This window comes from Poromitra crassiceps (assembly GCF_964638095.1).
Source record: "Poromitra crassiceps genome assembly, chromosome: 9".
Taxonomy (NCBI): domain Eukaryota; kingdom Metazoa; phylum Chordata; class Actinopteri; order Beryciformes; family Melamphaidae; genus Poromitra; species Poromitra crassiceps.
In genome coordinates this window covers 30,783,772-30,855,860 of record NC_139630.1, presented here as the reverse complement: position 1 = coordinate 30,855,860, position 72,089 = coordinate 30,783,772, and the positions used below count along the sequence as shown (strand labels likewise).

General features: G+C 45.4%; 1 protein-coding gene and 1 long non-coding RNA gene across 2 annotated transcripts; both read right to left on the bottom strand.

The window, feature by feature from the left end:
• Nucleotides 1–28,571: 28,571 nt before the first annotated feature.
• On the bottom strand, nucleotides 28,572–48,398 carry LOC310782610 (uncharacterized protein). The gene is made up of 5 exons (XM_083643292.1): nucleotides 48,315–48,398; nucleotides 46,581–46,850; nucleotides 34,501–34,770; nucleotides 32,210–32,282; nucleotides 28,572–32,032 (listed from the first exon to the last, which is right to left on the bottom strand). The coding sequence occupies exons 1-5, from the start codon at nucleotides 48,362–48,364 to the stop codon at nucleotides 30,626–30,628; spliced, it is 2,070 nt and encodes a 689-aa protein (XP_083499418.1). The 5' UTR covers nucleotides 48,365–48,398; the 3' UTR covers nucleotides 28,572–30,625.
• A 15,462-nt stretch (nucleotides 48,399–63,860) lies between these two features.
• Nucleotides 63,861–65,960, bottom strand: LOC310782923. The gene is made up of 3 exons (XR_014553057.1): nucleotides 65,821–65,960; nucleotides 64,879–64,951; nucleotides 63,861–64,766 (listed from the first exon to the last, which is right to left on the bottom strand). It is a non-coding gene; the product is annotated as an uncharacterized lncRNA (long non-coding RNA).
• Nucleotides 65,961–72,089: the final 6,129 nt, after the last annotated feature.

Sequence of the window (72,089 nt, the reverse complement as noted above, 5' to 3'; positions counted from 1 at the left end):
AACGATCTGACAGAGTGGACCAACACCCAGGGGATTTCTCACCCTTCTGTTTTGTCTCGGGTCCTTTTCATAGACAGACGGTCCGGACGCTCTGCGTTTGGCGTGGATGGGCGGGCGGGGGTGTGGTTGCTGGTTACGCACCATGGAGCCCGATGACACGTTGTGTAATGGAGATCAAAGATGGCCAAACGCTGTGGGACGCTGCCCTATACGCAACAGACAGAAGTAATCAAACACCGGCTGGGACGCTGCCCTACGCAACAGACAGAAGTAATAACACACATGGCTGGAACTGACTTCATGACTTCATGGTGGAATAATGGTGAATCAGTCTCCTTTTCCTTTTCACTGTCTGCAGACAAAACTACAGAGGGAGGAGGGCAGACTGCAGGTTTGTTTCGACAAACATTTCTCAAAGGAATTTCTGGAGGTAGAAAAAAGTCTGATTGGTTGAGTTGAACCTAAATGGGTGGAGCCTAAGAACCAGTTCTTCACGTTACTGACTTAGCAGTCAATGAGGCTGTATTATTGGACTAGATATAATCAGCCTGAACGTCACGTTACTGTAGCGAGAAATCCGCGCTGGGTGGAGGAGACTCTGGAGAGGTTGTGCCATGGGTGCACTTCTTTGGGTGTGACCAAACTCCTGCCAACTCATGTGTTTTGCTTCAAAGCTTTAGCTTTCTTGTCATCAGTGATGTCACTCTTTCTATGGAGCAATTGTGATGTCACCAGTGATGTCACTCGAGCAATTGTGCGGAGCAGAACCGGACCACCTTATTATATTAGTAGTATGTAATATGGTGACATTGCAGTGCTATAAATAAATCATAATAAGTAATAACTTATCTCTTTATTAGCTGCAGCCAGCAGCTCTATAAGTCACTCTGTTGGTTGGTTGGTTGGTTGGTCAGTCTGTCGGTCCACAAAAAGTTCACCACGATTTAGCAGGCGAGGTTTTCGCGCTATAGCAGGCTGAAATTTGGTATGGAGGTCAAGTGTGTGTGTGTGTGTGTGTGTGTGTGTGTGTGTGTGTGCGTGCGCGGGCGTGTGCACACGCGTGTGTGTGTGTTCATGTCAATTGGCTAAGGACAGGATGAGTCCAGTCCACTCTTAAAGAGAAAGTTAATGGGCATTTCACACTGCATGCTCTTAGCCCAGGGCTATCTTGGCTAACGGCTCACTAGAAATCTCTTAGCCCCAGGCTAACAGAATCCCTTAGCCTGGGGTTAAGTGCAATCTGAAAACCAATTATTTTTACTCCCCAAGAAACTCCGGTTGCTTTACTACCTGAAGGTGCTGTTTCCTCTGTCTGATATTCACATGTGTCATAGTTTGGAGGAGACACACTTCCTGCATGTCTCTTTTCTTGTTTGTGGTTTGGTTTATGCTAAAGATTAATGTTTGAATGTGACCACAACCTAATAGCTCGTATCGTATTCCAAAGACGACGGGATATATCAAAGCAAGACGCCCCAACTTCAAATCACTTCCTGTATTTGTGTCACGTGGGTTCATCATCATTTAAATGAGAACTGGGTCTCAATTGATTTGACCTGGTTAAATAAAGGTCAAATAATAAATAAATAGAAAATCATGTGACTGAGGTGGCTGATATCTGATAGGAGGAACAGAAAGTGTAGGTTTTTACAGTACGGAGCCTTGTGACATCACAGAGACGTTAGTGATATCCAGGACTCTTGAGGTCTCCTTTCCACATGTTGGATAATTCAACACAACATCCTGACAGCAAAGCCAGCTCTGCTTCACCCGCAAAAAGACAATACTGAACAGTCGATATTTCTCATGCCACAAGACAACGATGACATTTGGAAATATTTCTTGGAGTGAAACCGCCTATAGACACATCTGATGCTCCTCCAGCAGAAACAGCAAAGTGTGTGTGGGTATGATAGCATCCGACCCGCATGGCAGGCTGAACCGCGGACGTACATGGGCCCTTTCCCTGCCCTGGAGGGGAGAGAACATGCTACCAGCATCCCTCTCCTGTTGGTAAGCAGTGTGGGCAGACAGATGCCAGGAGAGCTGCGGGCTGTTATAAATTGCCTGCTGATGGGACAGATAAAGCTTGTCAAAACCACCGGTCCTGCTGCGGTCGGAGAAGTCCCGTCACACCCAGAGGTCGCTGGGTTCAAACTCAGCAACAGACTGAAGCACCTTTCATATGGGTGTGTAGGATGTATAAACAGAGGCACCCCTATATATTTAATTTAGAAAGGATATTCATTCCTGGAATAATTTTTCATTTTAAGTTTCATTCTGTTCAGTTGTTTATTGTTCAGTAGCTCTGTTTATCTAGAAATGTGGTATAGAACAGTTGTGTGTGTAGACCAGCAGGTGGCAGTATAATCACCGTTTCTGGCCTTCGTTTGGTCATGTGACGCAGTGGGGACGTCCGCTTCCTGTTTTATCCTGAATCACCGTGACAGACACACAGCTCGTTGAAAGCACACAGTAAAAGTGTTTAGAACACGGCTCTCTCGAATACTCGATTCTGATTGGTCAATCAACAGTTCTAAATACACAGGATGTGATGTTAAGATCCAGAGTGCTGGGGACTCTGCATGGCAGGGGCGTCGTCCTCCCTGAGCCGAGCTTGCGCCTGACCGCATACCAAGTTCAGGACTAGGTGGTACAATCCTTGGGTATACCTCGAGAAACTGTGAGACAGATGATGACAATTGGGGGGTTGGGTGGTTGAAGGAGCCAAGGATTTCATCGGGGTCATCAGGTGGGCACCCTCCTTCGTCAGTGTTTCATTGATGGAGCCCACGACACCTCCAGAGGGCTCAACAGCATCACCTAGCGTCCCAGGTGTGCTCCCCTCCACTTTAGCCCCTTCCGCCTCTCACTCCCCCAATGACAGCATGCTGCTATTTTGGAGCCCAGGTGTTATCTCTCCTCTTGATCCAGAGCCACTGACTGGCCCTTTCAGCTGCTCCGGACAGGGCTTTGATAGCTTGGCGTTGGGCCTGGCCTCGGATCCCCATGTCCTTGAGGAGCCTTGTTGTTGACTGGCCGACGAAGCCTCTGCAGCCAACTTCAACTGGGAGAACTTTGGTTTTCCAGCCCCGCTGTTCTGCGTCGGCTGCCAGCTCAGCATACCTAAGCCTCTTGCGCTCGTAGGCCTGGGCCACAGCATCCTCCCAAGGCACTGTGAGCTCAATGATGTAGACTCTTCGTATTGAAGGGGACCAGAGCACAAGATCAGGTCTGAGGTTGGTCATGGCAATTTCCGCTGGGAAGCAGAGTCTTTGCTCAAGGTCCACGAGGAGCCTCCAGCTGCCCAGGCTCTGATGTTGGTGTGCGGGTCCTGGGTAGCTTCTCGCCTTCACGGACGAACTGTCTTAAGGAAGTAGGGTGGGAGGACTGCGGAGGAAGGGTATTGACGACCCTCCGTCTGTTCTCCAGCGTAGCTGCTAGACACTTAAGCACCTGATTATGCCGCCAGGTGTATCGGCCTTGTGTCAGGCTTGTCTTGCAGCCAACCAAGATGTGCTTCAGGTTAGCTGGAGATGGACAGAGGGGGCATGCCGGATCTTCTCCATACCACTGGCTAAGATTCTGGGGAGTTGGTAGGACATCATATGTGGCACGTATGATGAAGCTGGATCGAAATGCTTCCATGTCCCACATCTCCTTCCAAGAGATCTTTCGCTTCTCAACGTCTTCCCAACGCATCCACTGACCCTGCTTTCCTTGCGAGACAGCCATTGCGCATCTTGCAGCCTGCTCTTGCTGGCGCACCTCCTCCACCACGAGACCTCGCCGCTGAACAGGAGTTGCCTTGTACCAGGACAGTTGGGTCTCCCCGAGACCAAGGCCTCCTCTCCCTTTGTTCACGTGGCCCACAATGTCCCGGTGCTTGAGGGCTGATTTGGCCTTATGTGCAGCTGCAGCTGGAGTCCACTTCCTCCCAGTTGCCAGAGTGGGAGCAGTTTTAGCAACATAAGGATCGCGGGAATCCGTCAGCATCATCTCCAGTCGTACTTTGGTGGTCTTGTACTGTTCTGTGAGACTGGACAGGGGAAGCTCCAGGATCCCTTTCCCGTAAAGCCCGATGTTGCTGAGGCACCTGGGAACGCCAAGCCATTTCCTGGCGAAAGAGCTGACCAATCTCTCGAGCTTGTCAACCTTGGAGATCGGCACCTCGTAGATGGACAGAGGCCACATCAGTCGAGGTAGGAGACCAAACTGAAGGCACCATAGCTTCAGCCTGCCAGGGAGCATGGTCTTATCAATACTCGCGAGGCCGCTGATGGTGTCCTGCCTGAGCTGCTCCACTTGGTCTTTATCCCTCAGGGTCGCATTGTACCAACGTCCAAGGCTCTTGATTGGTTTCTCTGCCACAGTTGGAATGGGCTCGTCGCCGATGTAGAAGCGTTGGTCTGACAGCTTCCCTCTCACCACTGACAAGCTCCTGGACTTGCTCGGCTTCAGCTTCATCCGGGCCCACTCGATGTTCTCCTGTAACTTCCTCAGCAGCCGCCTTGTGGAAGGGTTGGGGTGAGGATGGTCAAATCATCCATGTATGCCCTGATGGGAGGGAGCCGCAGGCCTGGTTTTAGTTGTACTCCTCCAACCACCCACCGAGATGCACGGATGATGACTTCCATGGCCATGGTGAAGGCTATGGGGGAGATGGTGCATCCTGCCATGATGCCCACTTCCAGGTGTTGCCAAGCTGTGGTGTAATCAGCTGTTGTTAAGCATAGCTGCACGTCCTGGAAGTAGGCCTTGACGAGGGCGGTGATGGAATCTGGGACTCTGAAGTAGCTGAACGAAGTCCAAAGGAGGTTATGTGGAACAGAGCCAAAGGCGTTGGCAAGATCGAGGAAAACGACATGGAGGTCCTTTCTGTCCCTTTTTGCCGCCTGGATTTGATGCCATATCATGCTCGTGTGCTCGACGCACCCGGGAAAGCCTGGAATCCCTGCATTCTGCACCGATGTGTCGATGAATTGGTTCCTTTGCAGGTAGGTGGTCAGCCTGCAGGCCACAACGCTGAAAAAGATTTTACCCTCAACGTTCAGGAGACTGATTTGGCGAAACTGGCTGATGTCACTAGAGTCCTTTTCCTTTGGAATCAGGATACCGCCTGCCCTCCGCCAGGCTGTTGGTATTGCCTGTCTCTGCCATATCACCTTCATCAGCCTCCACAGGAAACGCAAAACATCTGGTGCATTCTTATAAAGCCGGTAGGGCACCCCATTGGGCCCAGGGGAGGATGCTGCTCTTGCCCGACGTACTGTTCTTTCAACTTCGCTCCACTTGGGAGGGCTGACGTCTGCCTGATGTTCTGGAGGATTTAATGGTGGCATATCAGGTGGAAGGGTGAACTGTTCGTGTCGACGGCTGTCAGAGTGTGTTGCTTTCAGATGGGCTTCAAGGTCTTTTTTTGATGTCAAGAGTACACCACTTTTCTCCTTCGTGAACTGGGCCTTCACAAACTTGAAAGGGTCTTTGAAGAAGCTAGATCTTGCTTGTTCCTTCTTTCTGCGCCTCTTTCTCAGGTTCTCGGCTCTCCTTAATGCTGATAACCTGATCTGAATTTCTGCCTGCAGCACATCTATGCCGTCTTTCTCCTCCTCTGGGGCTTTCCTCCACTGTTTCTTCAGCAGCCTTCTCTCCTTGACCAGTTGCTCTATTTCCAGCTGTCTCCTGGACTTAGTTGGAATGGATGGTGTTATTCTCCTCTTCTCAGCAACTCCGAAGCGTTCAGATCCGTAGCTGTAGATGAGCTCTCCAAGTGTCTCCAGTTTCCTCGTTGCCGTTCCACGTAGTTGTTCTAGCTGCAGGCTGAGGTCTGTGTTGACTGATTCCCACAGTTTCTTCTCACAGGATTTTGGCCAGTTGATGGGTGGCTTCCGCCCCTGGATCTTGGTCTCTGTTGCGTGATGTTGGCTAGGCTCGTGGTGGTCTGCTCTGCTTGACTCCTCCTCTTCCTCTGCTGGGACGGGGGGATTGATGTTCTGCGGGCTGTGGTTTCCTTCCTGCCGCTGAACTTCACTCGCCTGACTCGACGTGCTTCTTAGGAAGTAGCGGTCGATGCGAGGTCCCTGTTCCACTTTCTTCAAGCACCTTTTCCTGCCTTGATGTACTTTCAGGCCTGCAGTGGATGTAACCTTCGCCCAGCCACATGGGCAACTCTGGAGCGTTTTTCCTGGAGTAGGTGTCGAATTCTCTGGTATAGTTCTGATCATCGTACTCGTTGTCTGATTCGTTCCTGGGTCGATTGCCGTGTTGTCTACCGATGAGTCATCTTCCGCCCCCGCTCTCGCTGACTCTAGGGGTGTTCTCTTCTTTAAACTTTTCGTAGCCGATAGCGGGTGGGACCCGTGCATTGCAATGCCGCATCCCTCCTACCACAGGGAGCTAGCCTGTGGCAGGCCCAGTGGGGTCTTTCCCTCCTGTCAGCTGTCTTTCCAAGCCATCACAAGGTCTTTCCCTAGTTGCCAGCTGATCTTTCTCAGCAGTCACTGGTTGAACCAGATGATCAGTTCTAAATACACAGGATGTGATGTTAAGATCCAGAGTGCTGGGGACTCTGCATGGCAGGGGCGTCGTCCTCCCTGAGCCGAGCTTGCGCCTGACCGCATACCAAGTTCAGGACTAGGTGGTACAATCCTTGGGTATACCTCGAGAAACTGTGAGACAGATGATGACAATTGGGGGGTTGGGTGGTTGAAGGAGCCAAGGATTTCATCGGGGTCATCAGGTGGGCACCCTCCTTCGTCAGTGTTTCATTGATGGAGCCCACGACACCTCCAGAGGGCTCAACAGCATCACCTAGCGTCCCAGGTGTGCTCCCCTCCACTTTAGCCCCTTCCGCCTCTCACTCCCCCAATGACAGCATGCTGCTATTTTGGAGCCCAGGTGTTATCTCTCCTCTTGATCCAGAGCCACTGACTGGCCCTTTCAGCTGCTCCGGACAGGGCTTTGATAGCTTGGCGTTGGGCCTGGCCTCGGATCCCCATGTCCTTGAGGAGCCTTGTTGTTGACTGGCCGACGAAGCCTCTGCAGCCAACTTCAACTGGGAGAACTTTGGTTTTCCAGCCCCGCTGTTCTGCGTCGGCTGCCAGCTCAGCATACCTAAGCCTCTTGCGCTCGTAGGCCTGGGCCACAGCATCCTCCCAAGGCACTGTGAGCTCAATGATGTAGACTCTTCGTATTGAAGGGGACCAGAGCACAAGATCAGGTCTGAGGTTGGTCATGGCAATTTCCGCTGGGAAGCAGAGTCTTTGCTCAAGGTCCACGAGGAGCCTCCAGTCTCGTGCCGCACCCAGCTGCCCAGGCTCTGATGTTGGTGTGCGGGTCCTGGGTAGCTTCTCGCCTTCACGGACGAACTGTCTTAAGGATGTAGGGTGGGAGGACTGCGGAGGAAGGGTATTGACGACCCTCCGTCTGTTCTCCAGCGTAGCTGCTAGACACTTAAGCACCTGATTATGCCGCCAGGTGTATCGGCCTTGTGTCAGGCTTGTCTTGCAGCCAACCAAGATGTGCTTCAGGTTAGCTGGAGATGGACAGAGGGGGCATGCCGGATCTTCTCCATACCACTGGCTAAGATTCTGGGGAGTTGGTAGGACATCATATGTGGCACGTATGATGAAGCTGGATCGAAATGCTTCCATGTCCCACATCTCCTTCCAAGAGATCTTTCGCTTCTCAACGTCTTCCCAACGCATCCACTGACCCTGCTTTCCTTGCGAGACAGCCATTGCGCTATGCACAATATTCACCGGTCATTATTTCTCGACAACCGACCGCTGCTCTGCCACACCTGGATTAATCAGTTGGTAAGAGCATTTTGTCCGCAGACGCTACTAATTAGGCCAACCAGTTGCAGCTGTGGTGTCTTGTGTGCCAATTACGAATGAAACCGATTTGTGTTGAAAACGCTATTAAAAAATCTATTTGAATAATTATTTTTGTCAGATTATTGAATGATTTAGTTGTAGGCTGTGTTCTAAGCGGGATAATGTATACTGAGCCGGTGATTACTGGAAATAATGACCTTCAGGTGAATATTAAGCCCTCCGCTGCGCGTCGGGCTAAATCATTCACCTGTCGGTCATTATTTCCACAGTAATCACCGGCTCAGTATACATTATCCCTTACATAAACCATATTTTCCAGGTGAGCTACTTCGGGAAACAGGGTAAAACTGGGTACATAACTAAGTTAGGAGTGTGCACGGACTATTTGGTGCAAGTAGTGAGTAGTTTCCAACTGTTTATTGAGGATCAGAAAAACGTTAGCATACGAGCTAATTAACGTTAGCATACGGGCTAATTAGCATTTCAGTACTCTGAGAGAGAAGCCATGTTGTGTTGTTAGCTATGCTAATTAGCATCATGAGTACTAACCAGTGGGTGAATGTTCTAGCTAACATAGTAAGCTGGTTGGGAATGGTACAGAGGTACAGTGAAAACGACATACCTTGTGTGTTAAATGCTATAAAAGGTTAATGTAACTAAATGCTTTGTGTTGAATGCTATTGACGCTATACTGTATTGATCTATAAGACTGATATTTGGTGACTATTTTATTTGGTTGGTTATTATTTAATTGACATGTTTATGTTGTGAATTCCTGTTTTATACTGACTCACCGTGACAAGACACAGTTGGAAGCACACAGTAAAAGTGTATAAACCATATTTTCCAGATGTTGTGTCTTCATTGACCTTCGAACGGGCAACAGGTGCATGATCTTTGGTAGTAAGTAGCTTGGGTTATCTTCCTCTCATAGGCTAGTTATGGAGCCTATAATCTAAATTATAGACTAAAATTTGTGATTTGATTTCTATAGGATAATAGACTACATTAAAAATATTAATTAAATATATTTTTTAGTGATAATATCAAGATCATTTTGGTCAAGATAATTGTACTATTTCAGGTTAAATGTGATTTGACTAAACAGCTTTTACTGTTGACAGTATATATGGTGCTGTTTTGGCATTTACTGAAGTGCGATCCAGCGTTTAGGAGTTAACAAGCATTTACTTACAGGAATTCAAGGAATCAAATCAAATGTTGTTTATAGCACATTTCATATGCTTTACAGTCATGGTTAAAATCAGTAAATGAAAAGACACAACCAATAAGATCAAGAGCTGGAGATGTGCCACTGAAACATTTTAACATGTACAAATATATTATGTAAATGTTTGGTTACGTCACACACGCACGCACGCACGCACACACACACACACACACACACACACACACACACACACACACACACTAGAGCAGCAAAACTCACACTCATAAGTGTGTGATCATCTAGCATGTAGAATAAATTAAGCAAACCAAAAAGAAAACATATTATACAAAAAAATGTAGGATAGTTCAGATGGGAGTATACGACTCCAAAATAGTTGATTATGTGATCATTGTAAAAAAGTCTGTCTATGCGAGACATTCTCACTGCATCACCAAAAAACTACGACGACATCTACATTACACATGAAATACACATAAAATCGAAACAAAACTATTTAAAATTGTTGCACTAGTTTAACTTACTATGTGATCATATAGGCTATAATAACAAACTGATCTAGCAGCAAAGGAGGTGTGAGAGACATGAAAAGACTTGAACACTTCACCCAGATGCTAAATGACTATATGAGCTCATCATGCAGAGGTGTCTGTCTGAGGGGGTGGAGCTCAGTCTGGACACGCAGGCTTTTTCAGCGATAACAGTCAAGCATGGAGTGTCTCTCTCTTTCTCTCTCTGTCTCTCTCTCTCTCACACACACACACACACACACACACACACACAGGAGGCAGTGAGCATGATAAAGGTCTCCACACAGGCGGGCGGGCTGAAATCTTGTACAAACAATTCATAAAAAGGAATGAAAACAAGAATTCAATCTGACGTGACAAATTATATTCCATTATTTCATACGTGTCTGTTTCTATTATTCTGTGGACTATTATTCACTCATGTTCTAAAGTACTTCTAAAGTATTTTTGCAACATTTGTTACAACAAAAGCACTTATAAAGTTTGTTGTTGTTTAAGTAGCTAATATTTGCATTGTAAGGCTAAAGAAGAAAAAAGTAATTACTGTAAGACAGAATAATTAAAATTCTCATTAAATAAAGTAAATAATTGTGAAATGCTCTAAACATTAAAGAGCTGATAAACATAGAAACAAGGTTTCAAATAGGACTGGATGAGTTCCTCTGTGTGTGAGTGTGTGTGTGTGTGTGTGTGTGTGTGTGTGTGTGTGTGTGTGTGTGTGTGTGTGTGTGTGTGTGTGTGTGCGTGCGTGCGTGCGTGCGTGCGTGCGTGCGTGCGTGCGTGCGTGTTGTATGAGTCCGGCCTGAAGACGAGGACTAAAACACAGCATTGATAAGGAGTCTGAAGCAAAAGTGTATTAATCTATGAGCAGGTGAAAACAATGTGATGATGTCCAGGTTAATTAATTGATTAATTAGGCTACAAATTAAACGGATTGTCTTTAGTCACCCAGCATGAGGATTAGCTGCAGAATGCTGCCACCTAGTGCCACAATACATATTCACATGCATAGTAGTATGTATGAATAAATCAAATCAAATTCAAACATCAAGTAGTTAGTTTAGTAGTAGTTCTGAAATTGGCGCAAAATGGATTTGAAATGCCTTTACCTCTTTATGTTTTCAAATAACTGTTTTTCGAGAACCTATACAGACAAACCAATAGTGTACATTTTAGTGGTTTTGGACAAAATCATATATGGCTATCATTCTGTATAATGTCTTGCAGAGCATATCTTAGCATATAGGCTATATTATAGGCTACAGATTAACTGAATACATTTGTTGGTATAACGTTATGTGTTCTGGTAGGTTGTTACTACCAGTATAGGCTAGCTACTTATGTGATCTAGGTGTAGGTTGTTACCAGTATAGGCTAGCTACTTATGTGATCTAGGTGTAGGTTGTTACCAGTATAGGCAGGCCCGGTTCTACGGGGGTGCAAAAGCATGCATTGCACCCTTATTTTAATTGTCTGCATGCTCAGTTGAAAAGTAAAAAAAAAAAAAAAAAAACATTTTTTTTTTTTTTTTTTTAAATAAATGCTACAGCTGCACACTTACTGTTTAAACTTGAATTATAGTTGTTGTTTTTCTTTGTTCTTTGTTGTGATTTTATGGCTTTTTGGCACCTATATGTAACCTTAAGGTTGAGATAATTGTATTATCATTATATGGTCCAAATATTTCAGTAAAGCACTTGAAACACTTGAAATATTCTTGCTTGGGTGGTATCATTCTACTTGAAATGATGGTCAAATGCATTATTTTTAGTAAAATAACATGTCAAATTTTTCGGGCGGCCGGCATTCGGCCGGCCACCCGAGTGGGCCCGGCCTTCGGCCGGGCATCTGCACCCCTTCCTATCTAGGATGCACCCCTAGTCATCTTGTTCTGGAACCGGCCCTGAGTATAGGCTAGCTACTTATGTGATCTAGGTGTAGGTTGTTACCAGTATAGGCTAGCTACTTATGTGATCTAGGTGTAGGTTGTTACCAGTATAGGCTAGCTACTTATGTGATCTAGGTGTAGGTTGTTACCAGTATAGGCTAGCTACGTATGTGATAGGTGTAGGTTGTTACTACCAGTATAGGCTAGCTACTTATGTGATCTAGGTGTAGGTTGTTACCAGTATAGGCTAGCTACTTATGTGATCTAGGTGTAGGTTGTTACTACCAGTATAGGCTAGCTACTTATGTGATCTAGGTGTAGGTTGTTACCAGTATAGGCTAGCTACTTATGTGATCTAGGTGTAGGTTGTTACTACCAGTATAGGCTATGTGATCTAGGTGTAGGTTGTTACCAGTATAGGCTAGCTACTTATGTGATCTAGGTGTAGGTTGTTACCAGTATAGGCTAGCTACTTATGTGATCTAGGTGTAGGTTGTTACCAGTATAGGCTAGCTACTTATGTGATCTAGGTGTAGGTTGTTAGGCTAGGCTACAGTAGTTGGTGATGCTGTGATGGGCGCCCTAATCCAGACACCCATGGGACCTGATGCTTCACTGGTTTGAACTCTACCAAGTAAAACACGCAATAAAGTCAGCTGAAAGCCTGGGAAATCCATCAGGGCCATGTTCAGATGGAAGAAACCTACTGGGCAGCAAGACCTCTCACTGCTAGGAAGTTACTGGCAAACTATATCAAATACAATTGAAGTAAAATTACTAGGAAATACTTGAACATATGTCATTAGTGGATGCTAGTGGATGTTATCCAAAGATGGGAAAAATACATCAATATTGTGTATTCTATTACAACAGGCCATCAATATTGTAGGATATCTTGTTTCAAATTACCTTGATCATCAAATGTATAAAAAATAAATGACTAAATATTGGTGTGAGGAAAAGCATTCAATTAATCTAAATTTGTGTAATTTGTCAGAATACAAAAAGGTGGAAAATAACTGACATCAACTTCCAAAACAATATTTTGAGTTCTCAGTTTCAGCCCAAGCACGATGGGACCCGACCTAGTCCGACGGACTTGGGCTGAGCTGGGGCTGACAATTTATGCTATTCTAATAGCATAAATTGCTATTAGGTACCCTGCCTGCCCCCCCCCCCCCCCCCCCGGTCATCGCTCATTTCTCCCGTACCTCGTTGGTTTTCCCTCAAGGTCTCACCCGCTTCGTTGGGCTCACAGACGCACCTCACGCACTATACGTGCGCTCACCTGGCCTCGCCCGCTATGCAGGCTCAGATACAGCTGATGTTTTAGTTTTCTTATTTTCAGATAAATTAGAGTATGGTGTTATTTTACCTGCTGACAGCTCTGAAGAAGGCTGTAGTTACAGCCGAAACCGTCAGCAGATAAAATAACACCATACTCTTAATTTGTCTGAAAATAAGAAAACTAAAACATAATTCAAAAAGAAGACAAAATGAACCAAATTAATTTATTACTCGGATACAGCTTTGCCTGCTGCGCAGTTGAGCCAGCATCCCGGCCGCTCTCCAATGATAGTGTGGTGAGATTTTTCGGAAACATCTATGAAGAAAATGAATGGGGAATTATCTTGTAGAAGCAGAGCTGCAAAAAAGTTGGCAGTCGCTGTTGAGCTCTATGGCCGATATAATGTGGAATTTCCGTGCAGAATAACAACAGTATTTGTATTTTCATCCAGGCAACAGATTCCGACTGAAACATTTTCTTTGGCCTTTTATTGTGTTTGGAATCCCAGCAGAGATGCTGTCAGATGAACAACCCCCCTCCAGTGTGTTTGGTCATTTTTAAGATTTCATGTGTTGCTGATGATGACTCATGACCTGGCCTGTTGATTAACCACAATGTTCAAGTAGTCAATTTTTTTGACAAATAACCTCATGTTGTGCTCAACGTTTAAAAAATAAGCTGTTGCTAAAAAGGGGTGATTAGCCTACCATATGACTCAATGGAACACTTTAGTCAGACGTCATGTCATGATAAATACCGATATAAATAGCTAGCGTTAGCCGCTCTGGCGTTAGCTAGCTGTTAGATTAGCTACATTCCTTAGCTACTATATATTATGTTCGCCAGGCTCAAAACGCCACTGAATGACCAATTCGATTCGTTAACTGTTAACCAGTTCGAGTTACGCTCTTTCGATTAAGCCATGCACCGGCTTTGATATCCGTTGGCCGATTTGTTGATAAGATATATATTGTGGCTTCAAAACTAAATGTTTCTACTGTAGCGGAGACGATAGCTAGTAGCCTATTAGCTTTCATGCTGGCGCCAACATGTAGCAGAACACCTGCAGGAGAGGGGCGGGAGACACATTTCGTCTTGTGAGGGCTGAGCGCTCTCTCCTCACATGCGGCCAAACGAGCCGACTGGGAATTGAATGGAAGCCGTAAAAATAGATGAGGGAAAAAAGGAGTGACGTTCCCGTTGGTCTGGTGCTCGCTCGCCGGCCACAGCTGAACACACTGAGCCTGTTTATGTTTAGAGGGAAAGTTTCACATCTATCATCTGTTCGGGACGTCCCGAACGTTTCCACAGAGGAGCTCCCTCTGTCAGCAGGCCTGAAGACGGGCTGAAGAGAGAGGCAGAGGCGTCCTGGAAGTATCTCCTTTTATCATTCAGACACAAGTCAAATGTATACACGCAGAGAAAGACAGACTGTAAAAACATGGTTTCAGTGAACTAAATGATTATTGTTGTTTTATATATTATCCCCCCCCCCCCGTCCCGAGTGCTTTTACCATCAAAGTAGTGTTAATTTTGTCGGCCATTTTTTTACTTAGTCTTAGTTTTATAGTCCCGTGTTAAATGTCCTTGTTAGTCTTCATCATATTTAGTCAACCTCATCCTGTTTTTATTTAGTCAAGTTTTAGTCGACTAAAAGTATTTAAGTATTTTAGTCTCGTCTCTTAGTCAATGAAACTAAAAGTCTGAACATTTTAGTCTCGTCTTAGTCTTGGGGGAAAAAGGTAGTCGACTAAACATTTTTCATCATAGTTTTCGTCAACGAAAATTAACACTACATGAAAGGAAAATGTCACTCTTTTATAATCCTTTAATACGCCTTCTTTGGCTCTCTGAAAAGCAACAGATGCAGCAGTGAAACAGAGAAACTATTTGGGCAGCTTTTTAGGGCAGGATGCATTGCACAAATAATTGCATGATTGATGATTTTTCATGGCGTATGCACGCACACACACGCACACACACACACACGCACACACACACACACACGCACGCGCACACACACGCACGCACACACGCACGCACACACACACACACAGCTGGCTTCATGTCTTCAAAATTGTAAACATTGTATCTGTATTGTGTCCCTTCTCTGTGAAGCTCTTTGTGACGATAACCTCGTTTATTAAACGTGATTGCGCCCTGCGAGGGAAAAAAAACACTTCCTTGGGAGATGAAAGCTCGGACGGGACCGGCTGGACTGCGCAGCACAGTCATCATCCACACAAATATCCTCGCCTCAGAACTCGCGGGCGACACCCAGTGTATATTTTGTTTGGCGGGCGAACGTGCCAAGGGTGCAATACATTGCGCGTTCTATTTAACGTATTAACTCCAAAGCTCACAAACGCGGTAACCGCCCGAAATGTTCCCGGATCCAAACCGAAATGCCAAACAAGCCGTATATCTTCCCAGTGGTGACCTCAGCAGATCTATGGATTTTATTTTTTATTTTTTTTAAATTCCAGGTCCGGATCGCCTTGTTTCCGTCCAGTGTGTGTGCTGTGGTCCCGCATCACCACCGCTGCTCCTGTGCTCCTCTCATATGGCTTAATGCAACATCTGCTATGTTTTGACAGCCCCCCCTCCACGCACACGCACACAGTTCCCCTCCCTCCGAACAGGCGCGCCTAACGACCAGAGGAGGCACCACATCAGCAACCAGGATATTGCATGTTTTTGGTGTGGGGTTCCTATATGAAGAAGCCCCCAGGGGGCACGGGGAGAACACGCAAACTCCACACAGAAAGGCCCTTTTGATGACCCCACCCGGGCGGTGGGCACTCGAGGACATGCGGACAGGCACGCACTCCTTCAGCGCTCACAGCGTCCCAGGTGGGAATCGAACCCAGGACCTTCTAGCTGTGAGGCGACATCACTTACCACTGCGCTACTGTGCCCCTCAAATTCGACATGTTCAATGCTTTAGCCATGTCACATCAATCAAGAAAAAGTGAACGACATGGATGCACATTCCAGGCGCTGGAACTTGAAGATCTCCGGAGTTCCCGAGTCAGATGGGGAAAATGCCAAAATGGCTGTGATTGAGCTTTTTTCCTGGGCTTCCCGACTCTCTTCAAAAGACGGTGGATATCGCCCACAGGTTGGGTAACTGAGGAAGGAAGGACACCCGCCACCACGACACATTATCGTCCGGTTTTCCCACCGGGCACACAGCACTCCGTTCTGACGCGTTTTACGCATCGACATAAAAAGATGGACGTCTGGTCTGGTCCCATTCAGTGAAGCCGCTGCATGTTAGATCGCCGCTCTGGCGGCTGTATCCAGTATAGGCCCGCCTCCCCATGTTAGTGGATGGGGAAATGGACAAACTAAACAATCACAGTACACGTCATATAATTTTTTCCCAAAGGTGGTTTGTATAATTTTAGATGGTTCTTATCACCTGTGCAAGTGGTCATTTTTCTGATCAGTTTGTTTTTAATTAGTTATTTGACATATAAAAAGGGATGATTGACAGCTGTGGCAGCCAGTCTCAAGCCGTCATTGGCTGGACAGGCTCTTCACCTTATAGATCTAGTTTACATAGAGAAGACACTGCTTGGTAAAACAAGGAAGACACTGCTTGATCTGTCTACCAGACTGTATATCGATGGACCGCAATAAAAAGGACATTGTTTTGAGAAAGGTGCACGAGGAAGTAACGTTGGTTGGGGACTGAAGTAAGTTCAGAAAATGTGTTTTATTATACTCCAGCTATGTTATCGGTTATTTTAATACCCAATGGTTTTAACCGATGTAGGCTAGCATCTAACAACCGATAACGATAGCTGGAATAACACAATAGACACATATTTTCAGAACTTACCAGGTTGTCCAACTGCCTGCGTATGCCAGGAAATGTGTTTATAACGTTACAACTCCCGGGTATAAAATGAGACCTACACAATACCAGCTAATAGTAGCTAACGGGTTAGCCTGTCGCAAACAGACACTAGGTTTTATTTGGGGTGAAGCACGAGGAGAGTATTTAGCCTATATGGATATCTCTGGTAAGTGCTTTTACTATGGGGATGTTCGCAAGCTCCTCTCCTCGTAGCTGTTGTATGAGGATACAGAAGAGACAGGCAGCTGGATAACGTTAGTTAGAAAAATGACCCGACTGAGAGGCAGCAGCACTGGGCTGCCCAGTCAGTAAACGTAAGTTACAACGTACAACGTAGCCAAAGGTTCAGTTCGATTTCACCTGCTAAACCAACATTTGTTACAAAATGAATTAAATCATAACGTTAATCAAATGCTACGGAAACATTAGCTAATCAACAGAGCTGCAAAGATCAGTTCATCGGATAATAATTTCCCCCTGTATGATGGTTTGTTCAAAAAATATTAGAACTTAAAGTCAGTAGCGGAGCGCACACCGGGGCAGAGGGCGCGCCCGCCCCGGGCCCAGGGCCCCCATCCAAAATATATATATATATATATATATATATATATATTTTGTGACGTGGTTTTACCACGTCACAACATGTCACAAGTTAACGGAGCTGCGGAAGTTCTGCTGGAGACGTGGAATCTGCTCTGACGGCCGCTATATATTTTTTATTTTTTAACCCTTGTACCCTGTTAGTCCAACGGTTGGATCGTTTTAACATTCGCGCGGATGGGGTTTTGGCATTTTTGGTGGTCTGAGGCCAAAAGTATGCTCAGGTCTTTTTTTCTGTGTGTTTTACAAAAGTCTCCCTCTCACCATGTTAGGGACACTTCGTGGCCTCCTGTAGAGAAAATACTCACACGTTTACTGTTGGCGGTTGTTGCATGACCCGCAAATTCTTATTGACTTCCATTATAACATACTTTTTTGGGACCTCCAGCAGCCATTGAAAAAAAAATGCACTCACATTATGTTTTTATTCTATGATCCTGGACCAAACACCTTGAAATTTGACCTTGAAATGGAATTTTGTGGTTGGCTGAAAATTTGGGGGAATTACATGGCCTCAAAGTCCATTGCATAGTTTTCCCATTGTTTTCAATGTTAATTTTGAACAAAAACAACACTTTTTTCAGGACCTCCAGCTTTTTTCCCCAAAAAAGATTATTTCCCTGATGTTACACATCTCACCTCGAGTCAAGGCTTGTAATTACTAGTTTCTATTGTGTTTGGCTATTTCCCCCTATTCCCCCAGTTTTGGCACAACAACCAATTACATGCAGTTTACATGAGATGTACAGGAAATTGATCTGTATGCCGAACATGGGAAAATATTCAAAAACAGAATTTTACAGTGCACACTACTAATCTGAAGCCTTTAGACCAGGCTAGATGCTGGACTAAAGCTCATTTGTGTTTTTTTGGGGAAAAAGTCTGGGAGTCCAAAACAGGCACTTTTTGCTTTTTTGGCTCAAATCATGCAGTAAATATGAAAACCAACTGATGATGTCACAATGTCTATGAATGTCATCAGTGACATCATTAGTGACCAAAAACATCTTATGACATCACTGATGATAATCTGATTACAAAAGTAATCTGATTACAATGAGTAATCGAATTACAAAAGTAATCTGAATTTACAGATAGAAATTACATTGTATAGACGGTTTTCACCAGCTGCAACCCCACAGCACTTCCTTTTTCTCAGCTTCTTCTGTGTTTTATGGCGGTTGGCATCCTTAAATGTTGCATTACCGCCACCTGAATTGTATCAGCTTCACAGTGCTAACTATTGACAGTGTCCACTTTCTCATGCAATAACGTACTGATAGTCAGCTTACTCTGTAACATGTAGCTTTTATTAGCCTCTCAGGCTAGCTCCGGGACGCAATCTTTTTTTCCCCATGATGGCGAAGGCTAGGCGAAGGCATGACCCGCCCCTCTCTGCCTGTTGGCTGACTGCACTCGGCTGCTCTCGCCTGCTTCCCAGGCGAGCCAGAAGTCATCTCAAACGAGCCATTATAGCCTATACTTTCATTCAATGTCACGATGCTGCGGGGGGAAGTAGGCTACTTCATAGCTTAACTATGAAAATAGTGTCCGCTGTTTATCTCCCTTTCTGCTGCAGCATGTTGAAGAAATAAATGTTCAGTTTGAACAACACCCATTCTGGTCATTATAGAGCAAGATGATCGCTTCCACTACCAGGGCTGCCCAGAGAGATGGCAGTGCCCCTGGAAGGGTCCAGCCACTATGCCCCCCCTCCCCCGTATGCGCTTTACTCATATCAGCTTTCGGAGCTGACTGAAAAAAGTTTGTTAACAGATTATTATTTGGGTCTAAAGCCCTTGCCTGCTCCCGCTTTTTTTTATGCCTTGCGATTTTGGCATCCTGACTTTTGTTTTGCTCCTGGCATTTTGCCATCACCGGTCTTGTTTTGTTTGCTATCACCTGTCTGTGTTGTGTGTTACACCATAAATGGTCCCTGCGCTGCTGCCCCAAGCAAAATGGTCCACCCCAAGCCTGCCTTGTTCTTCTTCTTCTTTTGGCTTTCCGGCAGACTAGATGCCTTGTGGCACATTGCTGCCTCTCACTGCACTGGTCGGATGGGGGATTACATCAGAATGGCACTATTTTCCACAGGAGCACTCCTGCCCAAGCATGCCTTGTTACTGCTGCTGTGTTTTGTGTATTTGTTCGACAACTTGCAAAAAAATTAATTAGTTGCCGCATTTTCAGGATGGGAGATATATTTTAGTGTAAAAAAAAAATTGCCTGGCTCCAGCGCCCCCCCTAGTGGCGACGCCCCTGGAAGCTTACCCCTTATGGGCGGACCTGTCCACTACACAACACTGTATTTACGTAGGCTACGTTACATATTTGCGGGAATGAGAGGGATCTCACCATAGACATATATAAGGCTAGATGGCTTACCCGCGCTGCCGGTCAATGGAGAGCGACGTCGTCGCATGGTGGCCATCTTGCTACGGCACGGCACCACAGCTTTATATATATTTATGGGTTAAAAAAACGCTAACATTTTATTATTATTTTTGGCTCCAAATTACACCAAACTTAAACTGCAGCATCATCATCATGAGATGAATTCACGCACCTAGTTTCATGCAGTTTCATCCATTTTGCTAGGAGCTATGAGCATCTGTTGTTGGGTTAGTATTATCACATCAGATGATCATAACTCCTAGGGAAATGGATGAAACTGCATGAAACTTTGTGCCTGAATCCCTCTCATGGCATAGATGCTTCGGTTTAATTTTGGTGTAATTTGGAGCCCATCAAAAAAATAGTGTTTTTAGTTTTTTTTTTTTTTTTTGCCATATCTCGGGAACGGAATATGCTTGTAATAAACCAAACCGTTTGTAAATCCGTCAAGATTTCAGCGAGTTATGAGTATTTTTGTCTGTGCACCCTCCAACAGCTACCATAGAACGTACCAGAAAGCCTGCCGTAGCAAGATGGCAGCGCTTCAACGACGCTGGTGACTCCGCCTTAAGCCATCTAGCCTTATATATGTCTATGGATCTCACACTTGTACTGATGTCCAGCATGACTGGTGACGAGGGAAACATGAGTTTGTTTACTGCGTCGCGCCATACACCGGGTCCGCCTAGTGCGCGGGGTTCTGGAGGGGGGTCTCAGTCGGGGGTGTGGGACCCCGGGCAGGGTGAGGGGCAGGGCGGGTGGTGGCAGCCTGGTGGTGGGAGTGGCTGCCCTGGCGGCGCTCTCCTCCTCTCCCCCTCCTCTCCTCTCCTCCTCTCTTCTCCTCTCCCCTCCTCTGCCCAGCAGAGGGGCACTTAGCCTGGGTGGTGGCACTCTGGAGGTTGGGGTGGCTGGCCTGGCGGCGCTCTCCTCCTCTCCTCTCCTCTCCTCTCCTCTCCTCTCCTCTCCTCTCCTCTCCTCTCCTCTCCTCTCCTCTCCTCTTCTCCTCTCCCTCTCCCCTCCTCTCTTCTTCTCCTCTCCCCCTCTCCCCTCCTCTTCTCCTCTCCCCTCCCCTCCTCTCCCCCTCTCCCCCTCTCTCCTCCTCTCCTCTCCCCCTCTCCTCTTCTCCCCTCAGAGACTCAGAGTAGTTAACTGTTTCTTTAATGATTAATACATGTCAGTTCGTGAATATATTAGTTAGTCGGTCAATTCCTGAATAGAGTGGTTAATGATTAGTAAATGTGAAAATAATAATATTAATAATTGAAAACAAAATATAAAAATATATATATATACCCCCCCCCCCCCATATCAATTGGGTTAGGGTATGGTCGTGGTTAAGAAAACCCTAATCTTAAGCACATCTATTTGACTTGCTGCATGTTCTGTGTGTATGAGCTGGGCTGTAGTCCAGTGGTGAAAGACCATGCCTTCCAACCCAAAGGTTTGTGGTTTGAATCCCGGTACGGACACTAATACCTTTTCAAGTCTTTCATTGGGAAAGCCATAACAAAACTGCCTAGAGATCCATTGTAAGTTACCTAGGCTGATGGTCTAGGGGTTAAGGCGGTCACCTTAACAGACCGCATAATGCGGAGAAGTGCAGGTTCGATTCCTGCAGGGGATTTGAAGTCGTCTCTCCACCCCCCCCTCATCCCCCCCCTCATCCCCCCCTCTGCCATCTCCTGGCCTCCTTCACCCTGCTCTTCCTCTGCCATCTCCTGGCCTCCTTCCTTCACCCTGTTCCCTCCACCCCACCCTCCTGGCCTCCTTCCTTCACGGTGTTCCCCCCACCCCTCTCTCCTCCTCCTGGCCTCCTTCCTTCACCCTGTTCCCCCCTCCCCCCCACCCTCCTTCCTTCACCCTGTCCCCCTCTCCCCCCCACCCTCCTTCCTTCACCCTGTTCCCCCCTCCCACCCTCCTGGCCTCCTTCCTTCACCCTGTTCCCCCCTCCCCCCCACCCTCCTTCCTTCACCCTGTTCCCCTCTCCCCCCCACCCTCCTTCCTTCACCCTGTTCCTCCCCCCCACCCTCCTGGCCTCCTTCCTTCACCCTGTTCCCCTCTCCCACCCTCCTGGCCTCCTTCCTTCACCCTGTTCCCCCCTCCCCCCTGTTCTCCCTCCTCCCCCCTCTCTCCCCCCCACCCTCCTGGCCTCCTTCCTTCACCCTGTTCCCCCCTCCCCCCTGTTCTCCCTCCTCCCCCCTCTCTCCCCCCCACCCTCCTGGCCTCCTTCCTTCACCCTGTTCCCCCCTCCCCCCTGTTCTCCCTCCTCCCCCCTCTCTCCCCCCCACCCTCCTGGCCTCCTTCCTTCACCCTGTTCCCCCCTCCCCCCTGTTCTCCCTCCTCCCCCCTCTCTCCCCCCCACCCTCCTGGCCTCCTTCCTTCACCCTGTTCCCCCCTCCCCCCTGTTCTCCCTCCTCCCCCCTCTCTCCCCCCCACCCTCCTGGCCTCCTTCCTTCACCCTGTTCCCCCCTCCCCCCCACCCTCCTTCCTTCACCCTGTTCCCCCCACCCCTCTCTCCTCCCCCCTCTGCCATCTCCCGGCCTCCTTCCTTCACCGTGTTCTCACTCAACCACTCTCACCATCTCTGCAGGGACTGTGCCTGCTCCCCTCTCTCCTCTGCGGGTCAGTCCCTGCAGAGATGGTAGTAGAGTGGTTGAGTGCGAACAGGGTGAGAGGAAGGAGGCCGGGAGATACATCATAAGATGGCAGAGGAGGGAATTTTGTTGGAGGGAGACAGGGAGTTAGAAGGGTGGGTGGACAGGTTGTCCTCTCTCTCTCGACAGGTTGGAGGGGAGGTCAGACAGAGGGGGTGGTGGAGGACTGGTTGTCCTCTCTCCATTGTCCTCTCTCCTCTCTACCGCTTGTCCTGTCCTCTCCTGCCTCTCTGTCGTCTCTCCTGCCTTGTCCTCTCTCCTGCCTTGAAGTCCTCTCTCTCCTGCCTTGTCCTCTCTCTCCTGCCTCTCTCTCTGTCCTCTCTCTCTCCTGCCTTGTCCTCTCTCTCACAATGGATCTCTAGGCAGTTTTGTTATGGCTTTCCCCACTCTCTCTCTCCCTTGTCCTCTCTACCGCTTGTCCTGTCCTCTCTCTCCTGCCTCTCTCTGTCCTCTCTCCTGCCTTTTGAAGTCCTCTCTCTCCTCTCCTCTCTGCCTTGTCCTCTGTCCTCTCTCTCTCCTGCCTTGTCCTCTCTCTCACAATGGATCTCTAGGCAGTTTTGTTATGGCTTTCTCCAACAAACGACTCGAAAAGGTTTTATTGTCCTTAATAAACAGATCACTATTCAAAACTTGACAAGACAAAACTGAACTAAACCAAACTCGAAAAAGTTTTATTGCCCTTAATAAACAGATCACTATTCAAAACTTGACAAGACAAAACTGAACAAACACATACAGTAGGTTAAGCCCCTGCAAATGGGTCCAGTTACAGTATGTAGGCAGCAGTCCTGGTGCCTTCCCCTGTCAGAAGCAGGGACATGAATCCCCCATTGAAGGATGCAGCCCCTCCTATGCAGAGACAAACATAATTAGTTTTCAATTAACCACACAATACAACAAGAGTCCCCTTCAACACAACTATTATTACATTGACTTTCCCATACGTCATCATTTATAATGACTCCATTTATAATGACTCCAAGTAGTTTAACCCCTCAAAAATTGGTTTTACAGTTTTTCACAATTGTTTAAACACATTAGACACAATGTGCACAACCTGAAACTGAACATGCAAAGGCATAATTCTACTGATAAAGCATTCATATAGTGTTTTCCATTCTGCACACCAGTGTTCAATGGGTGCTTAGAAATGTCTACTCATATGATGTATGTGTTTGTCATTTGAAAAGAAAATACCATTTAATGAAGAGTTAACACTGTTTTGAGGGCAAAGTGTGCTTTTGCAAGAGAAGTGTAGGATTTTGCATTTTGTGTGTGAGTTTTGAGATTTGTGTTTCGGGTTTTGAGAAAGTGAGGTAGTCTATCAGGAAATGTGTTTAAGCAATTGTGAAAAACTGTAATCAATTAAACCCCCCTACTGAATCACACTTGGCATGTTCCACTGCTCCCCGTCTACAAGTGAGGTTGGACCATGGGGTTGGACCCATCTGCCTCCGTTTCGCCTCCTCAGTCCAGGGGTACCAACGTTTTGCACAATGTTTCCCAATAAAGTCATTAGCTAATAAAATGTCTCTGTGTTGTTATTTAACTGTTTGAAGGGATTTTACAACGTGAGAGATTGCAGGATTACGTGGACACAGCACACGGAGTGTTAACTATCGCCCAGGCAGGAAGGCTTCCCCGCAGACAACAAATGTAAGAAATCTGCAATTAAAGTTTTTTTGGTACTGCCGAGCAAAAGGTAGGCAGGAAATCTACTGCTGCACTACCCGTGTGCCCAATTTCATGTCAACCGTGTGTACCGGTGTCAAAGTCACCAGACATGCCAATGAGAGCCAGTGGAGTGATGGAGACGTGGAGGGTGGAGGGAAGGCGGGGCCTGTTTAGAAATCCACCTGTAACCCGGGGCGCCTACCTTGTGCTTCTCTTAAGTAAAGAGTTTGAGTGGAGTCCCACCTCGTTCTTTTTGTTCTCCCCGACAAACAACGCGGCCACGTGGGCCGGCATAACGTTCTCCAGCAGCAGGTGGTTCAGGTTCTCCCTGGGCTCGATCTCGTCCTGATCCGTGTGGTTCTTGTTCTTCAGCAGTCGGAAGCACGACTCGTTCTAGCAGAGAGAGACGGGTGGTGAGGATGAGGGAGGTGTTTTTTCTTCTTCTTCTAAAATATATATATATATATATATATTATATATAAAAGTATATATGAAGAGTTCATTTGCAAAAACAGGTATCTCCGTTTGGATTTTTTATCATTTTATTTTATATATTGATGTATTGATACTGTAATTAATTTATTTTTGGGAAATGTTTATTATCAATCATAACTAAAACATATTCATCTGATAATTTCCACATAAATCAACTCAATGTTTTCTATGTGCACTCCAGGGAGTATCAAACAGATGTTTGTTCATTTTAAGAATGGCGTTTACCTGTTTTTGCAAATTAACTCTTCATATATATACTTTTTTTTATATATATTTATATATAGAGGTTGGAGAGGTTTGCACTCAATTTGAGAAATTATTTTGAGAAAACTTGTTATTTCAAGGCAAAATGACAAACTCCAGCATAGCATAAGACGCAAGAAGCTACTGGCAGAAAAGCAGCTCTTACTCTAGGTAAAAGAGAGGAGGGCCATGAAGGAGGGATGTAAGAAAGGTTAGGAACCAAAGGTCACACATCTGCCATCCAGGTACTTGCGAGGCACCGTTAACTCTATAGGGATGCTATCAGTCTGTCTTTATGCCTGTGAGCAATACAAAGTTATTCATGTGTGTGTGTGTCTCTGAGAAATAAGGGATAAAAACGGGGAGGGAAATGGGGTGAGGAGCATTCTCCTTACCTGTTGTGAGATGATGAGCATAGCGACCAGGAACAGGGTGATGTATATGCAGCTCATCACCTGGGGGTGTTTAACCAGGCCAAGCTCATTCAGGACAGATGCATCGTTAGCACAAAGGGGAATTCATGGTTGGACCTCAGTTTCATTTCAAATGTTTCACCTATTCATACATGCTCATTTTAGGGATGCAGGAATAATTAGGGTTAATAATTGTCACATTGTTTGTTCGTTTGTCTCTGTGTCTTTGACCCTGGTTGTCTAATGATGTTGGTATCAAGGTATTTAAGATGATCATCATACTATGGTGGTCACTGTAAGTGGTTCTGATAAGATCTCACCACCTCTGAAATACTTCATGAGACTGAACTAGACGATGCATGAAATCTAAGTGACTAGAGTGAGTGACTAGTGTTCAATTATGACTCATATCCTGTAATACATGAGCACCCCCTCCCCCCTCACAGTACAATAAGACCAGGGCTGGACTGGGACCAAAAAAGCTACCTGCCATGTGTCAGACAGGCCCACAATTTCGAATCGGCCCCAACCCGTGCTTCGCTCACGCTCGCATGGGTTGGGGATTTACTTATAAAGCCACATGTTATGACCCGGTCTAGGGGTTTTAGGTGTAATCATGGGTCGCGGAACCGCCCGGGCCTGGGTACATTTCACTACATACTTTTTCACCAACCTGACCGGCCCACTAGCTAGCGGTCCACCGGCCATTGCAACGGTAGAATTACATTGCAGTCCAGCCCTGAATAAGACCATGTGACAGGATACAGGGTTGACATCCAGAGTTCAGTCCCACCTGTTGCAGTTCCAGTCGTGTGGATAGAGGATGCGTCCATAGGCCATGAAGAGCTCCTTCTTGCAGCCGAGGATGATGACGCAATGAGAGACAGGATGCAGCAGTAGACAGAGTACTGTGGGAGAGAGATGGGGGATGGGAGTTAGACCTGTGATAGTTAAAATATAGTTACAAGTTAGGAATAAATTGATGAAATAGTTGTAATGTATTTTCATTTTGTAAAATGCTTATAAAAATAGTTGTACTGGTTCAAACCAAACGGTACATATATATTTAGAAACAGGAGAGATGGCATAACATCTCACTGGGACCAAAACGTAAAACAAATGCAGGTTTAAAGACAATATTTTTTCAATGTTTTTTTGTTGTTGGTCCAAGTGAAATGTTCTATGGTCTCTCCCGATTATAGCGTTAGCTGAACCGTTTGGTTCGACGAACTATTTTATAAGCATTTTACGAAATGTCTATGGGAAAATAAATGGCGGATGAAATTCTCTGGTACAGTGCTGAAGCAGGAAGTAGGCGGTCACTTTGCCTCTCTATTGTTGCCCCTCTAGTGCAGGTTGATCATTTTATTTTCCAAACAATGTGGCATCCTTTCGTTCCTAACACATTAACAAGTCCATGTTAGGAAAGATATCCAGCATGATTTTTCCCCCCATTGAGATCTGATGTGTTTTCAAAGTGTTCCTTTAATTTTTTTGAGCAGTGTACGAGCAAGATTTTCAATTGTTATTAAACAGTCTAAATGTCTAAATGTAACATCTTACCTAGTAGATGAGACCTGTCTTGATGATTGCAGTCTGTGTGCGGGCCGGGCAGATCAGGAAGATAAATGAAACGGTGAGAAAACACACGGGGGTACGAACGTTTTGCACAGGGTTAGGGTTACACAATGTTTCCCAATAAAGTCATTAGCTAATAAAATGTCTCTGTGTTGTTATTTAACTGTTTGAAGGGATTTTACAACATGAGAGATTGCAGGAGGATTACGTGGACACAGCACACAGTGTCAACTATCGCCCAGGCAGGAAGGCTTCCCCGCACGGCTGAGACACTGCAGTGACATGGGCGACAGACTACAGTGAAGACACACATCTCCAACCCAAACAGTGCTCCACTTAACCACCACTGCCATTGTATATATATATATGTATACATATATACATATAATCATAGTAATGTTGTTTAGCACTTCTGTTTTGTTTGTCTCACTAAAATCAGCTGTACACACACTGCCTAACTTCTACAGTATCTGTGTGGACATGAGGCTGCAGTGTTTGTATGCTCAAAATGCCGTGAAATGCCATGTTATCAACTGTTATTGCTAACAATGGCTAGCCTGGCTAGCAACTGGATCTGACAATAAACAGTGAACTTCCCAGCTCAAGTTTTCTGCAAATGGAACGCTAACAAAACGGATGTGACGTCATTTAGCCTCCACATCCCAGTTATTTTGCGATAAAGGAACGCACGATAAGGTGAACGCAGCCATTTTGCGAGGAGCGCCTGCCAACTGAAGCGATCTTGGTCAATACTGCATCAATTTTAAATATTTCTCTACACAAATAGGCCTAAATAAAAATGGTCCAGGTTGAAATATACCAAAATTCTCATTTAAAGTGTTGATTGGCATACTATCCAAATAGAATGAGTTTTCACTTCAGAATCAGTATTTATTACACACTAAATGTACATGAGAAATATCTGATGTGAAATTAAAAAGTAAAATAATGTATACAGTATTTAGCCTTTAACCATCTGAATGGTCTGTTTGTGTGTGTGTGTATGTGTGTGAGAGAGTATGATGTCCGTGAGATATATTTAAACACAGAAGAAAACGTGTCTCTTTGAAATGCAGTGCACAGATCTCACCACTAGATGGATGCAGCCATCTTCCATCGAATACATACTCTGTTGCTGCTGTACATTCTTGTCCAGATCACAGTAGAGGTGCAGATGGATACATTGTTTTCAATTGAACTGTGTGCCACTATCGACTCCGCCCAGCTAGGGACTACATAAATAAACAATAAAGATCAAGATAACGCATTCATCATGTCATGAATATTTAAAAAATAAAACTCCATAATTTAGTTGATCCTGAGCTCCAGATGTCTCTTCAACGCGCCGTCTATGCTGTAACTCTCATATCACATAGGATCTTTTTGGCTCTGTACAGTCCAGTTGTAGGAATCACAAATGAGACATTTGACCATCACAGTTTCACAAGCTCTCCATGCAAACTATATTATTTACTTTGCAATGCATTTTTAAGTTAAGTTATCCTTTATTTATCCCCTTGGGGAAATTCATCCTCTGCATTTGACCCATCCTCTACTAGGAACCTTCCTAGAACTAGGAGCAGTGGGCAGCCACTGTGCAGCGCCCGGGGACCAACTCGTTATTTTGCCAGTACCTTGGTCAGGGGCACTGACAGGAGTATTTACCCTAACATACATGTCTTTCTTGATGGTGGGAGAAAACCCACACGGACACGGGGAGAACATGCAAACTCCACACAGAAAGGACCTGGGACGGACCGGGGTTTGAACCCGGGACCTTCTTGCTGTGAGGCAACAGTGTTAACCACTGAGCCACCGTGCCGTCCAAATTGTACATTGTTCCTTACATTCTAGCAATCAAATGGCAAGATTCATGGCTGATAAATAAACATAATTTTGCAGTCAGACTTTGCTGTCAGTGAACTTTTATTTCCTTACATTTCGTTGGACAGTAGAGACGAACAGAACAATTATTTGAAAATCCCAATGTGACCGTTTGCAATTTCCAAATCACAGGTTGCAATACATTTCTTCAGAGTTTGATCCAAACAGCAACAAGACATTTGATCATTTAACTCAGTAAATCTTGCACACTGACAACAAAATAACTTCTTTAAACAAAACAGGGTTCATTCATACACATTTTGACCAATGAATTCCCATGACTTTTCCATGACTTCAAAACAAATTTCCATGGCCAAACATTTTGTGAAGTCTTGGTGTACATTAGAAAGTGAGTAAGTTACGACATTCTACTTTAAAGTGTCACTAGCCTACACTTCACTTATAGTTATGACATTCTACTTTAAAGTGTCACTAGCCTACACTTCACTTAATGTAATGCAGCATTTAAAACCTGGAAAAGACAGCATTTATGCCGTATCATATTTCCATATCCAACATCTAAGACATCTAGTCTCATATAACAATATTGATATAAGAAAGATATATTGCCCATCCCTAATATTGAATCAACCTCCCAATGATGCAATTTGCAGAAAAACATGATTAGATTTAATCACTGCTTTCAACTTTTTCTACATTTTGTGAAGTTAAATGAGCCTTGAGGTCAGTTGTTTATGAATTTTAATCACTCACTTTCACTCTTTTGCAGGAATTCAGGTTGCTTAAATGCCTTGTTGTGGTTGACTCTAAATCCAGGGATCCACTTTCACTTGACCAACCTGTTCCTGCCTGCTTTTGAGCACTGACCAACTGTAGCCTATTATAACAATGAATGTTTGCTATGCTGATAAATATCACTTATTGATGATGCACAGCCTTCATGTCACCTTAATACAATAATTAGATCAATGTCAGTATTATTAAAGCTTATATAGCGTGATCATGATGTCCTCTATAAGTTTATGTGATTTCTTTGATATTTTTGCAGCCAGATCACTTATTAAACAGCGTCATGACTCAATAACGTTACTTAGCAGAGGGTCTTCGCTCGTACTGAGCGCATTTCCTCATCAAACTCTGACAGTGAAAAACATTTTTGTTTTTGTCACAAAATAAAACTTGTTTGATGACTTATTTAAGGGAATGTAATGATGTTATCCATCACATTCCCACCTGTTGCTCTTTGAACAAGTCGGGAAGTTTACTGGCGTTTGGCCAAGCTGGACGTGTCGGCTCCCTTCGCCTGCGCACTTTTAAACATCTTTTTACAGACGGGCTATGTTGTGTCCGTGGGCTTCCCCTTTACTTCCCGTCAGCAACGTAACGTAAGAAAAAATAATTCCATATTCCGCTCTCTGTGCATGTGAATATTTATTAAACAAATTTCCATGACTTTTCCAAAACTTTAGGGCAGGGGGGTCCCCAATTATTTTTCACCAAGGGCCACATTTTGCTGAGGGCCGAATAGCCCCTTTGTGACTCTTCCGGGTATGACGTCATCGTGACGTGATCGTCTACCCTCCAAGAGTCCCTTATCCGTACATAGACTTCCCTGCGACTCTCAGTCTCAAGCTGTCTAAATCAGCGATATGCACGTATTTACAAGTGTCACAGAAACATTTCACCTACTTAAGAAGAAGGGTTCATAGCTTCTCGATGGAGGGGTTTGAAAGCTCGATGCTGCTCATAAATGCTTCTTTTTATCTGAATTCTGTGCGGGTGATATTATTTTCTCCGTGTTAGAGTTCCCAGCCGTCACAGCGCTCAACAGCGCCACTCCGGTCGAAAGCTCGGTAAAGAATAATGTCCGTTCCTGTGTGATATGATGGGACGCTATTTGGGGAACCCTGCTTTAGGGGATTTTATATTTTCCAGAACTTTTCCAGGACCTGGAAATTGTACTTAAAGTTTCCATAACTTGTTGTGACAGATTTCACAACAAAAAATCTGTCAAATAATCACAGACTTTTTTTGTCGGTATCGTTCATTCCTATTGGACAGATAAGCTTGTTCACGCTGCAGACAGTGAAGGCTCTCTTCACTTCAGCAGGTTAGATGCAGTGGTGTCTCTTCAGAGTATTTGAGTGTCTGAACATTTTCTTACAGCGGACACAGTATCTCCAGTGGGAACGTGTTTATGTGTTTTTAGGCTAGTTAACCGACTGAACCTGCTCCCACATTGGTCACAGCTGTAGGGTTTAACTCCAGTGTGGATGCTTTTATGTGATGTTAGGCTATATAAGCGACTGAACCTGCTCCCACATTGGTCACAGCTGTAGGGTTTAACTCCAGTGTGGATGCGTTTATGTGTTGTTAGGCTAGATAACTGACTGAACCTGTTCCCACATTGGTCACAGCTGTAGGGTTTAACTCGAGTGTGGATGTGTTTATGTCTTTTTAGGCTAGCTAACTGACTGAACCTGCTCCCACATTGGTCACAGCTGTAGGGTTTAACTCCAGTGTGGATGTGTTTATGTCTTTTTAGGCTACCTAAGTAACTGAAGCTGCTCCCACATTGGTCACAGCTGTAGGGTTTAACTCCAGTGTGGATGCGTTTATGTGTTGTTAGGCTAGATAACTGACTGAACCTGTTCCCACATTGGTCACAGCTGTAGGGTTTAGCTCCAGTGTGGATGCGTTTATGTCTTGTTAGGTTACCTAACTCACTGAACCTGCTCCCACATTGGTCACAGCTGTACGGTTTAGCTCCAGTGTGGATGCGTTTATGTGATGTTAGGCTAACTAACTGACTGAACCTGCGCCCACATTGGTCACAGCTGTAGGGTTTAACTCCAGTGTGGATGCGTGTATGTGATTTTAGGTTACCTAACTCACTGAACCTGCTCCCACATTGGTCACAGTGGTACGGTTTAGCTCCAGTGTGGATGTGTTTATGTGTTTTTAGGTGATTTAACTGACTGAACCTACTCCCACATTGGTCACAGCTGTAGGGTTTAGCTCCAGTGTGGATGCGTTTATGTGATGTTAGGTGATTTAACATACGGAACCTGTGCCCACATTGGTCACAGCTGTAGGGTTTAGCTCCAGTGTGGATGTGTTTATGTGTTTTTAGGTGATCTAACCGACTGAACCTGCTCCCACATTGGTCACAGCTGTAGGGTTTAACTCCAGTGTGGATGCGTTTATGTGTTGTTAGGCTAGCTAACTGACTGAACCTGCTCCCACATTGGTCACAGCTGTAGGGTTTAGCTCCAGTGTGGATGTGTTTATGTCTTGTAAGGTTAGTTAACTGACTGAACCTGCTCTCACATTGGTCACAGCTGTAGCGTTTCTCTCCAGTGTGGATGCGTTGGTGTCTTCTTAGGTCACCTGACTGACTGAAAGAGCGCCCACACTCCTGACAGGAGTAAGGCTTCTCCCCTGAGTGAACTCTCTGATGAAGCTTTAACAGCCGAAGTCTTGTGAATGTTTTGTCGCACTGATCACAGCGGTGACGTCTGGGTCCGCTGGTGTCTCTCTGTTTCCATAGAGAAAGATACAAAGAAAGAATCAGGACAGAGACACAGAGTGTGTGTGTGTGTGTGTGTGTGTGTGTGTGTGTGTGTGTGTGTGTGTGTATGTATGTATGTATGTATGTGTGTGTGTGTGTGTGTGTGTGTGTGTGTGTCCTGCAACATAAGTGATATTTTCTCACCTCTTCTGAAGAATTCATCTTGACAGCGTTCCTCTCCTCCTCTGTCAGATGTCTTTCTTCACGCAAATCAGCTCTGATGTCATCAAACAGAGACAGACGGTAAGATGGGGAACACCCACAACACAACAACAACAACAACAACAACAACAACAACAAAAACAATGTTACTAATATAATTGGGCAAAAACTGCCACGGCCCACAATTGCTCTATTGTACATGTGCTAATTAGGGCTGGCACGGATCACGGATAATCCGTGACGCGTACGGATCAGCCCCCACGGTTCGGAACGAGGTTCGGAACGTCAATGGTCCGCGGACCCCCCCCCCCCCCCCCCCCCCCTTCGTTTCATTTAACGTTTAACATTAGTGTATGAGAACGCCTGCAGCGCAGCCAGACAGACAGGCATCATCATGGCAAGCACAAGTGAGCTTCCTCAACCCTTCTCCCCGCTGTAAAGTCTCTCTGAAGGCCCCCCCCCTTTCGTTTCATTTAACGTTTAACACATTGAGTGCCACAGCGCTTCAGTAAAATTGTCTGCAGCCTGTGCCAGATTCACTTCCATTCAGTTGAAAACAGCTATAGAATTTTTTCTATTATGGCTATATTGACGGGGCTGGACTTTAATGAAACATTGAACACTCCTGCTTCTTCCAAAGAAGAAATTTTGTTTCTAGACAGTTCCATTATGAAATGACAGCCTCTGAAACAAGTGCACTTTCAAGGGTTTTCTGTCGTTTTTTTTTACTTTCCAAGATATAGTCACTTTTATGAATACCTTTTGCACTCTAATTTCGAGCACATTCACTGACTCTGGCTGGTGTTTTCTGATGTGGTGGCGTGGTGTGGTTTCTGTGCAGCCTGCGTGCCCCCCCCCCCCCCCCCCCCCCCTCTCCACCTCTGAGCTGCGGGCTCCTCCCACACGCACAGAGTTTGTTTTCTCGACTCCGTTTTTGCCCCGGACGGATCCCAGCGCGCATCAAGGAAATGATGCGCGCTGGCAAACGCGACTGAACGAAAAGGCTTGGCCGTTCGGCTTCGGATGCTGGCTTTCTGGCAGGAAATCGTGTGGAGATAGATAGAAGCATAAGAGCTCAGTTGTGAGCGCGGATGCAGCCGAGCCCACTCTCCGCTGCAGACAGAGCAATATATACGGCTCTGGCTGAAGCATGCATCGGTTTCCTCTTTGATCACGTCTTTCCCTGCTTTCTCCTGTACAAAGTAAAGGATCTGAGGTGGGTGGCGCAGCTTCCGTGACGATGTTTAAGGTGGCGCCGTGTGATCCCTTGAAGGGATTCATGCTCACTGGCTGGGTACGACCTTAAACAGCAGAATTATGGAATAATATGAATTATGATTTTAGGACGTCCACAGACGTCCTTGGCACTCCTCGTTACTTTTTTTTAGGACGTGCACAGACGTCCTTGGCACTCAATGTGTTAACGTTAGTGTATGAGAACGCCTCTTTTTTTTTTTTTTGCTGATCCGAAAAATCCGTGATCCGTGGCTCAAAATCCGTCACGCGATCCGATCCGTGGGTTTTCTGATCCGTGCCAGCCCTAGTGCTAATCACATGCCAGTCGAGCAGGCGAGGTCGCGCAGCCGCCAAGCTGCATCTGTGACCCCACAAAGCGGGTGAGACCTCGAGGTCAAACCAACAAGGCACGGTAGAAATGATCGATGAGGAGGAGGATGCACGGTAGTAATGATCGATGAGGAGGAGGATGAAGAGGAGGCACGGTAGTAATGAGCGCTGGCAGTTTTAGCAGGTGAAGCAGTGAGGGACGCTAGAAAGGAGTGCACACAGCACTATTTCAAAATAATCATAATAATAATAATAATAATAATAATAATAATGTAGCAGTGATTGTATTCATGTTCTCTATATTATATAACAACCATAATAAACCGCGGCATGACATATGTTGTTTACAGAGTGCATTATGCATGCCCCGTTATAGCCTGTTCCAGGACTCTACTACTTGGAGCTGAATATCTTCTATGGGGATCCGAATTAAACCAAAGTTATCTGGGTGAGTAAAACATCACATTTTAAGCTGGAAATAAGGTCCGGGGTGTAAAAAAACAGAATTCTCCTTTAAATGGAACTTGTGAAAATACACTGTGATTCCCGCAACACACTACGTCATACCCCACCTCCCCCCCACTCTCTACTCTACACCAGAGGATTTCCTCATGTGTGAAAACAACAATACCTCTGTCTGAAAGGGACCTGATTCAACGGGCAGAGTCCAGAGTTCATGTCTACAAGTGGCTATAGTGTCTCCTTACCTTTGAGAAGCCTGGCAGGTGGTCCTCTGGTTGGGTTTAGGAGTAACACTCTTGTTTTGATGTGTGGAGCATTTGTTCCTGGGCTTCCTGTGACCTAACTTCCTGTCTCCACAGAGGGCAGATTCCTTTCTTGATGGATGGCCGCTCTCCATCTGTGGACTTGTCACCTCTGCTCCCTTTCCCAATGTGGGGCTCTGCATTGTCCTGTCCAGATACGCTCTGCCCAGCTCTGTCTTCAGGACATCTGTGAGGATCAGACAGGGCCTCCTGCTGCAGGATGGAACACAGAGAACCACTCACAACCTTCCTAGAACTGAGTCACCTCAACCCATTCCAGCCCATCAACATATTCTCACTTGTACAGTGGTAGACGGATCAATAAGCGTCTTTTACCGCAACGCGGCGTTAATTCTGTTTGCCGTTAGTATGTGGTATCAAAGTGGGACACTAGGGGGCGGCAGTGCACAACTACCTACAGTACAGTATATGCAGCAAGCAGGGAGGCTCTCGCTCTCAGCCTACGAAATCAATCGTGTTTTGTCTCCCCTTGATGATTAAAGTCCCTGGAAACCAAATCCACAAACTAATTATTAAATTAACTATTAAATGTAGGGTCTTATGTGAGTAATTGTGTGCCTCTGAAAAGAGAGAGAATTACTTTCAACCCTAACCCCGAAAATCAACACTTTTCTACAAGGTCTGGATTTCCATTTCCTCATTGAAGAGAGCGGAGCGCGCGGTGCTAAAATGAATGATCTTATCACGTCATAATTATTATTATTATTATTATTATTCCTTTGTGTGACATTTGTGCATTCCTGCTGAATATTCTACATGCAGAATAAAATCACTTGCGATGGGGGGTGGAATGTTTCATGTACTCTGCCAACAGTATCCTTTGTGTCAACCGCATTAAAACTACTGCGCACTCCACGGCAATTCAGCTCCTTTTATTTGTTCCCTCTAGACTATACGAACTAATTTTTATGGCCTTGCTTTATTCGTATTTAGTACAGCTGCAGAGGGCCATCCATAATAATAATAATATAGGCTATGGTAGCGCTACCATAAAAACTATAATATATGTTTTATTATAAATATCTGTATTATTATAAATAAAATAAATAACTCCCATAGCCTACACCTTAATCAAGAGGTGAGAGTAGCTACTTTATTTATTTGTCATCTGGTTCTCGGCCACGCTGGCCGCCCGTCATGTCGCTCAGCAGCGTGCGCAGAGCCTGCGGTTCTCGTAGGGGAGCAGTGTGTGTGTGTGTGTGTGTGTGTGTGTGTGTGTGTGTGTGTGTGTGTGTGTGTGTGTGTGTGTGTGTGTGTGTGTGTGTGTGTGTGTGTGTGTGTGTGTGTGTGTGTGTGTGTGTGTGCGCGCCGTGCCCATTGTCTGAAAACATATTTTTATCAAACAATATAGGCCTACTCTGGTTATGTAGGCTCTTTCACACCAGCCTTGAAAGCCACAGATTTTATATATAGCCTATTGTAATATAGGCTACTGTAGGCCTATTCTCATCGGGACTGCCCCCCCGGACTGCCCCCGTTCCTTTATTTACATTTCAATAGGTTGGCCACATAAGACAATAGACAGGTCTATAGGGTCTAATAGGGGTGAAACATTCCACCCTCCACCCCCTCCCCCAATTCCAGTCTCCAGTGTCCCTGCAGAAGTCACAAGGCTGATGCAGATCGCAAGTTGTGGAAAGGGTTTGGAGGCCTTCAACTTTGCACATGCAGCGGAGCAGTTCAATGCAGTGAAGTCCCGACGCAAATAAATGCTAAACGAAAACGGGCAGAACCGAGCAGCCAGCCACTTTATTAAAAAAAAATTTTTTACAAGTGATTCTTCATTTATTAGTTTTCAAGTTATTTAATTTCACGTTCTAGAGACATTCTAGGCATGCCAGACAGTGCATGTATTTACTTAGGTGCCCAATAATGCTGCTATAGGCTATTTGTTTAATTTATTGTTGCTTGCTGAGTTTGAGTTTGCACTTTGCAGTTAGGCCAAAGGCCTTTAATAGGCTACATTCAGCAGTCAGACACCTCAGGCTATCATTGAAAATGTTTTTAATTAGGCTACATGAATAAACAAACGTCTTCAGTCAGGGTTCCATAAGTCTCTACTCTTCCTTCATGTTCACTTGTCCGACTATCCCAGAAACTGAGAAAATGTAAACATAAAAATATGCTTCTAAAATATAGAAGGCTAAATAAAATAAGTAACCGACCAGCATATTTATTGTTGTTTTTAACTGAGCAGCCTACTAGCCTGCAGTTTGAGTCGCGCCTGACTCCGTGACATGACATGTTTGTGAATGCGCATTCGCAGCAGTGCCGGGCCGGGCAGCCAAACAGCACCGCAACGACTTCATAAAATTTAATCAACCCCCCCTCCTAATAATAGCCATATAAGACAAATAAAAATGTTACTATAATAAACAGAAATAAAAGAAACAAGCTTGTTTCCGTACAACACTTTTTATTTACAAAAACACAACCCAGTGGGACATTGGGAAAACCTTCATCATTTCACACACAAAAATAAAAATAAATTAGCCTGGTAAAATTAACCAGTAGATATTGCTGTGTAAAATAAATACAAAACGAATTATGCAATTATCTTAAATGAATTAAGCTTGTATTAACGAACTTCAGGGATTTAAACAACACAAGCCCACCACACGATCTTATAAACTTAAAGGAATTCGAAATTAAACATTTTGGGCTTGGTTAAATAGGCTATAGGCCTTTAGCCATTAGCCTTTTTGCTTCGTTTTACCATTACAGGTTTCTGGCCAAGAATACCAACAGCTTTACCTTTTCGGGCAATAATTTGCTTCGGAGTGGCATTGCAACAATCCCTGCTGTGCTGAACACACGCTCGGATGGTACACTGGTGGCACAAATACACAAATATTTCCCTGCCAAGCCGGCCATGAGTGGAAGCCGTGCCTGGTTATCTTTCCACCAGCACCTGACTCGTCTTCTTCACCCTCCACTCTCACGCGTGCAGCGGGGCCGACTGCTGCCACAATCTCTGCTACCAGCTCAGCTTGGGTATCACTTAGATCGGTGGGATCCATGTTTTCCGCCCGGTATCTTGGGTCCAGAAGAGTTGCTTTCCGCATAATCCTCTGGGTTGCAGCATTGTCATATTTCTGCTGCATCTGCTCCAGGATGACTCGCTTCAACACCTGCCCCTGCATGCATCCAGACATGTCCAGACATGCCCACCATCCCCTCCTTCCCTCTCTCTGCTGGATGGCGCTAGTCTTACTTTCAGTTTCAACACCTGCCCCGCATATGACACGAATAACACGTCGTTGCACGTTCCAATTCTTTCATACTTTTGGTAAATGCGATCAGCGGTATGGTGACCCTGTATTGTGATCACAGCCTAACAGAACGGTGTGCCCCTTTAACGTCCCGTCAATGAAACTGGCCACGATGCCCAGGAAGCTGTGCCCTCTCCTATTTGTCCAAATGTCAGCTGACAAGACAAATCCATCACCCTTTTCTAATAGCGCCCGCAGTCCATGTAAATCATTTTGAAAAATGATATATCCAGCTCCCTTTTTCTCGCTGCTGTCACGGTTGGGCAATGAAGAAACTCTCAGATCTCCGTTTCTCTTTCTCTGCTTGCTGTTGGTTCGCCTCGCTCTCTATAAATAAAACATATTCAGACGGTCCGAAATTAAATTAACATTACAGGCTACTTTTTGCATGATAGCCTACATTTTTATTTTATTTTAACGCTATATTGGGGCCTATTTAGCTGCCGTAATTACCTTTTGTTTTCTTCCCGGCGCGCCCTATTGTGTCACATTCAACACTTGATCTCAAGGATGCTCACAGATGACACCTGGTGGTCAACGGTGCAACTACACCTCAATTAGTTTTAATGCCGCCGCGCGTCAATACACAGCTTGCGGTAAGGCACGCTTATTGATCCGTCTACCACTGTAGCACATTACAGACCAGACTATATGTACCATCATCTGACCAATAAGGGGCAGTACATGACTGCAGTAAGAAGGGGTAGGCAAGTGGACAGGGGTAGATAAGACAGGTGGACCTAGTGATGATAAGCTTGGTGTTGAGTTGTGGGTCTTAGAAACATTGTTTACTTTTAGCATGGCATTTACATGCACATTCAAATCCCCAGCATTAGAATTCTCTCAAATTTAACACATTGACTGCCAGCCGTTTTTTTTTTGCTGTAGGTAGCTTCTGCCAAGCCGTTTTTTGAGGATTCTGGCTCATTTTACAAGAGCCGAGGATTCTTTTCTGCTTGGAGTTTGTGAACACAAAGTTCACAAAAGTACTAATAGAATGTGTGCTTTCTCTGTCTAAAAGAGTTAGTTTGTAGAGTTAGTAGTTATGTAGATATTAGCCGTTGAGTACAGCATGGTTTCAGCGTCTGAGAGTGAAAGCTGAGATAATCGCAGTTTTGTGAAATTCAATCAAACAGGCAGAACAGTCACTTTAACTAGGGGTCGACCGATTATCGGTTTGGCCGATTATTATGGCCGATATTCAACATTTTGCCGATTATCTGTATCGGCATTTTCATTGGCTGTTTACCGATATAATAATTCAATAAAAAAATGCGCTAATTTGCAGCTGCTGCGGCTGGAAGGAGCCTCTCCTACAGTACTGTAGTTCCCTCTGTGTGATCTGGAGCAATGTCCCTCCCACAGCGCTATCTGATTGGTTACACATCGAGCAATAGCCTATCAGAGAGCTGCTCAGAGATGAAATCTGACACCTCAGTGCTCCAGCCTGCACAGAGGCAGGCCGTGGCCGTCTGAGCTGTGCTGCCTCTGTGGAGCGGACAGCGGACTTGACTAGTTGGCTGTTGCGACTGTGTGACAGTCACAGTGTTAAGGTAAAGCTGCAGATATTGCCATGCCGAAGTTGTACTAAAGTTAATATACATAATAATTACCTACGCTGACATTTCAAAAACACCACGATCTTATGAGCGATTCGTATGAAGCGCAGCCTCGCACAGTGCAAAGTGTGTGGAGATAGGTCTGTCTATAAGTGAGAGAGATGATTGTTGCAGTGATAACGATAAGATAACAGAGATTATTTGTGTACTGATAGCATATATCTTTGAGTAACGTTGGTGCCTGCTGTGCAAGTGCAACTCAAACTTATCACCGTCCACCGCTGTTGAAGAGGGCAAAATAGCCTAGTAACCTCACAAAGCAGTGTATGGGGCACTAGTTTTTAATTCCATAGTAGCGTGCGTGTCCACGGTGTAGCGTCGCTCTTTTTGAATCAAATGGCCATGGTTGTCAGTAGCGAAGCTGTTTTATTGATCCAGCGCTGCGTGTCCGCGCTGCGTGTCCGAAAAATACATTGGCAGGCAGGCATGTCTGGGCAAGCTGCAGCGGACTTTTTTTCTGCTCTCTCTGACTCTCTCTCTGCTTGGAACAAGGAACCGAATAAACGAGGATGAGACATTACATCAGCGGATGCACGGATGAACGTGTTTGTTTCAGTATTCTCCTTTGAGAGCCTGGGGGTGAGGTTAGTGTCAGGTGTAAGCGGAGGGAAACCCTCTATTATTTTGTTACTGTAGTGAGTCGGTGTTAGTTTGTTAAAAGTATAAGTCCACAGCTTTATCTTGATAATGTGCCCAAGTCTCCACTAGATTGAACAAACACACACACACACACACACACACACACACACACACACACATACACTTTGATTCATATCAATATTAATAGAGTGAATATTTTCAAATAATATTGTAGTTGGATAAACTGAAGAAAATGAATTTCAACAACGGGTCGTGTTATTCTAAATTTTGACACCAAGATTTAAATTTTTACTGCAAACATATATCGGTTCCAAAATATCGGTTATCGGTGTCTTTCATTGCCGATAATCGATATCGATATCGGCCCTGAAAAACCCATATCGGTCGACCCCTAACTTTAACCATTTATTTTTGGCATCAGTGAGAGATCAGACATCCAAACAATATAGTTCCGAACGCCCTCTCCTTCAAACTCCTCCCCCCGTGGGCGTGTCTGGTGGCTTTCAGCCTGCGTTTGTCACAAGCGAGTGCTCTGCTGCTGCTGCTGCTGCTGCGAGTTTGAGCAGCCTCCCACCCTGGCAGCGAGTGTGGATAGGGCTCACTCGTCTCTTGGGTTTGAGAGCCCCGATGAAGCCCCGTGCGACTCTAGGCTTTATGCTGCCCACCCAGTCCATTTCTGGAACCCCCCACCGCCGTGCGCCCGTGCGCAGCAGCGCGAAAGCGTCCCCGCCTACAGTATGAGAATGAGGCTCGTTCGTTTCTGGGTTTTCGGAATGCGTGCGATTCTGGCCTTTCTGAGGGCGTTTCAAAGTGTGTTTCACCCATAATCTATTATGCAAATTTGCAATCCCCCACCGCTCTCCGCTCTCAGTGTGCTGCTGCTGGCGCGGCCGCTCTCGGGCGAGTCTGGTGACTGATGACTGTAAAATCGCCAAGCCATTTCCTCATTCATTCAAGGCTTCCTCCCGCGGCTGCTTTTGGTTGACTTTCTCTCTGTCGGGAGAGCACCGTCGCCACCTAGCTGGTCGGTAAAATAGATTATACACATTCAATACTTCCAATATCTCCATAGGAGACGCGGGGGGCATTGATCCACGTAGCACCGTCAAAAAAAAAATATATTTTTTTTGACGACTCAACTCGTCATTGGCAGTGAACGGTTGGATTGTGTTTGACGAGTCAACTCGTCATTGGCAGTGAACGTGTTAATAACGGGGCCAAAGAAGTCACTGAATTCAGTCAGAAAGGAGCTGTTAACACCACGGGGGCGATACATTAAAATACAATGAAACGGGTTAGAATGTGTGATAGGGGTGGGGGAAAAAATCGATTCACCTAAGTATCGCGATTTTTAATGTCACGATTTTTTGGATCGATCTTTTATTCCAGAATCGATAAATCGCAAAAAAAAAAAAAAAAAAAAAAAAAAAAAAAATTTTTGGGTGCTTGCAGTCAGGCCACTCACTGAACAGCAGACCAGGCGCCGCCTACTGGTTTACTAGTGGTTTTATTACTTTATTAGTTAGTCTGAAGTAATAATTACACTTCAGGGTTAAAGTGGGTGCATCTCATTGTAAAATTGGACTTCAAACGGCCCAAATCTGGCTTCAAATGGCCCAAATTTCACGCGCGTTGGCCCATATCACCCTGGCCTGCTTGGTATCTAATGCCCGGCCTGAATTATGATCCCAGTCCGCCCCTGTTTTTAACTATATTGCCCAGCCTATACTCATGATATATAATATACAGTCTCTAGTGTATGATTCAACTTTTCCCATGTTCTAATCTAGTGTAAAAAAGCAAACAAACTGAAAAAATAAAAGAAAAAAATAAACAAAAATCGCAATAAATCGTAATATCGAATCGCAATAATCGTAGAATCGCAATACTTAAGAATCGCAATATAAATCGAATCGGCACCCAAGAATCGGGATAGTATCGAATCGGGAGATAAGTGAATCGCCACAGCCCTAATGTGTGATTTTGGTCAACAAAATGAGGAAAAGAAAGTTCCAGAGCTCACCACTCAAGGTAAGAAACATATCCTCATCATTGGCTCCACCTGGTGGCCCGCCAGAGCATTGCCTTTTAATTTTATATTATTTTTTACAGACAACAGTTTTTACATAATACACATTAACCCCAAAGAGTAGGCTTGTGCCGATTCTGTAAATATTGCGATATCCGGGGAAATATATCAAATTTGAAAATCTACTCAGAGGCTGTAGCAGGCTCAGTTTTAAAGCCAGGATGAAGTTTCATGTAGGTAGGTATCATATGAAACTAGAAGGCCTTGTTATTTAGCCTTTCTGATACTATTGCATGGTTACATGAGCAAATTTCATTTGATCAAAAAAAGAATTGCTGGTATCTGCTAGGGGTGGGAATCACCAGATGCCCACGATACGATACTAAAACGATACTTGAGTCACGATAAGATAGTATTGCGATATCGCCGATATTGCGATATATTGAATATTGCGATATTTCGATATATTGCGATTTCTTACTTTTTCAACTGCAAATGATGTCCCCAAAGGAAAACTTTGTCAACATCTGGTTTATATAAGAACAATTTTCCAGTCTGTACATCTGACTTCAACCATTTTATTGCAGCAACATTGTCAAGTAGACAGACCAACAACTTTCATAAAGTCATGTCATAGTTGCATGCACCTGACAAACTGAACTGTTTGTTACAGTCTACTTACAGTCCACCTTAACACATTCACTGCCAACAACGTATGAACACGTTTTCAGAATCCAGCTGTTCCCTGCCAACAACGTGTTTACACGTTTTTGGCATCGATTTTTTTTTTTTGACGGTGGGTTGTGCATCTAACCCTTTTACATCTCTTATATAATTATTGGAGCCACCGAACGTTTACAACCCATTCCACCGACCCACTAAGTGGCAACAGTGCTCTCCTGGCTAGAGGAAGGAAAGCATTTTTTTAACTTGTCACGCCATTCTCAGCCCAGCCATTCTCATGAAAAATGGATGGGGGAAAACGCTGTCCTTTTCGCGCTGATTGCTGGCGATGCGGGATTGCAAATTTACATAATAGATTCAGCCGATCTACTATGATCGGGTGATAGATTACAGGTGGAGGAACACACTTTGAAACACGCAGCATAAATATGACCAGAATCGCAAAAGCTTCTCTCAACCAAAACTCCAAACGAGCGAGTCCATCCCGACTTCCTCAAACAGCGGCCGTGCAGACATGCAGGCACAGGAGAGCAGCAAAGCACTGACTGGTGACAAGCTTGTCCGCCCACGGAGGGAGGAGTTGAAGCAACTCGAGAGGGAGGGAGAGAGAGAGAGAGAGAGAGAGAGAGAGAGAGAGAGAGAGAGGGAGGGAGAGCGAGAGGGAGGGAGAGAGAGAGAGAGAGCGAGAGGGGGAGGGAGAGAGAGAGAGAGAGCCAAAAATGAATGGTTAAAGTGACTGTTCCATCCAATTTCACAAAAAGCCGTTTATCTCTGAATATTCTTTCTGACGCTAAAACCATGCTGTATTCAACTGCTAATGCTTACATAACTACTAACTCTACAAACTAACTCTTTTAGACAGAGAAAGTACACATTCTATTAGTACTTTTGAGATATTGTATGTTCACAAACTCCAAGCTGAAACGAATCCTCGGCTCTTGTAAAATGAGCCATAATCCTCAAAAAACGGCTTGGCAGAAGCTACCTACAGCAAAAAAAAACGGCTGGCAGTCAATGTGTTAACTGTGGACTACTGTACTTACATAGTTTTTGAACAATGCAACTTCACTTCACTTGCACAAAACAGTAACTGGGGAATTTGTAAATTACTGTTATGACAAAACTGTTACTGTTAAAACAAAATGAAAATATGCTACCGTTTGTTTACTGCTGGCCTTGGAACTAAAGTTTATAGTAGCCTGGTGGCCTGGCATGGCCTGCAAAAAAAAAAAAAAAAGTTTTTTTATCGATACTTGGCGTCCAAATATCGATACACACTCCCCCCGGACCACGACCCGCTACAGTTTGCATACCGCCCCAACAGGAGCACAGCGGATGCAGTGGCACACGTGCTCCACACCGCCCTGTCCCACCTGGAGGGGAAGGACACCTATGTGAGAATGCTGTTCGTGGACTACAGCTCAGCATTCAACACCATAGTACCCTCCAGGCTGGTAAGCAAACTCAGGGACCTGGGACTAAACACAGCGATGTGCGACTGGATCCTGGACTTCCTGACAGACCGCCGCCAGGTGGTGAGGGTGGGCAACCTCACCTCCTCCCCGCTGACCATCAGCATAGGAGCGCCCCAGGGGTGCGTCTCCAGCCCCTTCTGGTACGACCTCTACACCCACGACTGCGTGGCGACTCAAACTTCAAACACCATCGTGAAGTTTGCAGACGACACAGCAGTCGTGGGGCTGATCTCGGGGGTCGACGAGACGGCCTACAGAGAGGAGGTGAGGGTCCTGGAACAATGGTGCCAGGACAACCACCTCTCTCTGAACGTCTCCAAGACCAAGGAGATCATTGTGGACTACAGGAGAGGGGGGGGCACACACCCCCCAATCACCATCAACGGCACAGTGGTGGAAAGGGTGGACAGCTTCAAGTACCTGGGAGTCAACATCCACCAGGACCTGACCTGGGCCGGCCACACCGCCACTGTTGTCAAAAAGGCCCAACAGCGAATACACGGACTCAGGCGCCTGAAGAAGTTTGGGCTAAGGAAAGAAATCCTCAGGGACTTCTACAGAGGCACCATTGAAAGCCTGCTGACTGGCTGCTTCACCGCCTGGTATGGGAACTGTACCACCATGGACCGCAGGGCGCTACGGAGGGTGAGGCGCGCGGCCCAGCACGTAACAGGAGACGAGTTGCCAGAACTGCACGAACTGTATAACCAGCGGTGCCTCAGGAGGTCCCTGAAGATCATCAAAGACACAAACCATCCCCACAACAGCCTGTTCTCCCTGCTACCCTCAGGGAGGAGATACAGGGTTCCAAAAGCACGCACAAATCGCTTGAGGAACAGTTTCTTCCCGCAGGCCACGAGACTCCTTAACATACACAAATAGTGTAGTAGTCGTACCGTACCGTACTGCAGCTGCTACCATTATGTATGCCTAATGTTTAATTGTATGTCTAACAAGGTACATGCTATTTGCACCTGTATGTCAATTACGTCGAATTTAAAATGTCTGAACACGTCTAACGTATGCACAATGCCTAATGTTTAATTGTATGTTTAATAAGGTACATGCTATTTGCACTATATGTCAAATACGTCGAATTAAAATGTCCGAACACGTCTAACGTATGCACATGACATGTGCACCTATGTGCAATGAATATGCCACTGACTTGTCTTATCGCTATTCTGCCTCATTGCTGCTTAGTATTGCTTATCGATGCCTATTTCTTATTGCCTATTGCTCATTGCCTATTTGTACTATGTCGTAAACGGAGTCCACAGCACAAGAATTTCACACGTGATACTTGTACCATGGAGTGACAATAAAAATCTTGAATCTTGAATCTTGAATCTTGATACAATATCGTCAGGTCAGGCAAAATATCGCGATACTATGGTGTATCGATTTTTCCCCCCACCCCTAGTATCTGCAGTGGAAGTGGTCCCTGTAAAATTTGGTTTGGTACATAGTGCAGACCTGCGAACCTTGAGAAAATATTTTGAGTACCACACACCGGCGCCCGAGCATTGCGACTCACGTGTGACGCGCTGCAGTGTGTTTTAGGCACACACAAGTCAAAAGTTTGAGTCCACCTGCTTATGCTTTTAGTATAATCAGTCACTTATCAGTTTAGGACCCCCCCCCCCCCCCCCCGCTTCGTTTCATTTGACGTTTAACGTTAGTGTATGAGAACGCCTGCAGCGCAGCGCAGCCAGACAGACAGGCATCATCATGGCAAGCCCAAGTGAGCTTCCTCAACCCTTCTCCCCGCTGTAAAGTCTCCCTGAAGGCCCCCCCCCCTTTCGTGAAGCAGTGAGGGACGCTAGAAAGGAGCGCACACAGCACTCTATTTCAAAATAATCATAATAATAATAATAATAATAATAATAATGTAGCAGTGATTGTATTCATGTTCTCTATATTATATAACAACCATAATAAACCGCGGCGTGACATATGTTGTTTACAGAGTGCATTATGCATGCCCCGTTATAGCCTGTTCCAGGACTCTACTTGGAGCTGAATATCTTCTGTGGGGATCCGAATGAAACCAAAGTTATCTGGGTGAGTAAAACATCATATTTTAAGCTGGAAATAAGGTCCGGGGTGTAAAAAAAATAGAATTCTCCTTTAAATGGAAATTGTGAAAATACACTGTGATTCCCGCAGCACACTACGTCATACCCCACCTCCCCCCACTCTCTACTCTACACCAGAGGATTTCCTCATGTGTGAAAACAACAATACCTCTGTCTGAAAGGGACCTGATTCAACAGGCAGAGTCCAGAGTTCATGTCTACAAGTGGCTATAGTGTCTCCTTACCTTTGAGAAGACTGGCAGGTGGTCCTCTGGTTGGGTTTAGGAGTAACACTCTTGTTTTTATGTGTGGAGCCTTTGTTCCTGGGCTTCCTGTGACCTAACTTCCTGTCTCCACAGAGGGCAGAATCATTTCTTGATGGATGGCCGCTCTCCATCCGTGGACTTGTCACCTCTGCTCCCTTTCCCAATGTGGGGCTCTGCATTGTCCTGTCCAGATACGCTCTGCCCAGCTCTGTCTTCAGGACATCTGTGAGGATCAGACAGGGCCTCCTGCTGCAGGATGGAACAGAGAGAACCACTCACAACAACCTTCCTAGAACTGAGTCACTGAGTCACTAACAGAGACACAACAAACAAAAGTGACAACAAGTAGAGACGAACATTTAGGCTGACTCACCAAAAGACGGTGCTGCGGCTCTAAACTACATGTTTGGGGGGTTCTAGAGCAGAACACAAGACGTCTGCTCAGATGTGCATTTACCGCGGTGGTTAAATCCCCGATCGTGTCTGCCTGGGCTGGGCTATCGGCTAAATTCTAACTTTGCTGAATGGATAGAACGGGGGAATTTACCCCACCCTGACCCCGCCCCCAGGCTAACCCAGCGTCTATTGTGGACGTTCCTAGAGCCTGTATGGGCGTTCCCAGACATGTGGACTGTCTCTATGACAACACTCTGGGACAAACACAAGGCACACACACCCATCATGGGAAGCTAGGAGATAATGACCCTCAAATAGCCAAGCCACTTTAATGACTTCTCTGCACGAATAGCCAATAGGCTTTTGGATATTTGGATCTTTTTGATGGGTGGTACTATATTTTCTTCTATACTCGCAGCTGGGAGCAGCAGAGGCGTGGCCAGCTCGCTTGTGAGTGTGGAGAGCATTATGTAGCCCCCCTACTCAATTCTCATTAAACATGTGTGTTGTCATATACAGAGCCGGTCGGCCCTATACGCACACTACGCAGCTGCCCCAAAGCAGAAAAAGGCCCCGCTCCCGCAGATTGTGCAAAAGAAATTGCGTTGATCAGAAGTGACAACTAATTATCATTCTATTGCAACACCAGCGCACACAGGGAGCAAGCCTGGTGCCATTTTAAGATTATATTCAAAAGATTATATTCAATAAATAATGTTTGTTTATACCTAATTCTGTTCTGTATGTCTACTTACTCTGAGATTGACAGATGGAGCAAACTGTTTTAAAGGAGGGAGGATTGTAGTGGAGCACTGAGGGTATCAGGTGTGACTGTGTGGCAAAGGCATAAGGCCAGGTAGGAGGGCCCCTTAGCAGAATCTTGCTTATGGCCCCTGGGAGGTCAGGACCGGCACTCGTCATATACCTTTAAACATCTGGTATCACATGTGCATGGGAGGCGAATTGGTGAGAGTCTACTTCAAATAGAATTTGGGGTGTGATTGACCACAAACAAAATAACATAACTCTTAACTAGCGTGTGAGAGGCCTGGTTAGCTTGTTGTATAGCTATACTGTTATTGTGAGCTTAACTCCATATCAATCACCATAAACATATACCACACCACAACGACTGTATAACAATAATAGATCAATATTTATTACAAAAAGAAAATCGTTTGAGTTGCCCTTTAATTTCTCCTACAGATAAATATACCCTGGGGTTTTATACTCAGTTATGGTACCAGTTGGCGCGCTTTACTGTAGTTGGAGCTGAATTGAAGAAACGATTGTTGTGATTCACAACAGTGGTTGTACCTCCGTGTGCAGAGTGGAGAAACCATACCACTGTTTCTCTGCATGGTCATGGGCTTGTAGATGAACCAACAACTACACGGTGCAGGTCCTGTCTCTGGGCGCAGCCGCGCGGCAGAGACGCGCAGAACAGCAGACGAGCAGAGCAGAGTCTCCCGTCCGTGCAGACTGCAGGCAGGCAGGCGACACTGATAGACGATAGAGTTTCTCCCAACACTCGGCAGTCGGACTCGGCAGCGGCACAAACTCAGTCCTGGAAACACTCTTTGCTTTGGCGGAAACGACACGACACTGACGACAGTCCCGAACACGCACTTTAACGCGGACTCACTTCACAGTAGACTGCACTCGTTTCTTCCACAGAAACATAGCAGGCACGTTAACCGGCGAGTAAACTACTGTAAAACACTGTCCCGAGACAAAATAAACAGGTGTATCTCCTCTTTCTGTTCGCTCTTGCTCTCTCTCTCTGTGCTTCCTTCTCAAAATCCAGCAACAATGGCGTTTCTTCTCCAGACTCTAATGGACCTCCCCCTCGCCAAGTAGTATCAAGCTTCGCCATTGGTCAGATCCACCCAGCCACACATGACAAGAGATGGGCCCCATAATGCTGCCTTCCAGACAACTGGGACCTTCAGATTTTCTGGCCTCCTATTAGGAAAAGTGCGCTGGAACGGCACTCAAAGTGGGAGCTCCCACTTGAAAACTGGGAGAAAAAAATCTACCCCCACTAGGCTGGGAACCAGTTGTCTGACGTCACACAACAATGGCCGCAACATGGAGTATGTAGTCCAAAGTATTAAGTGCCTTAATAAAATGTATAATAGAGTCTGTTACATTATGTGTCATTGCTGCTCCTCATTTTCATTTAAATATGTAAGGATGGTGCTCTACTCGTTGTTAAGCTGTCTTGCTATTTGCTAAACAAAAGAAAGTTTGTCGCGGTCCGCCATGTTTCTTGGTTGCGTTTTGCCTTTGTGCTCTGGAATGCTTTGAAGGTGGGGGGTGGGACTTTTCCACTGGGAAACACCCACGTCCCAGGTGTCTGGAAGGCAGCATAAGAAGTGAATTTAGGATTCCAAGAAAACAAGAAATAAACTTAACCCTTTGAGGTATAGGCTACTAGGCAGAGAAAACAATAGACCAAATCAGCGGGATGTTTACATTTACTTCCGGGTACCCCTGAGGTCCACACATTATAATGGCGGTGGACGGCACAAACTGACGTGTTGAAGACAAAAACAGACAAAGAAGACAAAAATGGTTCGTCCGTGTTGTGTTGTTGTTTAATATCATTCATAACAACACTTTCACTAACGTTAGTGGAGACCAGACTAGCTAATTTACCTGTTGGACCAGACTAGAGTAGACTTGAAGCTAAATTAAATTGACGTGGCGTCAGTAGCTCTGTCTGTACCAGGCTCTTTCTCGCCGAGAAGAGCCTGGTGACGCGAGGTTACTCTGTCTGTAACGTAAAAAAACAGCGAGTTTGACAGACAAACACACGTTATTAGCTAGCTAACACTACATAAAACAAACACAGAAGAAAGGCTAGATACGTCGGACAAGCATGTTTACCAACCGTTTAACCATTTAAATTGAAAGTAGTCGGCCGAAAACAGCGAGAGGGTTTGACATCATTTATTTGACAACACGCACATTTAAACCTGCCGCCTTCCCCAAGTGGTACCCGGAAGTAAATTTGTTTACATGGTGACGTCACGGTGATTTGGTCTATAGAATACTCAATGCAACATCATTACAATCCAATCATATTTTTGACAGCCCATATGTAGAGATATGCTGTATAGGTCAAATGAAATAGACTTGCATAAAAAACCCCACGTGTAAACAAAATGTAGCAGGGTACTACAATTATAACACATTGTTCCTACATTAATTGGTAATTCATAAACACAGTTATAATTGTTTTATTCTTGATTAATGAACTAATCTATAATGTGTTTAATGTTTGTATTTGCATAAATGAACGTAGTTTATTCGAATTATATCAATTAATCAACCCGCTTTGTACCATATATAATCTGTGTTTTGCATTTTCTCTTTTGCCTTCTCTCTCTGTTTACCTCATGGAGAAAATGCTCCTGCTCCTGTCTGCAGAAACTCCGCCCCTGCCAGCTGCAAGTCATTAGGGCTCGTTAAGTCTCTCCATGTGATTCTCTGTGGATGTGCTGTGTGAAATTCGAATTTAGAAACAGGCGCTCCGACCGACCAGAGGAGGCGCTAGTGCCATGACTAGGATACCCCTAATCTGGCTTCCCACACGCAGACACAGCCAATCATGCCTGTATGGGGCTCTTAAAGCCCCTGACACACCAAGCCAACAGTGGGCTGTCGGCCATGTCTGTGGTGTGTCGCGCACCGCTGGCTCTAGACTGTTCTGACAGCGGCTTGTCGCTCAACATGTTGAATCAGCGTTACGTCGTCGGTGAGAGAAATCACTCAGATTGGCTGGTCAGGGGTAGAGAAATCACTGTGATTGGCTGGTCAGGGGTAGAGAAATCACTGTGATTGGCTGGTCAGGGGTAGCGAAACAGCACAGGAGAAGAGGCACACACAAAATGCTCTGCTCATTTTCCAACTTCATCTCATCTGATCATTCAAAAGACAGATACTTTCACAACGACGTGCCTTTGGGAAAGTCCCTCGAGCCTTATTTACTACAAGCATCCTGTCAATCCACATGTGAGGCCATTTACACCTGACACGAACATGTGTTTTCTGTGATCAGATTGCAATTGGATAATCCCGACCACATTAGCCTGATTACATGTACACCTGGTATTAATATGAATCTCCCAGTGTTCATATTGAGATCCGATTGCGATCGCATCAGGCAAGTTCCATACCGTAGAGCAGCAGAAAAACAGTGGTGGCTGCTGTTGTATGTGGATTGAGGACAGATTGCATTTACACTTGTGTTCAATGTGGTCACAATGTGTCCCTGACCACCTCCGGGGGTCGTTTGACCGATCAGATTGCAATCCGTCCTCAATGTGTCTTGGGGGCGTTTACACCTGTGGTCAAGCACTATCCGACTGCAATCTGATCACAGAAAACACATGTAGGTGCCAGGTGTAAATGGCCTGACATGCAGGTTTTCCAAACAGTCCAACTTCAGATTTTTAGATGAGAATCAACTTCAACTCCTCAATCAATGGTCCAAAGCAGAGAGCAGTTTTGACTTCTCTTATACCTTTCACAAATCAGTTGGCTTTTTCTCATCCAAAAAGTCCTAATGTGAAATCCCACATCGTGTCTGGAAGTTCTCCTCAAATGTTAATAAGGAACTCTCATATCACTTAGGATCTTTTTGGCTATGTACAGTCCAGTTGTAGGAATACAAAATTAGACATTTGACCATCACAGTTTCACAAGCTCTGCATCCAAACTATATTATTTACTTTGCAATGCATTTTTACATTGTTGTTTACATTCTAGCAATCCAATGCCAAGATTTATGGCAGAGAAAAAAAAGAAAAAGAAAGAAAGAAACATAATTCTGCACAGTCAGACTTTGCTGTCACTGAACTTTTATTTCCTTACATTTGTACAGTAGACATGAACAGAACAATTTATTTGAAAATAAAGCAAAAATGATATCGCTATGATACTGGACTTCTGCAATTTCGAAATTTCACAGACTGCAATACATTTCTTCAGAGTTGGATCGAAACTGGAACAAAACATTTAAACATTTAACTCAGTAAATTCTGCACACTGACAACAAAATAACTTTTCTGATTCACATGTAAAGAAAACAAAACTGTCAAATAATCACAATTACACTTTTTTGTCAGTATCGTTCAGTCCTATTGGACAGATAAGCTTGTTCACGCTGCAGACAGTGGAGGCTCTCTTCAGCATGTTAGATGCAGTGGTGACTCTTCAAAGTATTTGAGTGTCTGAACATTTTCTTACAGCGGTCACAGTAGTAGGGTTTAGCTCCAGTGTGGATGCGTTTATGTGTTGTTAGGCCAAATAACTGACTGAACCTGCTCCCACATTGGTCACAGCTGTAGGGTTTAACTCCAGTGTGGATGAGTTTATGTGATTTTAGGCTAGCTAACTGACTGAACCTCCTCCCACATTGGTCACAGCTGTAGGGTTTAGCTCCAGTGTGAATGCGTTTATGTGTTGTTAGGCTAGATAAGTGACTGAACCTGCTCTCACATTGGTCACAGCTGTAGGGTTTAACTCCAGTGTGAATGCTTTTATGTGATGTTAGGCTATATAAGCGACTGAACCTGCTCCCACATTCGTCACAGCTGTAGGGTTTAACTCCAGTGTGAATGCTTTTATGTGATGTTAGGCTATGTAAGCGACTGAACCTGCTCCCACATTCATCACAGCTGTAGGGTTTAGCTCCAGTGTGAATGTGTTTATGTAATGTTAGGCTAACTGAGTGACGGAACCTGCTACCACATTGGTCACAGCTGTAGGGTTTATCTCCAGTGTGAATGAGTTTATGTGTTGTTAGGGCACCTAACTGACTGAAGCTGCTCCCACATTGGTCACAGCTGTAGGGTTTAACTCCAGTGTGAAGGCGTTTATGTCTTGTTAGGGCACCTAACTGACTGAACCTGCTCCCACATTGGTCACAGCTGTAGGGCTTAGCTCCAGTGTGGATGCGTTTATGTATTGTTAGGTTATCTAACTGACTGAACCTGCTCCCGCATTCCTCACAGCTGTAGGGCTTCTCTCCAGTGTGAATGCGTTGGTGGCTTTTTAGGCTACCTGCCTGACTGAAAGAGCGCCCACACTCCTGACAGGAGTAAGGCTTCTCCCCGGAGTGGACTCTCTGATGAAGCTTCACGACCTGAAGTGTTGTGAATGTTTTGTCACACTGATCACAGCTGTAGAGTTTAGCTCCAGTGTGGGTGCGTTTATGTGTTTTTAGGTTAGAGAACTTACTGAACCTGCTCCCACATTCCTCACAGCTGTAGGGTTTCTCTCCAGTGTGAATGCTTTGGTGTCTTCTTAGGTCTCCTGACTGACTGAAACAGCTCCCACACTCTTGACAGGAGTAAGGCTTCTCCCCTGAGTGAACTCTCTGATGTTCCTTTAGTTTTATGAATGTTTTGCCACACTGATCACAGCGGTGACGTCTGGGTCTGCGTCTGGCGTCTTTCTGGTTCGATAGAGAAAGATATAGAGAAAGAATCAGCACAGAGACACAGTGCGTGTGTGTGTGTGTGTGTGTGTGTGTGTGTGTCTTGCAACATCAGTCAGTACGTTTACATGCACAGTTAAGTCGAGCTATGGTTATAGCTTGATTAGGCTATTTACTCGGACTACTGTCCTTGTCCTCGTGACCATGGGGAAAGGCCCATTGGCGGTGGGGGAAGACCCACGGACATCCGTGAAAGGATGGATGACAGCTCGGAAAGACGGCACGCAACAGTGTTAGGGCTGGCACCCCGAGGCACTGCACAAGCTAGCTACAAGTACAAGACCAAGTGCAAAGAGCGGCTACAGCAACGCAAAGCACCTGATACTACCCAGAGAGTTATCTCTGAGTTTATTAGTACTGCTTGTTAGTCGGCGGAGGACCGGGGTCAGGAGTCAAACCACAGTGCCCTGGACCTCTTTGCTCAACCTGCTCAGAGCACAAGAAGAGGGGGTGCAAGATGGGTGTGGCTGACTAGAGCTCGCAGTTGGAGCCCTTCTACTCAGGCGAGGCGTACAGGCTGGGGGGCGAAACGCTGGTGACCCTGAGATACCTGCTGAGGATGTAGAAGGGTTTCCAACGGTGTGAGTGCTCTGGCCACACTCTCACCAAGGAATACCGCCGTGGGGGCGGCATGTCGTGGCTCCTGCGGTTTCTGCTTGTGGCGAGGCATCTTTGATGTGAAGTGAACGTCGGGGGTGCTTTGCTGCGGGCGGGGTCCGCGGGGGGTGTGTTGTCCTTGCGGTGGTCCTGCGGTTTCTGCTTGTAGCGGAGCATCTTTTGATGTTTACTTCACCTGTCCCAGTATACAAGCACGGGTGGGAAATCGATTTTTTATATATATATATATATATATATATATATATATATATATATATATATATATATATATATATATATTCCCCCCCCCCCCCCCCGATTTTTTTTAGCCCCCATTAGTGCTAATTTATATTTATCCTGGTTGCTGCTCCACCCTCTGCCGATGTGGGGAGATCCGAAAACTGGCTCCATGCTTCCTCTGAGACATGGGCAGTTAGCCAGCCGCTTATTTTCACCTGACAGGGGAAGCTTCACCGGTAGGACATAGCACGTGGGAGGATCACGCTATTCCAACCAGTGCCCCTCCCTCCGAACAGGCGCCCTTCATGACCAGAGGAGGGGAAATCGATTTATTGATGGAATCATGTCTCTTGCACTACGATAGGTGGCGATATACACTCTTTCAGCTTGTTAGTATTGGGCCATTACCGGTTGACCTATTACTTACGTCACAGATGACAACAATCGTCGGAGAGTGAGCTAGCAAGTTAGCAACCCAGAGCTAAACTTTGCGAATCTGTACGGCGTACGTGTTGTCATATATATTATATTACTATAGACGGGTCACCGCAGGCAACCAAGTCTCTTAAATGCAAATAGTCACCTCTCCCCAAGTCTCGTTATGTATGGTTTTAGGCGGACTAATGCAATAATTCGATTTTTTTAAGTGTCACGTAAACGTATTGAATGATACAACAGTGAGAGTTTTTCTCACCTCTTCTGAAGAATTCATCTTGACAGCGTTCCTCTCCTCCTCTGTTAGATGTCTCACGTCACACCAATCAGCTCTGATGTCATCAAACAGAGACAGACGGTGAGATGGGGATCACCCACAACACAACAACAACAACAACAACCACAACAACAAAAACAATGTTACTAATATAATTGGGCAAAAACGGCCACGGCCCACAATTGCTCTATTGCACATGTGCTAATCACATGCCAGTCGAGCAGGCGAGGTCACGCAGCCGCCAAGCTGCGTCTGTGACTCCACAAACCGGGTGAGACCTTGAGGTCAAACCAACGAGGCACGGTAGAAATGAACACTGCCAGTTTCAGCAGGCACATGGCACTCTCTATTTCTAGAAGTGGTAATAATAATAATAATAATAATAATAATGTAGCAGTGATTGTAGGATCCAAGTAGTTCTCTGAAGACTAAAACCTACTGAAGAAATATTAAAGCGATACTAAACAGTTTGTCTGGAGGAGGTTAGGTTTAGGCGTGGGGGGTGGGAGAGGTTAGGTTTAGGGTCTGGAGGAGGTTAGGTTTAGGCATGGGGGGTGGGAGAGGTTAGGTTTAGGGTCTGGAGGAGGTTAGGTTTAGGCGTTGGGGGAGGGAGAGGCTCCAGTTGCCCCCTCCACCATCTCCAAACTCATCAGCTCATCCAAACCCACAACCTGCTCCCTCGACCCCCCTCCCCACCCCCCTACTGAAGACATGCCTTCCTGTCCTCTGCCCCTACCTCACCAACCTCTTCACTGTTTCCCTTTCTCAATACAGACCCCTGCGTCCCAATCCACACCTCAAAGACCCCCTCCCCACTCAGACTAGTAGTCTGAGAGCCCCTCCCCATTTGGACTAGTCTGATACCTCCCCCCCACTTGGACTAGTCTGAGACCCCCGTCCCCACTTGGACTAGTCTGAGAGCCCCTCCCCACTTGGACTAGTCTGAGAGCCCCTCCCCACTTGGACTAGTCTGAGAGCCCCTCCCCACTTGGACTAGTCTGAGAGCCCCTCCCCACTTGGACTAGTCTGAGAGCCACACAATGTCGCTGATCGCAGCCTGAACATTTCAGGGTTCCCACAGTTTTTCACAGACCAAATTCCAAAACTTTTCCAAAACTTTTTCAGGACCTACAATATAATAAAAAATGATCTTATTAAACCTGTCAGTTTATTAGATGACCTATTCTCCCTAGCTTTCCATCCACCTGTTACTCTGCCATCTGTGCTGTCTGACCAACTGATGACACTTCAATGAATGCAGTTTTTTCTCATATCATCATCATCATTCTCTTTCTCTGTTTTCATGGAGGCTTGTGGGGGGAGACGGTCAGTGCTCCCATGTTCATGTGAGGGAAAACATTGGTGAAAGTAACAAAAGTGAAAGTAAAATGATTGCTTTACTTTACAAAATCCCATGGCACACCTGGACTTTTGTGGGGAGAAATAAAAATATGAATAATGCGTTGAAGGTTTTTACATGGAGTGGAGAATTGCTTTCTGAAATATATCTCTGATGTAGTCTACATTGAAAAATGTAATTCTCTCATCTCACATAAACTCTGTGATTCCTGCAGCATACCTCACCTCCACCCCACTCTCTACTCTACACCAGAGGATTTCCTCATGTGTGAAATATGGCTATAGATAGTGTCTCCTTACCTTTGAGAAGACTGGCAGGTGGTCCTCTGGTTGTGTTTAGGAGTAACACTCTTGTTTTGATGTGTAGAGCCTTTGTTCCTGGGCTTCCTGTGACCTAACTTCCTGTCTCCACAGAGGGCAGATTCCTTTCTTGACCTATGCCCGCTCTCCATCCGTGGACTTGTCACCTCTGCTCCCTTTCCCAATGTGGGGCTCTGCATTGTCCTGTCCAGATACGCTCTGCCCAGCTCTGTCTTCAGGACATCTGTGAGGATCAGACAGGGCCTCATGCTGCAGGATGGAACACAGAGAACCACTCACAACAACCTTCCTAGAACTGAGTCACTGAGTCACTAACAGAGACACAACAAACAAAAGTGACAACAAGTAGAGACGAACATTTACTTAGAAAGCAGTGCTTCTATATTACATTACGTCATGACAACACTCTGGAAAACACAAGGCACACACACCCATCCTGGGAAGCTAGGAGAGGAAGCAGCTGCTTCCTGTCAGATAATGACCCTCAAATAGCCAAGCCACTTTAATGACTTCTCTGCACAAATAGCAAATAGGCTTTTGGATATTTGGATTCTCCTGTGCGAAACAGCACAGGAGAAGAGAAGAGGCACACACAAAACGCTCTGCTCATTTTCCGACTTCATCTCATCTGATCATTCAAAAGACAGATACTTTCACAACGATGTGGGGAAGTCCCTCTCGCTGCTGTTTCTCCTGATTTACTACAAGCATCCTGTCAATCCACATGTGAGGCCATTTACACCTGACACGAACATGTGTTTTCTGTGATCAGATTGCAATTGGATAATCCCGACCACATTAGCCTGATTACATGTACACCTGGTATTAATATGAATCTCCCAGTGTTCATATTGAGATCCGATTGCGATCGCATCAGGCAAGTTCCATACCGTAGAGCAGCAGAAAAACAGTGGTGGCTGCTGTTGTATGTGGATTGAGAGGACACATTGCATTTACACTTGTGTTCAATGTGGTCACAATGTGTCCCTGACCACCTCCGGAGGTCGTTTGGCCGATCAGATTGCAATCCGTCCTCAATGTGTCTTGGGGGCGTTTACACCTGTGGTCAAGCACTATCCGACTGCAATCTGATCACAGAAAACACATGTAGGTGCCAGGTGTAAATGGCCTGACATGCAGGTTCCAAACAGTCCAACTTCAAATTTTTAGATGAGAATCAACTTCAACTCCTCAATCAATGGTCCAAAGCAGAGAGCAGTTTTGACTTCTCTTACCTTTCACAAATCAGTCGGCTCATTTTTCTCATCCAAAAAGTCCTAATGTGAAATCCCTCATCGTGTCTGGAAGTTCTCCTCAAACGTTAATAAGGAACTCAGTGAAGTGAAAAATGCGTCCTGTGTGGGGAGTGGAGACTGACTGACCGGGGGAGGGGTGTTGCTGTTGGGGGTGATTGGGGAGGCTCAGGGGCGGAGCTAGCCCCACAGCACAGGGGGCGAGCTTTGATGGGCCCTGTCTTCACACACACACGCACGCACGCACGCACGCACACACACACACACACACACACACACACACACACACACACACACACACACACACACACACACACACACACACACACAAGGGCACTATCTTCACACCATTTAACAAGTTCTTCAATATGGTGGAAATATATAGACTGATTAGCTGTGTCCCCTGTCTCCATAAGGCCAACTAGTGAGGTGTATTTTAATCATCATATTAATGTAGGCATTTTGCTCATCATAGGTGGCCGTCGTGATTGGAGAGATGTTGTGGTTAGTTGGAGTTCAGAGTAGTATGCACTGGGTTTACAGTATCTATGTAAACATGAGGAGACATTTTCCTCTTCTCCTGTGGTATGCTTCAAGTTAAACACAGGGCCTCACTCCCCCTCTTTCTCTACAGATAAGGCAGTGGTGTAGCTGCCTTGTGACGATAGATTTGACTCCATCAGGACCAGACCAGAGGGCCATTGCATGTGACCTTAAGACGCTCCATCTTGAATTGTTTAGACTTAAGACCATGGTAAGGTGGACATTTATCTGATAGACGCCAGACAACTTGACACGTCCTTTCCATGAAAAAACGTACAGAAACGCGTGCTCCTTCAGTCACGAGGAAAAGAACATACTAGAACTATGTGCTAGTTGCCCAATGAAAAGCTGCCCTTATTTGAAGAAAGTGGGAAGGTGAAGTAGATTTTAATCATCTAATACATTTGAGTTCTGTTCTCGTTCCTCATGTTGTGGATTTTAATCCTTCCTTGGTCACAAAAATAAGACAACACGGAGGCTGAGTAGTGAAAGAGAGATGTGTTTATTGTAAGCACACTGAGTATATATAGCCAGCTTCACATGCAAGGTTCTCACTCAGGAAGTCACAGGGCCCAGGGGTACACCCTGTTGGTCTGTAGAGACCCCTGCTTTCTGAGATCAGATCTGTTGACAACCTCTTTGCACGATTTTCCATGTTTATGCCTGTGTGGCTTCGCAAATAGAGAGCCCCAGCTAATCCAGAACTACACACTGTCGTATAGGCTTCCACGTCACGTCACCACTCAACCTGGACTACTTCAGGTTGGCCAGCCGGCAGGAAAGTATCGCGGGACTTCACGAGACTTGGTGACCGAGATCACGTTTGAGGTAATTTGATCCCTGTGAGAGTCCAGGAAATGGCCTGGGGCGAGATATCACTCTGGTGGATGTTGAGGGATCACATTATTACGATATGTGGCGAAAACAGGAATAAAAATAGCTATTTAGATGCAGGAAAGACAGGCTCACACTTGGCCCCAAATCAGCTCCATTTTACAACTGACTTGGACGCTATTGATCTCAAAACAACGCTAGGACGGCCAGAAACGCCGCGGACATCGCTGGGTGAGTGGCCAAATCATAATTATTGCCAGGAGATGGGTCCAGGTTAAAAAAAAACGAAATTCTCCTTTAAGTACATACATAAGTGCCTGGGTAGCGAGCATATAACAATATTGATATATTGCTAAATTTGGCAATTTAGCAGCTAAAATCATAGATTATTGAAAGATACACCATATTCCAGACTGAAATGCTATAACATAAGTGGAGTATTGGCCAGAATGACATGAACATTTGGACACTTATTCAGCGGGTATCTTGCATGTTGTGTTCAGGTGCACTGTTGAGTATCACTGCACTATTACAATGATCAAACTAGGCTTGATTGTGAAAGAAGACACTTGTTGGGTGAACTCTTGACCAAGCTGAACTTCCCCTGGCCGGCATCATGCTTATTGTATTGTATATTATAATATATAACTTCCCCTGGCCGGCATCATGCTTATTGTATTGTATATTATAATATATAACTTCCCCTGGCCGGCATCATGCTTATTGTATTGTACACCATTATTGTAATCATGTGACTGCTGACTCTGTTATATTGCTGTGCTGTCGATTAACTGCATTATCTCTTGTTTTGCTGTATTGTATGTTTTAGCATAAGAGAGACAGCCTCCGGCTCGAGTCGGGGGGACTTTTTCCCCTCACACACAGACGCAGTCTGAGTGAGACTGAAAACTGACCAAGACAATCTTTTATATTCTGTTTGATGATAAAACCCAACGAAGACATTTCTTGCCTTTTGACTTTTATTCAGTTCAGTGGAGACTTCTATTTTTCCGTGACATTTGGTGACATAATTTAGTTGATCCCACTGAGCTCCAGATGTCTCTTCAACGCTCCGTCTGCTGTAACTCTCATATCACATAGGATCTTTTTGCCTCTGTACAGTCCAGTTGTAGGAATCACAAATGAGACACTTGACCATCACAGTTTCACAAGCTCTCCATGCAAACTATATTATTTACTTCACTGCATTTTTACATTGTGGTTTACATTCTAGCAATCCATTGGCAAGATTTATGGCTGAGAAATAAACATAATTCTGCAGTCAGACTTTTGCTGTCACTAAACTTTTATTTCTTTACATTTGTTTGGACAGTAGAGACGAACAATACATTTCTTTAGTTTGATCCAAACAGCAACAAGACATTTGATCATTTAACTCAGTAAATCCTGCACACTGACACAAAATAACTTCTTTAAACAAAACAGGGTTCATTCATACACATTTCTAGGGGTGTCAAAAATAATCGATTATAAGATGCATCGCGATGCGGACGTGCACGATTCTGCATCGATTCACAAATGTCAAAAATCGATTATAAAAAAAAATATATATAGAATAAAATATAATGGGAGTACATGCAGTTGTTTATTTGGATCATAATACAATGCAATTCCAAATGCACTTTTATTTTTAAAAGTAGCCACACAGTGAGAAAAAAGAAAGTGAGAAAAAATAAATCATGTATTGGGGAAAAAAGTGATGCATCGATTGAAGATGCATCGAGATGCATCGATAATCGTAATCGAATCGTAGCCCTCTGAATCGTAATCGAATCGTGAGGCCAGTGAAGATTCACAGCCCTAGACCAATGGATTTCCATGACTTTTCCATGACTTCAAAACAAATTTCCATGACCAAACATTTTGTGAATTCATGGTGTACATTAGAAAGTGAGTAAGTTACGACAGTTTACTTTAAAATCTCTCTAGCCTACACTTCACTCACTGTAATGCAGCCTTTAAAACCAGGAAAAGACAACATTTATTCTGTAAAGACTTGGCTTACTTCACATTTACTTTTACAATAAAAACACATTTATGCAATGACTTTACATAATGTAGGCTATATTTATGTGCATCATCTGCAGCACTGGAGAAGAAAAGGTAGCGAGAGAAAACGATATCATTCTAATCTGGACAAACTTTCACCAATCTAATCTCATAGGCCACATAGGGATCGTCTATATTTTTCTATCCGATGCGTTTAGAACATTCTTTTCACTTTGATCTTGCTATAGTGTCGCGTATTTACATGCTTGCAGTATTTAAACTGCAGTGAGATTGGTTTGAGAAGCATAATAATATGGAATAATATATATGGAGACAGACGGGGATGAAAGGGAGGGGGGGAGCTCAGAGCGCTTTGGCCGGCTTTTCTGACCAGACTGGATCGCTCCGTGGAATTGGAGCTTAAAAGGGAAGCTTGTGATTCGTTTACTGCACTTCTCCAATGAGCAGGTAGTGCATAATTTTACGCTTAAAAGGCATGGTTATAATGCTTCAGACCGCGTGTAGCGCCGACACCAAAATATCAAGTGCGCTGGTCCATGCCCATTAAACTGCGCTGCGCCTGGCACTAAGCGCTGTTTTTAGGCCATTGCACCGATAGAGGGCCTAGTCTCATATAACAATATTGATATAAAAGAGATATATTGCCCATCCCTAATATTGAGTGCCAGAATCAACCTCCCAATGATGCAATTTGCAGAAAAAACATGATTAGAGTTAATCACTGCTTTCAACTTGTTCTGATGTAAATGCATTTTGTGAAGTTAAATGATCCTGAGGTCAGTTGTTTATTCATTTTAATTACTCACTTTCACACTTTTGCAGGAATTCAGGTTGCTTAAATGCCTTGTGTTTGACTCTTGACCAACTGACTTGACCAACTGTTATAAAGGTATGGACATTTTTCCAATCATGTGTGTGTAATCATGTTTCTTATATAGTCATGATGTCGGGGGATTCAATATAGAAAAATTGATTTATTCTATTATGCAAACCCAATGAGTCCTCTATAAGTTTTTTGCTCTTTTTGTAACTGCTGCGCCTGTTGCTTAATGCACTTTTTATGCTCTTTCTTAAAGTTTTGTTGTGATGCTTTTAAATGTCCATTTTAAAATGTCTTCTTTTATTTTCTTGTCAACCATTTTATGTGAAGCACTTTGAATTGCCTCTGTGTATCAAATGTGCTATACAAATAAACTTGACTTGACTCTAAATCCAGGGATCCACTTTCACTTGACCAACCTGTTCCTGCCCTGCTTTTGAGCACTGACCAATTGTAGCCTATTATAACAATGAATGCTTGCTATGCTGATAAATATCACTTATTGCTGATGCACAGCCTTCATGTCATCTTACTACAATAATCAGATCAATGTCAGTACAGTATTATTAAAGCTTATATAGCGTGACCATGATGTCCTCTATAAGTTTGTGATTTCTTTGATATTTTTGCAACCAGATCACTTATTAAACAGCGTCATGACTCAATAACGTTACTTGGCAGAGGGTCTTTGCTCGTACTGAGCGCATTTCCTCGTCAAACTCTGACAGTGAAAAACATTTGCTTGTCACAAAATAAAACTTGTTTGACGACTTATTTAAGGGAATGTAATGATGTTATCCATCACATTCGCTAACCTGTTGCTCTTTAAACAAGTCGGGAAGTTTACTGGCGTTTGGCCAAGCTGGACGTGTCGGCTCCCTTCGCCTGCACACTTTTAAACATCTTTTTACAGACGGGCTATGTTGTGTCCGTGGGCTTCCCCTTTACTTCCTGTCAGCAACGTAACGTAAGCAAAAATAATTCCATATTCCGCACTCTGTGCATGTGAATATTTATTAAACTAATGTCCATGACTTTTCCTAAACTTTAGGGCAGGGGGGGTCCCCAATTACTTTTCACCAAGGGCCACATTTTGCTGAGGGCCGAATAGCCCCTTTGTGACTCTTCCGGGTATGACGTCATCGTGACGTGATCGTCTACCCTCCAAGAGTCCCTTATCCGTACATAGACTTCCCTGCGACTCTCAGTCTCAAGCTGTCTAAATCAGCGATACGCACGTATTTACAAGTGTCACAGAAACATTTCAAAGCCACCTACTTGAGCAGAAGGGTTCAGAGCTTCTCGATGGAGGGGTTTGAAAGCTTGATGCTGCTCATAAATGCCTCTTTTTATCTGAAGTCTGTGCGGATGATATTATTTTTTCCGGGTTAGAGCTCCCAGCGTCACAGCGCTCAACAGCGCCACTCCGGTCGAAAGCTCGGTAAAGAATAATGTCCGTTCCTGTGTGATATGATGGGATGCTATTTGGGGAACCCTGCTTTAGGGGATTTTATATTTTCCAGAACTTTTCCAGGACCTGGAAATTGTACTTAAAGTTTCCATAACTTGTTGTGACAGATTTCACAACAAAACATCTGTCAAATAATCACAATTAGACTTTTTTGTCAGTATCGTTCATTCCTATTGGACAGATAAGCTTGTTCACGCTGCAGACAGTGGAGGCTCTCTTCACTTCAGCAGGTTAGATGCAGTGGTGACTCTTCAGAGTATTTGAGTGTCTGAACATTTTCTTACAGCGGTCACAGTAGTAGGGTTTAACTCCAGTGTGGATGAGTTTATGTGTTGTTAGGCTATATAAGCGACTGAACCTGCTCCCACATTGGTCACAGCTGTAGGGTTTAACTCCAGTGTGAAGATGTTTATGTCTTTTTAGGGTAGTTAACCGACTGAACCTGCTCCCACATTGGTCACAGCTGTAGGGTTTAACTCCAGTGTGGATGCGTGTATGTGATTTTAGGCTACCTAACTCACTGAACCTGCTCCCACATTGGTCACAGCTGTACGGTTTAGCTCCAGTGTGGATGCGTTTATGTGATGTTAGGCTATATAAGCGACTGAACCTGCTCCCACATTGGTCACAGCTGTAGGGTTTAGCTCCAGTGTGGATGCGTTTATGTCTTTTTAGGCTACCTACCTCACTGAACCTGCTCCCACATTGGTCACAGCTGTAGGGTTTAGCTCCAGTGTGGATGCGTTTATGTGATGTTAGGCTAACTAAGTGACTGAACCTGCGCCCACATTGGTCACAGCTGTAGGGTTTAGCTCCAGTGTGGATGCGTGTATGTGATTTTAGGTGACCTAACTCACTGAACCTGTGCCCACATTGGTCACAGCTGTAGGGTTTAGCTCCAGTGTGAATGTGTTTATGTGATTTTAGGTGATCTAACCGACTGAACCTGCTCCCACATTCCTCACAGCTGTAGGGTTTCTCTCCAGTGTGAATGCGTTGGTGTCTTCTTAGGTGACATGCCTGACTGAAAGGGCTCCCACACTGATCACAGCGGTGACGTCTGACTCCGCTGGTGTCTCTCTGTTTCCATAGAGAAAGATATAAAGAAAGAATCAGGACAGAGACGCAGTGTGTGTGTGTGTGTGTGTGTGTGTGTTGCAACATCAGTGATACAACAGTGAGATTTTCTCACCTCTTCTGAAGAATTCATCTCGACAGCGTTCCTCTCCTCCTCTGTTAGATGTCTTTCTTCACGCAAATCAGCTCTGATGTCATCAAACAGAGACAGACGGTAAGATGGGGAACACCCACAAAACAACAACAACAACAACAAAAACAACAACAACAACACAACAAAAACAATGTTACTAATATAATTGGGCAAAAACTGCCACGGCCCACAATTGCTCTATTGCACATGTGCTAATCACATGCCAGTCGAGCAGGCGAGGTCGCGCAGCAGTGAAGCTGCGTCTGTGACTCCACAAAGCGGGTGAGACCTCGAGGTCAAACCAAAAAGGCACAGTAGAAATGAACGATGAGGACAACGAGGAGGCACGGTAGTAATGATCGATGAGGAGGAGGATGAAGAAGAGGAGGCACGGTAGTAATGAGCGCTGGCAGTTTCAGCAGGTGAAGCAGTGAGGGACGCTAGAAAGGAGCGCACACAGCACTCTCTATTTCAAAATTATAATAATCATAATAATGTAGCAGTGATTGTATTCATGTTCACTATATTATATAACAACCATAATAAACCGCGGCGTGACATATGTTGTTTAAAGAGTGCATTATGCATGCCCCGTTATAGCCTGTTCCAGGACTCTACTTGGAGCTGAATATCTTCTGTGGGGATCCGAATGAAACCTGTTATCTGGGTGAGTAAAACATCATATTTTAAGCTGGAAATAAGGTCCGGGGTGTAAAAAAACAGAATTCTCCTTTAAATGGAAATTGTGAAAACTATGATTCCCGCAGCACACATTACGTCATACCCCACCTCCCCCCCACTCTCTACTCTACACCAGAGGATCTCCTCATGTGTGAAAATAACAATACCTCTGTCTGAAAGGGACCTGATTCAACGGGCAGAGTCCAGAGTTCATGTCTACAAGTGGCTATAGTGTCTCCTTACCTGTGAGAAGACTGGCAGGTGGTCCTCTGGTTGGGTTTAGGAGGAACACTCTTATTTTTATGTGTGGAGCCTTTGTTCCTGGGCTTCCTGTGACCTAACTTCCTGTCTCCACAGAGGGCAGATTCCTTTCTTGATGGATGACCGCTCTCCATCCGTGGACTTGTCACCTCTGCTCCCTTTCCCAATGTGGGGCTCTGCATTGTCCTGTCCAGATACGCTCTGCCCAGCTCTGTCTTCAGGACATCTGTGAGGATCAGACAGGGCCTCCTGCTGCAGGATGGAACACAGAGAACCTCTCACAACAACCTTCCTAGAACTGAGTCACTAACAGAGACACAACAAACAAAAGTGACAACAAGTAGAGACGAACATTTGGGCTGACTCACCAAAAGACGGTGCTGCGGCTCTAAACTACATGTTTGGGGGTTCTAGAGCAGAACCCAAGACATCTGCTCAGATGTGCATTTACTGCGGTGGTTAAATCCCCGCTCGTGTCAGCCTGGGCTGGGCTATCAGCTAAATTCTAACTTTGCTGAATGGATAGAACAGGGAATTTACCCCACCCTGACCCTGAACCCAGGCTAACCCAGTGTCTATTGTGGGCGTTCCTAGAGCCTGTATGGGCGTTCCCAGACATGTGGACTGTCTCTATGACAACACTCTGGGACAAACACAAGGCACACACACCCATCATGGGAAGCTAGGAGATAATGCCCCAACGCAAATTCCCGTGAGTTGGTAAATGGCAGAGACCTGAAATTTGGCCCAATGACAGATATTGTTGGCTGGTAGCTGCTCAAGAAAGATTTTTCGAATCGGCCTGAAGGTGGCGCTATAATCGACGGTTTTACGTTAAAGGCCATAACTTCCACGCCGTTGGTCCGATTTTCAAACTTTTGTTTTCCCAGATGTTCAGGTGAACCTGCTCTACAAGTTTGCCATAAGGACCCTCAATGTCCGTCTGGAAAATGTTTGAGATATTTGGAAAAGTTTGGAAAACACATTTTTTGCATCTCCTCTTAGACCGTTGGACCGATTTGCACCAAAATCGCCAGGAAGCATCTTTGGAGCAAGCTCTACAATCGTGCTTTTTGGATTTTTGAAAATCTACTTTCGTTTCGGAGATATTGATCGTTAAAGTTGTGAGAGGGCGTGGCCTATCAGCTAAATTGTCATAACTTCATTACCGATGAAGGAATCTTCACGAAACTTGCAGGAGGTCTTCGGAGACCATCCTAGACCATGTGTGTCAAATTTTGTGCAATTCGACCAAAAGGGGGCGCCATAAACGCCAGAAATGTCCTAGTCAGAATCAGAAGCTTTGTCATCTGCGCAAGGCTTGAACCCCGCCCATCGCCGCTTGCGGCTATATTTTCTTCTATACTCGCAGCTGGGAGCAGCAGAGGCGCGGCCATCTCGCTTGTGAGTGTGGAGAGCATTATGTAGCCCCCCTACTCAATTCTCATTAACACATTGAGTGCCAAGGACGTCTGTGCACGTCCTAAAAAAAAGTAACAAGGAGTGCCAAGGACGTCTGTGGACGTCCTAAAATCATAATTCATATTATTCCATAATTCTGCTGTTTAAGATCGGCAGCGGAGAGTGGGCTCGGCTGCCTCCGCGCTCACAACTGAGCTCTTATGCTTCTATCTATCTCCACACGATTTCCTGCCAGAAAGCCAGCATCTGAAGCCGAACGGCCAAGCCTTTTCGTTCAGTCGCGTTTGCCAGCGCGCATCATTTCCTTGATGCGCGCTGGGATCTGTCCGGGGCAAAAACGGAGTCGAGAAAACAAACTCTGTGCGTGTGGGAGGAGCCCGCAGCTCAGAGGTGGAGAGGGGGGGGGGGGGGGGAGAGGGGGGGGGGCACGCAGGCTGCACAGAAACCGCACCACGCCACCACATCAGAAAACACCAGCCAGAGTCAGTGAATGTGCTCGAAATTAGAGTGCAAAAGGTATTCATAAAAGTGACTATATCTTGGAAAGTAAAAAAAAACGACAGAAAACCCTTGAAAGTGCACTTTTTTCAGAGGCTGCCATTTCATAATGGAACTGTCTAGAAACAAAATTTATTCTTTGGAAGAAGCAGGAGTGTTCAATGTTTCATTAAAGTCCAGCCCCGTCAATATAGCCATAATAGAAAAAATTCTATAGCTGTTTTCAACTGAATGGAAGTGAATCTGGCACAGGCTGCAGACAATTTTACTGAAGCGCTGTGGCACTCAATGTGTTAAACATGTGTGTTGTCATATACAGAGCCAGTCGGACCTATACGCACACTACGCAGCTGCCCCAAAGCAGAAAAAGGCCCTGCTCTCATGCACCCGCGGGGGCGCGCGCAGCAGCAGCATCAGGGCTTTTGCATGGGAACAGTCTGACATTTCCGCAAACAAATCTCGTCGCAGTTTAGCGCACATGTGAAATATAACGCTATACTACGACGTGACAACACTGCTCTAAACACATCGGCTAATATAATATATTTCCCTGCATCTCATACTGAGATTATATCGGTATTGAGTTTGGACAGACTGAATGGGCGGAGGAGGATGAGGAGAGATCTGCAGCTGTGCCCTGAGAGACACTCACCTCGCTCCGACTATAGCAGGCTACTCAGCTACTGACGCTGTGCCCCTGTCTGTGAAAAGCGTCCTGTCCAGTCGCACCTTCGCAAACAGATGCGGGATTCCCTCAATCCTGTACCCAATCTCAAGGCTGAATTATGCTCACCCTGCCGTGAAGGGCGCGGGGGTGGAGCGAGGGGCGGCCGCGTCAAATTACGTAAATGTGTTGGGCGTGGTTATTCGCTAGCTCCTTCGGGCGCTCGCGTTGTGCCTGATTTTTTTTCTAACAGCGCGAGCTTCTCTCCAAACATGGCCACTTTCAAGCCATTGAGCCCTGAACACAGCTGTGTTTTCGCCACATTTCTTGACCCATGTGGTAGGCTATAAACTTAGATTGGCAACTGTTCGTTTTTAGTCATTTCACCAAGTAAATGTGTTGTGTTGAGAGCATTATTGAGAGAGATTAAAAGCAGCACAGAGTAGTAGGCTATCAGGGCTGAGTAGTAAAAACGGCTTTCAGTAAAAACAAGTTTGGTGAGTCCTTCATGTGCTGATGTGCGGTCGTTTGAGAGTGAAAGCGCACTCAGTACTGCACAGCGTTTCATTGCGACTTTTCACGAGCTGTTCTCACCATTGTACAATACATGCTGATCACTTTCTGAGTATAATGGCATCTGCCCCAGCGCGAGGTCTGCACGGTGACTCACGGAGACTCGCGGGGCCCCACCCCCACGGAGCTTTGCTCGAGTATAAGAGCACCTTCAGACTGTATTGAGCAGAAAAATCGCACACCAGCTATTTCTCTGTGTTTGTTTGTTGCTCCGTGAGGTTACAGAGCGCCCCATGCATGCAGGACGCTGTTTCGCCAGCCGGGGTCTGGCAGGAGGGAGGCGGGGGAGAACGCAGCCGAGAACAGAGCCGAGAGAACGCAGCTGAGAGGAAAACTTTTGCAAAGAATCATGGAAAAGGGAGAAACGAAAATTAAAAACGGATTTGATGGCGCGATTTATGGCAAATTGGACGAGGGAATGACGTGGAGAAATCTCGCCTTGTGATTACATAAGCTGAGAACGGGGCGTTTGTCCTCACTGTGCTGTGTGCTGCGGTAACGAGCCTCGTGTCACTAATCTCTCCTAGCGTAACATAGACAAGCCACGCACACACATATGGGAGAAAAATAATTAAATTTCTAGTTCGCCACTGAATGGCCAAATTGATATAACTTTCAACCATTTTGAGCAACGCTGTTTCCATACAGGCTACCAGCGTTGGCTAGTTGTTGATATTTATAAAGATATTGCCCCTCTCAAATAAATTATTTTTGAGGCGGTGGGCAAACTGTAATGGCGTCGATTTCCGAAAAAAAATCCTGACTTGAACACAGCCAAAGAGTCTAGTATAGACAAGAGTATATGTCATTTCTTGTTTTTTTCCATAGGTATTTTCAAATCACTGTTCTGGGGGGTTAGTCCCCCTTTAAACAAACAAAATAACATATGACTCTTAACTAGCGTGTGAGAGGCCTGGTTAGCTTGTTGTATAGCTATACTGTTATTGTGAGCTTAACTCCATATCAATCACCATAAACATATACCACACCACAACGACTGTATAACAATAATAGATCAATATTTATTACAAAAAGAAAATCGTTTGAGTTGCCCTTTAATTTCTCCTACAGATAAATATACCCCGGGGTTTTATACTCAGTTATGGTACCAGTTGGCGCGCTTTACGTTGGAGCTGAATTGAAGAAACGATTGTTGTGATTCACAACAGTGGTTTTACCTCCGTGTGCAGAGTGGAGAAACCATACCACTGTTTCTCTGCATGGTCATGGGCTTGTAGATGAACCAACAACTACACGGTGCAGGTCCTGTCTCTGGCTGGGCGCAGCCGCGCGGCAGAGACGCGCAGAACAGAGTCTCCCGTCCGTGGAGACTGCAGGCAGGCAGGCAGGCAGGCAGGCAGGCAGGCAGGCAGGCAGGCAGGCAGGCAGGCAGGCAGGCAGGCAGGCAGGCAGGCAGGCAGGCAGGCAGGCAGGCAGGCAGGCAGGCAGGCAGGCAGGCAGGCAGGCAGGCAGGCAGGCAGGCAGGCAGGCAGGCAGGCAGGCAGGCAGGCAGGCAGGCAGGCAGGCAGGCAGGCAGGCAGGCAGGCAGGCAGGCAGGCGACACTGATAGACGATAGAGTTTCTCCCAACATTCGGCAGTCGGACTCGGCAGCGGCACAAACTCAGTCCTGGAAACACTCTTTGCTTTGGCGGAAACGACACGACAGTCCCGAACACGCACAACGCGGACTCACTTCACAGTAGACAGCGCTCGTTTCTTCCACAGAAACATAGCAGGCACGTTAACCGGCGAGTAAACAGGTGTATCTCCTCTTTCTGTTCGTTCTTGCTCTCTCTCTCTGTGCTTCCTTCTCAAAATCCAGCAACAATGGCGTTTCTTCTCCAAACTCTAATGGACCTCCCCCTCGCCAAGTAGTATCAAGCTTCGCCATAGGCCAGATCCACCCAGCAAAACATGACAAGAGATGGGCCCCAATTCTAAGAAGTGAACTTAGGATTCCAAGAAAACAAGAAATAAACTTAACCCTTTGAGGTATACTAGGCAGAGAAAACAATAGAATACTCAATGCAACATCATTACACTCCAGGCATATTTTTGACAGCCCTATGTAGAGATATGCTGTAGTAGTGCAATCCATAGACCTATAGCTGTTGTGGTGTTTCACAGTATGAAATGCGAATGCGCCCTCCGCTGCATTCACAGCATCCTCCGTTTTCCCGGGTCTAACAAAGAACTCCGTTAACTTTGTAGATGAACTCTCCCCCCGCACAGCTTTCTTGTGTTTGTCTGTGTCCATGTGAGCTTTCAAGTCCCCCGCACCTTTATTTGAAAGGGACACATAAGTGCCAGATTTGCACACAGTGCACTCCGCCTCCCATTTGTCCCGACCGGGACGGTAAGTGGGGAATCTGGTTTTTAAATCGTCTCGAAACTCACACTTACGCTTCGGCATTTTGTAGTGTAGAGTAGGAGGCTGGGAGCCAGTGCTGCTGCTGCTCCGAATGTCAGCTCTCTGTGTTTGTGAGTGACACAAGAGCCGCCCACAAGGGAGGCAGCCTCTCAGGGATTACGTCACACGCAACATAGTACTATTTAAAGGGCCAGGCACCGTTATGCCTAATGGTCCTATGAAAACCCGGACATTTTCAATAATTAATAAACCCCCCCCGGACACCCCGGACAGGACGTGAAAAGAGGACATGTCCGGGGAAAAGAGGACGTATGGTCACCCTATGCACTAGTGCCTTGCTAAAAAAGGCATTTCCAGACTCGGACACCGCCAAAAAGTTCAGCAGCGCTCGCACTAAGACAGAAGCCATTGTCAATGGTGTTATAGCGCCCCACACTGTTGAAGTCGCGCATGAAGCACTCAAAGAAATTCAATACTGTGGTGTTTCTACAGACGGGAGTAACCACGGAGCAGTGAAAATATTCCCAATCATAATCCAGTACTTTGACTGGAAGAAGGGTGGTGTGCAAACAAAACTGATAGAGGTTAAAGACACACCTAATGAGACAGCAGAAACCATCTCAAAATACCTCATTGAAACATTGGCAAAAAACAATTTGTCTGAAAAATGTATTGCATTTACTGGCGACAATTGCAACACAAATTTTGGAGGAATCCGACGT

Excerpts from the sequence above, each read along its gene's own strand:
- LOC310782610 (XM_083643292.1), bottom strand. The coding sequence starts at position 48,364 with ATGACCATGCAGAGAAACAGTGGTATGGTTTCTCCACTCTGCACACGG. Across the intron at positions 46,851-48,314 it reads TCTCCACTCTGCACACGGAG|CAGGAGGCCCTGTCTGATCC; the intron begins GTACAACCACTG and ends TCCATCCTGCAG. Across the intron at positions 34,771-46,580 it reads ACCTGCCAGTCTTCTCAAAG|CAGGAGGCCCTGTCTGATCC; the intron begins GTAAGGAGACAC and ends TCCATCCTGCAG.